Raw genomic sequence first — 66,526 nt, 5'->3', positions numbered from 1 at the left:
CTCACACGATGCCATTGCGTGTGGGGTGAGTCCGTACCCGATAGATGATGACGGCAGTGGCCGGGCAGAGCACCAGAGCCGTCATGATGAGGATGGTAGCCAGGATGATCAAGACGATGGCCCAGATGTCCAGGATGTGCGTGGGGAGGGCGGCGGGATCTGTAGGGTCAGAGAGGTCCATCCTGCAAGGGAGAGGCAGAGGGGTGATGGGGCAGCCCCCTCCATCCCCCCCATAGCAAGAACCCCCCTCCCATTGTTCTGAGCACCCCACTGCTTTCTCCAGGGAGATCGCTGCGGCCACATCCAGCCTTGTCCTCCGGCTCCTTTGAGGGCAAAAGGCTTTGGTAAAGGCTCCTTCAAGAAACTCCAGGATTTACAGCGTGCTTTGAAGCAGCTGGATAAAAGCCCAGGGAAAAAACTTCCCTGCTAATTGCTGTTAAAGGAGCTGATGAAGCAAAGCCACAAGCGGGCATCCCGCTGGTCACTCCCCAGTGGGGTCATCGGGTGGGAAACAGCGAGACCAAGGAACCCGGAGCCCCCCTCGTTTTGGGGGAGCCTCGCACCTCTCGAACCCCCCCCCCCCGCGGTACCTCCCGCTGAGTCACGAGAGTTAATGGCTTAATTAGCACCCTTCCATGGGTCCCGCAGCTGCCCTCCAGCCGGGTGACACGACCGAGAGCCCCGGGCTGAGCCCCGACCCTGTCGCGCCCGCAGCCGTCCCAGGCTACAGCAGCCCGGGGTGGGCGGCGGCACGACGACCCCTATCGCGGGGGAGAGGCGGCGGCAGTTGCCTGCCCTGCCCGTTCTGCCTGCCCTGCCCGTTCTGCCTGCCCTGCCCGTTCTGCCTGCCCTGCCCGCCCAGTACCTCCCTACCTGCGGCGCTGCCCGGCTCCGGCTCCGGCTCCGGCTCCGTCGAGCGGCGGCGGCAGGATCCTCGCCGGGGGAGGGAGCCTCCGCCCGGCCCCGCCCGACCGGCCCGGCCCGCGGGGTAACGGGGCGGGGAGGGGAAGGGAAAGGGAGGGAGGACTTTTTTTTTTTCTGCAGCAGGATAAAGCAAGAGCAGACTCTGGCTCATCCCCCGCCTCAGGATGGGGGTCCCACCGGGGGAGACCGTCTGGAGCCATAAGGAAGGTCTCAGGTGCCAGGGAGGCGCTGTGGGGACATTTCACTGCGTAACAGCTTAATAAAGGGCTTTGCATAGAATCACAGAATGGTTCGGGTTGGAAGGGACCTTAAAGGTCATCTAGTTCCAGCCCCCTGCCCTGGGCAGGGACACCTCCCACCAGCCCAGGTTGCTCCAAGCCCCATCCAACCTGGCCTTGAACCCCTCCAGGGATGGGGCAGCCACAGCTTCCCTGGGCAACCTGGGCCAGGGGCTCACCACCCTCAAGAGTAAAGAATTTCTTCCTAATATCTAATCTAAATCTCCCCTCTTTCAGTTTAAAACCATTACCCCTCATCCTGCCACTACACACACTGATAAAAAGTCCCTCCACAGCTTTCCTGTAAGCCTCCTTTAAGTACTGAAAGGCCACTATATAAGGTCTCCCCGAAGCCTTCTCTTCTCCAGCCTGAACGCCCCCAACTCTCTCAGCCTGTCCTCACAGCAGAGGGGCTCCAGCCCTCGGATCATCTTCGTGGCCTCCTCTGGACCCGCTCCAACAGGTCCATGTCGTTCTGATGTTGGGGGTCCCAGAGCTGGATGCAGTGGCCTGTCCCGCTCCCCTGCCCCGTTCCCCTCCTGGCTCACCAAAGCAGGGCTCACGGACACTTGCCTCTGAGGCCCGGGGCAAGAGGGAAAAGCAAAACCACTGTGAGCCTCCATAAAACCCCAGCAGTGAGGCACCAGTCAGCGCTCCCCAGGGCTTTCGGGCAGCACTGATTTACAGAGGCGCAGGCAGAGAGCATCTCTGGGGAGGCAGCACACCTCGGCACGCTGGCTGGGAATGGCATTTCTGCTACCCAGTGGAATATTCCACTCCGTCGGTGATGCTGAAGAGCAAAGCCAGCAGCAGCTATTCCCAACCAGCCCCAGAAAGCAAGGTGGGATGCTCTGATTTTCCTGCTGGGACACAAGCCCAGTGTCACCTGCACTGAGACCCACACACTGCACCCTTTACCCCCACCTTTCCCAGGAAAACTTGCTGGATTCTCCATGGAGGAAACCACTACCATGTGCTCACAGACACTCCTGCCTGCGGGCACTTCCCAGGCACGCAGCTTCCCGCTGCCCCCGGAGCAGTGCACAGGCAGCCAGCAGGCAGCATCCTCTCTGCCTTCCCAACGGATGCTGCTGTCGGATAAAAGGCACATGGGGGTTTTATCGCGAGTGGCAGCGGATCCTCGCGGGCAGGGGTTTCCTCTGGAGCCTCACGGGCAGATTCCAGGGGCTGACACAGGCACAGCGTCCCCAGACCTCACACTTTCTCTGCAAATCCCACGATGTGGGGATGTTTGCGCTTGTCAGGATCCCGTGTTAGTGACCATGAGATTAAAGAGAAACCACCCCTTTGGGGGCATGAAGAAGTCTGGCACTTTGTGGGTTCTGAGGGGAACGCGGACAGCAAAGCAAGCGTGAGCGAAGGCTCGGGGAAAGGGAAGAGCACGGTGGAACGCGTTACAGCAGCTCTAGGATGGGTGAACAGGCCCCGGCCCTGCGCCCCCTCCCAGCCCAGGGGAGCGCCGGGGCGAGGGAACGGCCTGGCAAGGGACAGACGGGCCACGGCTCCTCTGCCCCCCCACCACGGGCATCGCTCGGTCCCGCAGGGGCACAGAGCTCGGCCACAAGCACCGGCCCAACCCACCCCAGCGCCGCCCGAGGCCCACCGCCCACCGGCAGCCATTACGCGCCACCGCCTCCTCCCCCTCCCGCCGGGGTCACGTGGGCGGGGCGGCACAGTGACGTATGACGTCGGCGGCGCGGCGCCGGCCGCCCCCCTGCCAAGATGGCGTCGCTGCTGCAGTCGGAGCGGGTGCTGTACCTGGTGCGCGGCGAGAAGGAGATGCGGGCGCCGCTGTCGCAGCTGTACTTCTGCCGGTACTGCAGCGAGCTCCGCTCCCTGGAGTGCGTCTCGCACGAGGTAACGGTGGCCCGGCCGCGCCGCGCCCGTAGCGCCGGGTGGGAAGGGGCGGGACGCTGCCCTCTCTGAGCGCAGCGATTGGGTGGCTCTCCCGCCGCTCACTCGCTACCTGCCTTGCTATTGGTTGGTGGTGCGGCTAAGGGGTGGGTACAGCGATGCCTCCATGGAGCGGGATGATTGGTAGCTGATGAGGGAAGGGGCGAAGGCTTGCCTTGGATTGGCTGTGCGGGCCTGTCCGTCGGCGGAATTCGAGCTCTGATTGGCTGAGGTGTGCTTACCAGGGGTGGGGCTGCTGTGAGAGGCGGCTTCCCGTCATAGAAGATGTGACCCCCCCTCTCCACGGGGCCCAGCTGGGTGGGAGCGGCCCCCCAGCGCGACCTGGACGAAACAGCGGGGTTCCCTCCCCCCCATCCCACCCCTCCGTGGGGCCAGGCCCGGCCAGCGGGGACGCCCCCACAGTCCTCCGTGGGCCCGGCCGGGGAGAACAGGGACCCCCACCCACACGCATCCCCAACGGGGCCAGGCCCGGGGTGGACAGGGACACCCATAGGCCCGCAGCGCCCCATAGGGCCCGGCTTGAGGCGAAGACCGAGCCGGGCGCTCCCGCGCCCTTCCCGGGCTTGAGCTGGTGCTGTTTCACGGGGGTGGGAGCTGCTGTCGGACGGCCCCCAGGGTTGGCCGAGATTTGCTCTGTGTGTGTGGGGGGCAGCATTTGCTATCAAAGTAACAAAACCCATGCCTTCAGCGTGCAGCGTACTTATTTTGAGAATAAATTCGGGGTTGAGAGTGTTTGGTGTGAGTCTTATTTCCACCTGGATGAGATTTTTCCCCACGTTACAGGGTGGGATTTCTGCTGTAGAGGCTTTGTTCTTTGTCTGGGGATGGCTGGGGCCTTAAGCTGTAGATTATCATCAGGCTGGAGCCAGTCTGCTGGTGTGTGGGGGCCTGCCAGGAGCGCTGCTTTTGTGCAGAGCACAGGCGAGCCTTGATCCTGGCGCTGCTCGTGTGACTTCACAGGTCGTCATAATAAAATCAGTAAAATTGATTTTCTGAAAGTCTGGGTGAATTAAGAAGCTACAGTAGATGAGAAAAGCCTTAAAAGAACGACCACGCAAGCCAGATCTTAGAAGAGCTATCTCATCGGAAACATCAAAGCCTCTGAAGAGTAGGAAATGGATTTGTCACCAGCCTGCATCCGTCATGAATTCGTAATAATGTGATGAGTGCAGTCAGTCGGGCATTTCCATGTTTAACAATACATTTATTTTTCCCTTCAGAAAGGAAACTCCCTTCTTGCTGCTGTTTTTTTAATTAAAAAAAAGTAGTTTGTGACAGCAGAGAGATACAAAATGTTTTCTGAAATGTATGGATTTCTGACCAGTGTAAGTACAAGTGAAGAATAAGTTTGGACATAAATGAAAAATAGTGTGCTAAAACCTGCTGTTCAAGCTGAAAAAATGAAATTCTGGTAACTGCAGAAGGTCAGCACACAGTTATCCTTTTCCCATTTACTAGGCAGAGTAGTTTATTCTATCCTGACTTAGGAAAACACCTGACTTACATTATTAAAGATCAAAATCTGGCTGAGATGGGATAAGATTTCAGATACAAAATATGTCTCAAGCCTTCCCTGACTTCACCTGTCTGTTGCCAGACACAAAGCCTTGTTAAATCATGCAGTAGAGTTTTCAGGCTGCTGCCAGCATGCTGTTTAGGCAAATGTGTGCTGGGAAGTGTGAACTGACCTTCTCGTTCCTCAGGTGGACTCCCACTACTGCCCCAGCTGCCTGGAGAACATGCCTTCAGCTGAAGCCAAGCTGAAAAAAAATAGGTAAGGTTGCTTTGGCTCTTTTCATCAAGACTCCCTATTTTAACCAGCTCCTTCCTTAATCAGTGCCTGACTGTGTGTATCTGAAACTCTCTTCAAAATTACATTGCTTTTTGTTACCTTTTAGTCAGTTTTGAGGAATAAGTGTCCTTCCATGAAGTGTCATGGCCTTTTCATGTTCTAGCTTTTTTGATGACCTGCTTTCTTAATACCAAGGGGTTTTTAGTCCCAGTATTTCTCACCATCACCATTCTTATGTTGACTCTGAACCCCTCCTGCTTCTGTTGATGGCTCTGTTGCTCTTTTTTCCTAATGCTGTTACATAGGATGGAAAGGTCTGTTAGTTTAATCTTGGTTTGCTTGCTGAGAGCATTTTCCTTGGTCTGTGATCCTTGTCAAAGCACTGTCTTAAAGACCTTCCTCTTTACAGGTGTGCCAACTGCTTTGACTGCCCCTGCTGCATGCACACCCTTTCCACTCGGGCCACGAGCATTCCTGCTCCACTCCCTGATGACCCGGCCAAGACTACCATGAAGAAAGCATATTACTTGGCCTGTGGATTTTGCCGCTGGACTTCCCGGGATGTGGGCATGGCAGACAAGTCTGTTGGTAAGTGACAGTCAAAGACAGAAAACTGAGTACCAACAGGAGCCCAGTTTGTGTTTTGACGATAACAGATAATCAAATTAGTTTTTGACCGTACGATACACATAATAACTGTCTAGGTTTTGAGTCACAGTTGGAAATTCACAGGAAGACGGTTTGTTGCTGAAGTCTCCTCTGAAGAGTTGAGATGTTAGTGGAATGTGTGACCCACTTCCATGCCTCTGTTACCTGACTAGTGAGAAACGTGTCAAACGATGGTTTGTTTTTAGTTGGTGTGCTCTCCTCACAGTTGAGATCTTGTTTGTGTACTTTCAGAGTCTTTGAAGCCACTCAGTCTGACAGAATAAACATCTAATTTATTTTCCATCACTTTAGTTCACTTAGGCTTATTCCAGAGTAGTTAGTGTTTGTACTTGTTTTTTCTCTTCACGACAGCACTAGAACAAAGTTTTCATCTATTTCTTGGTGCATAAGGCATGCAGAAAATACTGTTGGGCTCCAAAAATGGGGCTGAGTAGACCAAGCAAATCCTCTGACTTCCAGTGTTGATGTAATTGAAGACTGGGAGTTGAAGATGCCGGGTCATGGGCCCCAGTAAGAGGAGAGTGTTCTTGTAAACTCATGTACCTGCTGCTAAAGTGATGCCCAGGTGCTGTTCTGAGTACCTCTCAAACAGCATTTGTGTAAAAACACAGCACAAAAGCTGGTGAAGCTCCTTCAGCCCAAACCTGCCTGTGAAAAGCTTTCTTAGGCGTGTATTTATTTGTGCAAGCATGCATGAACTTGAAGAATTGCAATGGTAAGTGTATCAGGAACAGGGAACAACATATTTCATGAGTAAAACCGAGATAGCTGAGTGTTAGATGTGATTTCTGTGTGGAGTCTGGAAATCGTCTCTTGAGGACTTTGTTTTTTCTCTTTCTTGTGCAGCTAGTGGTGGCTGGCAGGAGCCGGAGAATCCTCACACACAGAGGGTGAGTGAGGGGGAAGGCTGTGCTTAGTCTGAGACACATCAGCTAGAAAGAGCTGTTAGAGATGCCAGGCCCTCTCAGTCTTTTTTTTTCTGCATCTATATAATCCTTCAGATTCCAGTTCCTAATCTCCACCTTGACTGAATTGAATGGAAGGAAGGGCTCTTAGAGGCTCTCCTGTGGATATCGCAGTATAAAATCTCATTTTCAGAAGAAACTCAGTTGAAAATATCGTATCTAATAGTGCTGTTAAAATGACACTACTGAATATGCTGCGTATGTACGTGAAAAAAGCTGTTTTCCAATCAAGAGTGTGTCTAGGATCTGGAAAACAGAGCTGCACCTTTACTGCCCTTCCCTGTCACCAGTTAGGACTCTACGCTAAATGTGATTAGCCCCAGTGGGGGGGAAAGATGCTCTTTGCTCCACTAAGCCAAATTGCTCAGTTTTGGCCACGTGACGTTACTCTGTCCAGTCATGGAAAATGGGTGAACAAAGTCTCAGTTGCCTAACTGTGAAGTGAGGGTTGGACACTGCTCTCCGATAGATGTCATTCCCAAAGGAGGGTCAGTTTGTCACCCGCAGCGTGGGTTAAGACACACAGACTTCTTTAATGCATATCCTTCAAAATCCAGATAGTTCTAGGAACAGAGTGAAACAAGTAGCAGGAACCCCAGCTTGTTCACAAACAAATACTGCAGCCGGTCTGGCATTTGTTCCCCACTCACTGGGTGTCTGTTCCTTTTCATCCCTCCAGATTAACAAACTGGTAGAGTACTACCAGCAGTTGGCCCAGAAGGAGAAGATTGAGCGGGACCGGAAGAAGCTGGTGCGGCGCCGAAACTACATGCCCCTGGCCTTTTCGGTGAGCTGGGAGTACAGTGTTCTCAGAGCAGGAAAAGTGATGCACAACTACCTCAGCTTGGAAAATTAGATAGTTGGTAGCACAACAGGGCTACTCAGCTTTTTTTTTTTTTTTTTTTTAAATTGAGAACAGTGTGAAGAAAATGCGCTAGGGCACATGGTTTCTTTAGGGACAGGCAGTTTTACACACATTGTTGTGTATTGCATTGCCTCTTTCTCTAATAGTCCTCTCTGATAATGCCAAAAGGGTTTATATTTGCTGTGCAAAGGAGTATGTTATCCAGCAGTGAAACGCAATGCAACCGCAGTTGCAGTACCAGTGGTAGCTCTTTCTCAGGACAGCTGCGTACCACAGCTCACTAACAGTTAGATCAGGATTGTCTGGCACTTTTCTGCATGAAGCCTCAACTGAAATTAACTTTAAGGCTTGGTTGCGGCCTGAATGACTTGTTTATTGTAACTGGCAGGTAAATGCTTACTTTGTTTAGCTGGGTGACTCTGCATATGCTTGCTACTTCTCAATTAACTGTGCTTGCTCTGTGCCCTTGCTTGTGTCTTATGGCTGCATTTTTTGTCTCCGTTGCTACCTGCTGCTATTTTGGGGGCTCTCCACAGCAACACACTATACACGTAGTGGTAAGTCTTTTCACGGTTTCTGCTGGTGTTAAAGCTCTCATGGTACCAACTGAAGGGCAGTAACAGATCCTACTCCTCACCTTGCCTCAGGGCCTCTGGCTTGGATGTGCCTAGAACAAATGCACATGAAGGCTAATGAGTTAGAGGGTAACATCTGTTACAAAACAATATTTTTTGTTAGCTTAGAGACAGGGCAGTGTCTTTGGGTAAGTAACACACACTTGGAAAGCAGTCCTTCACAAAGCTTGGTTGAGACGCAGCTGTGTGTCTGCCGAAGGCAAATGGCACTAGCATTACTCTTCTGATCCATGAAGAATAACGAGGGTAGGCTGATACTCCGATTTCTCATTTGGTCAGAATTCAGGTTTTCACTCCTGCCCAGAAGAAAGATTTCTGCCTCCAAGCACCCTGTTCAGCTGTAGAAAGCTGAGGAGTAGCTCAGCTCTTCCTGCCAATTGGTGGTGCCAGGCATCACCTGTAGGTGATGAAACTTGTTGTAGGTCGAACCTTCCGGCTGCTTCTAGTGGTGCTACAGAGCATTTCAGATGGATGCATACCCACATCGACCCAGTTCTTTTGGCAGTTGAGCTCTCACTCTGCACTACTTGACAAGCAGTTGCTCTGAAGAGAAGATCAAGGGAAAAATGTGTCAGTAGTGCAGGCTGGTGATTTAAGGAAAGAGCAAAAGCTTTCTAAGCAGTAGCCACCTATATCTGTCTCTCCCGTTGCAGTGCGGTGGTAATTATTTTCTCTTTACTAACAGTTTGAGCAGAAGAAAAAAGTCTTGGGAAGCACTGAATACCTTTCCCTTTTTGCTTTCCTTTGCTTGTCTCCCTATGCTTGTCATGCAGCTCAAAGGATGAGTTTGCAGTAGGTCTTTTTGTCCTGGCAGGAAGCAGGCCTGAAGCTGACAGTTCCTTTTTTCCTTGTAGGACAAATATGGCTTGGGAACCAGGCTTCAACGCCAGAGGCCCGGAGCACCGATCAGTGCCCTCGCTGGACTCTCGTGAGTCTCAGGGTTGGGGTTGTCTTTGCGGAGGTGTAGGCAAGAGAGCAATAAAGCAACTTCAGAAAGATGATGAGCCATATTAGCAGATAGCAGTGAAAGGAGCTTTCTTCTTTGGAGCATTAGAGAGGTGTCAAATCCCCAGGCATCTCTGTGCAGCTGCTCCAGGTGTTTTGCTTTCTGATAGTAGCAACAAGTGACTGCTTACCTCTTTCTGCAGTTACTATTGTCTTGCAGTCTCAGCTCTCGCTGCCTTCTGTGTTATAATGCAGTTACTGCAGTTGCTGTCGGCCAGAGCACGCGTGCTGTATTTTATGACTGAGTTGTCCCTTACTTTGCTTCAGGCTGAAAGAAGGAGAGGACCAGAAGGAGATCAAAATTGAGCCAGCTGACGCAGTGGAAGAAGTGGAACCTCTTCCTGAGGATTACTACACAAGACCGATCAATCTGACAGAAGGTAACACCTTAATATTCTGTCACCTTTTGCCCTTATGTTTTATAACAGGGGCAGTGCCTGGAAACTTGTCAGTGGGGTTCCTAACGGCCTGAGGTTTTAGTAATTTTTATGTTGGGATTGAAATGGTGGGACATTTGTGACTTTTTTAAATGGTAACTTTGAATGTGGCCTCAGCTTCATGTTGTACATGGAAAGCTCAGAGACAAGTACGTCAGGCCTCTTAACAGTTGTTTAATTTTCTTGCTAACTTTTAATTTCTCTGCATGTAAAGTGTCAACTTTTGAATGGAGAAAAGAGTTGACGTCCTTTTTCAAATGATAGCAGGAAATAAGGAAGTAGCTGAGCTACTGGGGAGTTGGAACCAAAACTGAACTCTTAAGTAACAATTGCGCATTACTTTGACATCAGCTTGGAACAACTTGCGTACACTTGCCACTTATTTAGCTGGCTCATGATTTAATCAGCAAATATTGTAAATTGGTCAATGAAACTTCAGAGTCAATGGGATAAAACAGCAGGTAAAGGAAGAGATGTGGACTTCCTGCTGAGGTGACTCCAAGTTGTACAGATGTGCTTGGTAGTCCTGCAGGCCTACAAAGTCCGCCAATATTAATTAATTCATGAAAGGTTCATGGAAAGGGGGAGGTTATCTTGGTCTCCTTTTCTCATGAGACTGTCAGCATTGCGAGAGTATGATGTTGGTAAAGAAGACAACTTTCGTGGTTCCACGCAGTGAGGGAAAGGCTGCCAGGTGGCTTACTGCCTGTTAGACACTGGGGACAGCAAGGAACCTAGGTTTTGGGAGAAACCCATGGGAGGTTTGGCTGCTGGAGTCCTTTGCCTTGGGAACTATGTAGTCACTAATTCCGTGCGTGAGTCTGAGTTATGCAAGCTCCTTGCTGAGAAGCTGTGTATTGTACTCATGCAGCACCCAGCTGTGAGGGTAACAAAGCTATGAAAACTCATTTGCCCTTGGGAGGGAAAGAATTTATTTTCTAGATGATTACAAAATTCTGTTTCCACCCCAGCTGAGCTTTGAATAGAGATCAAAGTTTCTTGTTTCTCCTGGGCTGGCACTGATGTTGCTCTAGTGTTACTGTGCCCAGTGAGGGCAGCCCTTTCTGCAACTCGTACCTTCTATTCATGCACTACTAGAAACAGCGGTACTTGCCAGTGGCTTCTGAATTATTGGGTGTGGGTGAAATTAAGTTTCGTGGAGATTGTAGCATGTCCACACACTGTGCACGGCATACTTGCTCTCAGGCCAGTGCACGTGTCCAGTCTAGCTCGAGTTTCAGGGCCTGGATGAGACATTAATTTGGTCTTGCTTTCTGTTGTGCACCCAGTGACGACTCTGCGTCAGCGTCTGCTGCAGCCTGACTTCCAGCCGATCTGTGCTTCCCAACTCTACCCACGTCATAAGCATCTCCTGATCAAACGCTCGCTGCGCTGTCGGGTAGGTAATTAAATACAAAAAAGTGCTTTTACTAGGCCCACAGAACTTGGATTGTGGGAAATGGGCTGTGTATTTCTTTTTGAAAGAAACTGCTCAAATGCTTCTGGTTGTTGAAAGTCCTCAACCAAATTACTGGTAACAGCATTAGGAGACGAGGGAGGCTGTCACATTTCTGACGTGATGAAAATTGTGAAAGGGGGACAACATTGTCAAAGATGCATAAAGATACAAAGGTGGGTTCGCGTAAGAGTCTCTGTGCTCTGTGCAGCCAAAGGATCGTAGAAGGCTGCCAGTACAGGCAGAATTAAAAAATTTCTCCTAATACTAAAGACAAAAATCAAGTCAGCAAACAAACTATTAGTGAGAGGCAGTGCAGAATACTGAAGATGCCCTTAGAGTGAAGGCAGAAAGAGGATATTTCAAACAAGAAAAGCAGAGAGCTGGGAAGTGAAGGTAGATAGGAATTAAATTCAAGTTCTGCTGTTGGCTTGCTTACGTGGTCTTCAAAAAGTTGCTTCCTTTCTCAGTGAAACAGGAATATTTATCTAGTTCCGAGAGAATAATACAGCAATACTCTTCTAAGTGTTTGAGATGTAGAATGCTTCGCAAATGCAGAATATTTTCTCAGTAGTAAGTAATGTCAGGCTGAGCCTATGTTTGAAGAGTAGCCTATAAGGAGATCAGTCTTGAGTTCCAGCTTTTTGGGGTTTTTTTTAATGGGTTCTGGAGTGTCAGTCAAAGGGCTTGTGGGTATTTGTGCTTTCTTCCTGCTGCAGTCAGTGAGCATCTGAGTATTTTTAACTGGGTTCCAAATCTCTTGTTTCTGAGATTGCGCTGATATTGCTGAGTATGAGCAACGTCAGATTGCTCTGACATTTTCAAGAGTATCAATAACTTGACGCAGCAGTGGCTACACACACCCCAAGGTAGTTTTTGTCTGTGCTGTGCTAGAAGCCATTAGTGCCATGGCTAGTGGCATGGTGCTTGTAGCTCTGATTGTTTTGGTTTGTGATTGCACACTGTCTTTGTGGGCTGACTAAAGTATGTTTGTCTCTAGAAATGTGAACATAACCTGAGCAAACCAGAATTTAATCCAACATCTATCAAATTCAAGATCCAGCTGGTTGCTGTGTAAGTAAGATATGGGGGCTGGGGAGAACAACCGCCTATCTGTGCTTTGTTAATGCCTTCTGTTTTCATTTCTTTTGTTCTCTTGATTTGATCTCTTGTATGATTGTGTCATATCTTAGGATGGCGTAATCACCTTTTTAATATATACACCTTATCTGTAGTAGGTTTGTGTCCTGATCTACTAAGAAGTTTAGAGTGTGCTTGAAGATTTCAGCAGTTTGAAAAAGACATCGCATGCTGTGCCAGCCCCGCACAGTAACGGGAGTTTGTAGGATTAGGCTTATATAGCAAAAAGGCGCTTCATTTTTCTGTTTAATGTAAGCTAAGCTCTAATGGAATTGAAAAGTTAGCTGGATGGCTGTGAAGAGGCAGGTTACAGACAGCAACACAGTCTGTCACGGTCATTTGCTTTGTTCTTGTTGCAGTAACTATATCCCTGAAGTGAGAATCATGTCTATTCCCAACCTGCGCTACATGAAGGTCAGTACTTTTTTTCCAGAAATGTCTTAGGGTGAGACACAGCCGGGAGGTGTGGATGTGGGATCCTTTTGCAAGATGACATGGTGTGATGATTGTTCCCCGAGGGCTTTGCTCACTGCATTTAGAGAGGGTACGGAGTTCAAGGGAGTGGTCGGAATAACATGGCATGTACTTGTCGCTCTGCGTGAGCAGATTACTGTGCAGTGTTACGTTTGGCATCACAGGCACACGCCAATATCTGAAGAATAAAAGGTGTGGATTTGAGATCTTGGCTAGATGCCAAAGACGTGTATTTCTTCTATTAAGAGAGAGTGCTGCATGGTGTTGGCACCTTTCTTACAGGCTGGGGATGTTGCCTAATCATCCCTTGAGTGTATGTGATGCAATTTTTGAAGGTGTTGATCAGTCACAGAAGATGGAGGTGCTAACAGTAATGATGAATTTTAGAGTAACTGCTTCCTGAACTGCGATTCCTGAATCTCCCCAGGAGAGCCAAGTCCTGCTGACTCTGACCAATCCAGTGGAGAACATCACACATGTCACACTGCTGGAGTGTGAGGAAGGAGACCCTGACAACATCAACAGCACTGCCAAGGTATTGTACCCTCCTGCTGCGTGACCCCAGGCCTCCCCAAGGCTTTCCACTCCCATTTGTCCTTCCACAGGTCACACATTTCATATGTGCTTTGCTCCCTGCTGACTGTGTTGCATTTTCCTCCCTAGAACTTAAATGACTGTTACCAATGTAAACCTTAGCTGATAAAGTGTTTTGAAATTGTGTCTTTTTGTTGAGATACAGAACCCAAGGGAGAAATACATAATTTCACTGGTAGAGTGGTAACCAGGTGGTACCAGAGCAGAGGAAAGCCCAGGATGAATCACTTTTCTGTTAAACCATAGTAAAGCAGCTCTCAGAAGGGGATGGCGCTCTGCTGCTCGCAGTGTAGGTGGTGATCAGTGCTGAAAAGCTTCTTTTCTCCGTGCCATTTCAGGTGGCAGTTCCTCCCAAGGAGCTTATTCTGGCTGGCAAAGACGCTGCGGCAGAATATGATGAGCTGGCAGAGCCTCAAGACTTCCAGGATGACCCTGAGTGAGTGTTGTCTGTTCTGTGGGGATCCTGTCCCTTAAATACTTGGCGTTTCAATCAAGTGACTTCCTTTCCTCTCTGTCTTCAGCATGTTTGTTTTGGGTTTTTTTTAAGGTTTTCTTGGGGGAGATTGTTTTTTTTTGGGGGGGGGGTCAGATATCGGCAATGCAAATCTTTCTGCTTGTGGGCTATTCAGGAGACATTCATTCCCTTTGAGGCAAGATGTGCCGTTACAGCAGTTGAGTTATGGGTGGTGGTACTAATTCTCTCCAGGAATACTCTGCGTAATCCTTTCCTGTGCAAGCAGAGGGTTCGTGGCAGTGGTGAGAACTGCGCAGTAGGGTCTGTGACGGAGTTGCCTCCAACCTTCCAAATGGACTATGTTCTGCAGCCTCTTACAGAGCGACTTGAGCCGTGGACTGTGTCCCTTCCCTGTTGCATGGCTGGGTACACAACTCCCACACCCAAAGCAGGCGTGTTCTGTTTGACGGATGTGCCGGCAGCTGCCAGCGTAAAGGGGGGCACCCACGTTCTGACCGTGGGGCAGGAGGGGCTGTGGGCCTCCCTTCCCCTGCCCCAAAAAGAGCAGTGGGGAGTAGAGCAAGAGGTAACGGGCACAAACTTGAACATGGGAAGCTCCATCTAAACGTGAGAAGGAAGTTCTTTCCTTTGAGGGTGCCAGAGCACTGGAACAGGCTGCCCAGAGAGGTGGTGGAGTCTCCATCTCTGGAGACATTCCAAACCCACCTGGACGCGTTCCTGTGCCACCTGCTCTGGGTCACCCTGCTCTGGCAGGGGGTTGGACTAGATGATCTCCTTCCAACCCTGACCATTCTGTGAGTTAGCTAGAAACCAGGGCAGCTCTTCTAGCCGGGCATATTCAGCTATAAACTCAGCATCCCTATTACATGGTGTTGGAATAAATCTCTGAGAACGATTGTTTGAGAACTTGGCTGACCCAGCGTTCTTTTGTTTTCTGCCTTGCAGCGTTATTGCCTTCAGAAAAGCCAACAAGGTAGGAGTTTTCATCAAGGTCACCCCGCAGAAAGAGGAGGGCGAAGTGACCGTGAGTTTCAAGATGAAGCACGAATTTAAAAACCTCGCTGCTCCAATCCGGCCCAGCGAGGATGGCGAGCACACCTCTGAGGTCATCTGGCTCACCCATCACGTGGAGCTCAGCCTCGGCCCAGTGCTCCCATAAAGGCTCCCACCGCGTGCGCCCCGAGGGCTTGGCCGCAGGATGGACCGTGCGGGTGGAGGAGGCACCTGGTGAAACGTTCTGCGAGAGCTCCTTTGTGATGTGTGGCTGTGTGCCACGGGCCCCCGGCCGGGCCGCCAGGAGGTGGCTGAGGGTGCCGTGGTTTGGGATGGTTTGTTCTCTCTCCCCTTGTCGTTAGTGCCCACTAACCACCGCTCCGCTTCCCCTCGCCGCCACGGGCTACTTTAACTTGCAGCACGTCTTTCAGCACGGAGAAAGGTCTCCCTTTCTCCAGATTTGCACTACACCTGCCTGAATTTGGCTTTATCAACAGAAAAGAACCCTTATTGTTTCTTTTTTCTTCATGTCAGCCCACAAACCTGATGTTACATACTTGATAGCCAACAAATTCTTTTTCACGCAGAGCTATGCACTTCCCGAACGAACGTTTTAGGAGGTGGCTGTGCCTGCTGCGTTATTGGCAAATTATTTGCAGCAGCACGATGCTCTCTCTCTTAGCTTTCTGCTTTCCCATAGGATACCTCAGCTGTGGGGGACTGGGATGTACAACCCTGCCACTCCAGTGTACGTCGCTTGCTTAGCTGAGGTGATGGATCTGTTTTCACAAAGGAAATGATCGGTTTTGCCTTTAAACTCAAAATGTTGTGTGCCGTAGTGTCGGTGGATTGGATTGTCAGCCCGCAGTGATGTAGGTGGATGCGGTAGCACGCTGCGAGCTGGGAATCCAGGTCCTGGCACAGCTCTTGATGCTCCGGAGGGGCTGCCTGGCAGTCTTCACGTCAATTAACGTGTGTTAATAGGGGTAGCGATCAGAGTATGAAACCCGGGGAGTTAGGATTAGAGCTGGTAGACATAAAACTAGAGATGATGTTTGAGTTCTTTTTCCAGTCGGGGTGGGTGGGACAGAGGTGTAAAGGTGGAAAGGCAGTTATACATTAACTAGCGTACACCCTAGCATGAGGTGATTTATCCGGGGTGTAATTTGGCTGTAGTCCGAGCTAAAATGGGCAATTAAAAGCAGCGTATCCAGGATACTGCATTAACTGCACTGCTTAGCGCAAGTGGCTCTTCCCGCAGAGCGTTCCCGGTTTAGTCACTGCCCTCTGTGACATTCCTGGTGGCCTTTGCTTTGCTGGGAAAGGCTGGATTGCCGTCTGGCCCCTCGTTCCTCCAGGCGGGATGAGGCTCCCCCCGGCCATTGCCCCCGTGGCCCCCGCGGCTGGGACCCTGCAGCCGGTCCCAGCCCAGCCAGGCCATGCATTGACCACTTGGCATAGGTCCCACAGGGATGTGCATGAGTTTTGGAGATGTGGTTCGCAGTTGGTGTCCGGTGACAGCGTCTGCTGCCACGTCACGGGGGACCGCAGCGCTCACCCTTTGGCCACCATTTCTCCTCCGCCAGTAGCCAAAATCGCTGCTACACTTGCCACACTGATGTGAGCCTTCGGGGGTGCGCGGTTCCTCACTGAAAACAAAAAGGTGCGTTGGTTTATGATATTGTGAGTGGGCTAATTATCTCGGTAAGTGTGTGTGACACCCCCCGCCGCCCCCCCCCCCCCCCGTAGGTGCTGTAGGCCATAGCAGAGGTGTCGGTGTCCCCGCCTCGCCCCCTCCCTGACGGCGGCTGTTGCCTTGCTGCTTGACGTCGTGTAGTGACCTTCAATAAAGCAAACGTGGCTCTCGGATTCTGTGCGCTGCGGCTCATTAGATAATAATAAAAAAAAAAAGCTCAAACACCGCACCCCCCTCCCGCTTCTAATGGTCTCGTCCGCCCGCCCTCTCCCCCCCTCCGCATGGTTCCGCCCGTCCCGTCCCTTAGCTGAGCTCTGTGGTTCGCCGTGCCAAGAGCGCCCCCCCGCCCTCTCCGTGACCGCGCGTCTCTCGTCCTCGCTGGCGGAAGCAGCGTCACTTCCGGGCGCCGCCGCCTGCCGGGAAGGAGGCGGAGCGGCGCGGCGGCTTCCGGCGGCTGAGGGGAGCGGAGCGGCGCCCGCCGCCATGTCGACGTCGCTGGGTTCCAACACCTACAACCGGCAGAACTGGGAAGACGCGGTGAGCCCCGGGGGCGGCAGAGAGTGTGTGTGGTGTAGGGGGAGGCCCTTGGGGCTGGGCCGGGACCTCCCCGCCGTCCCCCCTTCCGGGAAGGCGCTGCCGCCGTTCCCCAGACCCTCCCTACGGGCAGTGCAGGCTGGAAAAGGGAACGGGCTGCCCTGGGCGGCCCCCCCGCGGCGGGTGTGGGGTGTCTGGTGGCTGACGGGGAGGGGGGGTCTCACGGCAGCTGTGGGGCTGAGCGGGGCCCGCCGTGAGCCCGCGGCCGCGGTCCGTGGAGCTGAGGCCTCTCCTGGGTGGGCGCAGTGCGAACAATAGATGCTGAAGGGTGATGGGGGATGTGTGTGTGTCATCTGCCGCAGTCGGGTCCCTGAATAGCGAAGATCTCAATAATTTTGTTTAAGTTTTACTTCAAACTAGAATAGCCAGCAGGTCGTGGTGTTTTCATAATACAGGCCTTGCATCGTGCTTGTAGCAATCCCAATGACTGTTTTTGAGTGACTCTTTTTGCATTTTTGAGTCTGATTAGTTTAGCTGGGTTGCATTACTACAGGAACTGATTTGAATGCCATTTCGATGATTCCTGATTTTCTTTTTTCTTGCTTGGTTCAGGATTTCCCTATTCTGTGCCAGACATGTCTTGGAGAAAACCCATATATTCGAATGGTATGTGCCCGTTTGACCATACAGTCCTTTCCTCTGTGTTGGCCCTAGAACTGCTGAGTTTCAGGGACTGAAATAAGCCTGCCTGCAGGAGGAGATGCTGAGATGCACTTGTACCCCTAATTAGTTGGTTCTGCACAACAGAATTTGGTTCCGGCCATTGTTGGTATGTGATGTCATATCATTAGGTATGCGATTTAAGAATAAATCAGTCAAAAAGGAGAACAAGATGATACAGTCTAATGTCGAGAGTGTAGGAGACACTAGAAAAGAGAGCTTTGGTACTGGTAAATTGTGGGATGTAGAGAACAATGAGCTGATGAAATATTTAAATAAGTTAAAACTGTCTTATGAAGTCTGTCTGATGGTTATTTCAATTCTTGCTTGTTTACCTTGGTTTCCTCTGTGCAATATGAGTCAGTCTCCTTACATTACTTTTCTCTGTGCTCAGTCCAGTTGAGTATGACCTACATTTACATTATCTTTCCTTCACATTTCCATTCCACCAACTTTGCTGAGGGAGATCATGATACTTTTGTGAAACATAACTGTACTGCTGGTATAGGTGGTGTTTCAAAACCTGCTCATTTCCATGACTGACTTCATGTTACATCATCTTTGCTTTAAAATAGCTATTAATATTCTATTTCATTCTTGCCTTTCATCAGTACATGAGGTGGAGTTTTATCATACTGTCTTTTAATGAACGTTTCTAAAACGAAAATGGATTGAGAGTTTTTCAGGACTTTTTTTTGGTTTTGTCCTGTTGACCTGCCAAGGTTTAAGCCCAAAACATGGGGGTGGGTGAGTCTGAATGCAGCATAATTAGGAAAAAACCACTGTTCTGTAACGTCAATTATGTCTTTCATGTTTTATGTTGAATTAATGGTATTTTATATTTTCTTTTGTTGTTTTTTATTATTTTTCAGACCAAAGAAAAATATGGGAAAGAATGCAAGGTATGTTTGTTTTCTTTTCAAGAACAAACATCTGAATTGGCGCATGTCTATGAATATTAAATTTCAGTGTTAAAAAAAATGTCTGTCAGCTTCAGAAAATTGATTATCTGGGTTAACAACTTAAATTGTTTATGTAACCACATACATTTTTAGGTCAGTCTACTGTGTGCTTTATTAGACACACCCAGTTAGTCTTAAAGTAGTAAAATTATTGAAGACTGTTCAGACGAGCTTAGGATTTGGTCATGTTTATCAGGATTAGGTTTTATTAATATTGTTGTACTATATTTGAAGGTATTTCATCATTTTAAATGATCTCATATTTTCTCTTGCAAGTTTACTTTTACTCGTAAGTGGTGTATAAATAATGAGAGTTTAGTTTTCACTGTATGTTACTCATGGCTGGGTGATGATTTGTGTTAGCTGTCTAAGAAGTAAGCCATGTTTATTTCTAAGCAAGAAATATTTAGTGTTGTCTTGACTGAGAGAAATTCAAGAGGTTTTTTGCCCCTTTTATCAATTGTCATCTGTGGTAGGGAGAAGGTATGTGCTGAAATCTTGCTTCCCTTCCTCAAACCGTACATGCAGCAGAAGCAGATGCATTGTTCCACCGGGTAAGATAGAGGCCAGTAGTTTTCTTCTGGGCCAAAAGTCTCATAACCTCTCACTGGGCTTGCTGATACGCTGGTGACAGATTTAGAAATAATTGGTAATTTAACAGCTCTATACTGACATCTCCCGGGATGATGGAGAATTTGTTTTTCCTTTGAGTAGGTCTGCTTTCAGCATTCGAGTTATTGTACTAAATCAAAAAAAAAAAAAAAAAAACAAGGAAAAAACATTCCTAAAACTTTCTCCTGTCAAAGTAAGGCACCAATATTTCTTGAGGTCTGAACGTTAGCCCTAAGATGAAGAAGTTGTGTTTATGATTTAAAGACATTAGGTGTGTTTGGATTTTAAGTTTCTGTGCAAGAACCAGAATGGTAACTTCACTACTGTGCGATAGCGATCCAAGTGTCAACCTTCTGTCTTTCAGATTTGTGCCAGGCCTTTCACAGTATTTCGCTGGTGCCCTGGTGTTCGTATGCGTTTCAAGAAAACAGAAGTATGTCAGACATGCAGTAAGCTGAAGAACGTCTGTCAGACCTGCCTGCTTGACCTGGAATATGGTGCGTACCAAAAAACGTAAACTAAGAGGAAAAGCTGGTCGACTTGCCCCTGAAATAGAAGGTGTTGAAATGTCTTTAGATGTGTGCATGTAATTGGTGCGGTTGTCTCTGGACGATGGAACAAGTCTTGATGATCACGTCTCTTCAGGGGTTCAGGGGCCGCGTGTTATACCTGAGCAGTAGATGAGTTATCTCTGGCTAATGCAGGTTGCAGTAACTATTTCTGCTCTTTCAACTCGTGCTTCATGCAGATTTGTTACTTTTTCTTTTTTTTGTTTCATTCTAGGTTTGCCTATTCAAGTTCGGGATGCAGGACTCTCCCTTAAGGATGAAATGCCGAAGTCTGATGTCAATAAAGAGTACTACACTCAGAACATGGAACGAGAGGTAAGAAAGTGTAGTTACAATCACGCTCTGCGTGTGTGCATGTGTATAGGGGAGGAAAGGGGCCAAATTCACTTTTATGAAAAGGAATTACTTGGCTCATCTTAAAATCCTTTGCTTGCTCTGAATCTGTGCGTTAGTTTTCAATTATGATAAAAATCTTGTCATTTCCTTCTAACTGCTGTTCAGATATCCAATTCTGATGGCACTAGACCAGTTGGTGCACTGGGAAAAGCTACTTCCACCAGTGACATGCTGCTGAAGCTGGCTCGGACCACTCCTTACTATAAACGCAACCGTCCTCACATCTGTTCCTTCTGGGTGAAAGGAGAATGCAAGAGAGGAGAAGAGTGTCCCTACAGGTACAGACACAGCTTAAACAGTTAATCTGTTCGCTACAGTCAGATACAGCTCCCTTGGGGTTCGAAGAACAGGAAACGCTGCAGTGGGCAGGAGACACAACGCTGTGACTGGGGTCAATGCGAAACTTGCAATCAGTTGTCACGCAGCGACAGTGAACGAATCTTTGTTGTGGCGAGTTCGTTTGTGAGGAATTAGCTGCGTGGTCTTGTAGTGTTTTGCTGAAGCAGTGACTGCAGCTCTTCTCTGGCATAGTTCATTTTTTCCCTTCGTGGCGTCAGTCCCCTCAATCAGAGATCTTTGTATTTGAACAAGAGGCCTTTTGAAATCCAGCTCTTGTGTTTTGTAGCGCTGAATGCTGAGCTGTCAGAAGTGCCATTCATTCAGAACTTGAGGCAGTCCTGGCTGCAATTTAACTTCTCCGGGCTTTTTTTTGGCATGTTTATATGAACAGGGTTAAGCATACAAGCAACCAGAGGCCTTTAGAAGGGAAGGCAGCAGTTAATAGTCATTTTAATCTGATGCAGCTGTGACTGGTGTTATAAAATGCTTTGTTTGCTGAACCTTAGACACGAGAAACCTACAGATCCAGATGATCCGCTGGCTGATCAGAACATCAAAGATCGTTACTATGGAATTAACGATCCTGTGGCTGATAAACTTCTGAAGCGAGCGTCAACCATGCCTCGTCTAGACCCCCCCGACGACAAGACTATTACTACACTGTATGTTGGAGGGCTTGGAGATACTATCACTGAATCAGATCTCAGGTGCGTTGCTGAATTTGTATTGCCTTTGCCTTTTTATTTGGTGCTTTGATTACTGCCCATCTCGAAGTGCAGAAATCTCTCTTGCAAGGAAAAAAAACGAGTCTGGCTTTTAGTTTTCCTTAATGGGGAACCAGTTGGTGGGCAAGTGCAGAGGAGTGCCAGCTTGTTGGAGAACAGATAAACAGGCACATTTCAAATGCTTTGATTAAAATTTCTCTCTTTAGGGATGAGTCATCCTTCTGAGCTGTTGAGGATACTGTGTTTCACTTTTTACAAGGAAGTCCCGTCACCTCTCTCTAGCTAGCTGCTGAGAAAAGCTGTTATGGAGTTTTTATTGCTCCATAATTGCACAGCGGGGCAAGAGACTTGATTTCTAATGGTTAGTCTGAACTGGTGACGGAGAAAAGAAAGGATCTGAGCATATCTGTTTCAGCACATGATGAGATCCTACTCTGCTTTGTACCCTGCGGCTAGGAAGAGTCAGGTTTCGTAATGATTTTTTTCCTCCCCCCCACAGAAATCACTTCTACCAGTTCGGGGAGATTCGGACAATAACTGTAGTGCAGAGGCAACAGTGCGCTTTCATCCAGTTTGCCACCCGGCAAGCTGCGGAAGTGGCTGCTGAGAAATCCTTCAACAAACTCATTGTCAATGGTCGCAGGCTCAATGTCAAATGGGGAAGGTGAGTGCGGGATGAGGAAGCCTTGGGGATGCTGCCGCAAGGTTCTTCGTTCAGTTTATGCAGTCTTGATGAGCAGGACTGGATGTTAAGTTGGAGTAGATGCTGACTTGATAAATATTTGGGCTCCTGTTACGGTTTGTTTTTCTTTCAGCAGTGGGATTTGGGTTGGAGATTGCACAAATTGTGTAAGGCGTTTCCTGGTTGAGTGTTATGGATGAGTTTCTGTAGGTTTGCGTTTATTCTAGCTATCATAAACACTGTTTGCATGCTTTGTACCCGCTGTCTCTGATATTCTGTGCATTTTTCATCTTTGGCCTGAAGCAATGGATCTGGAGTAGATAATCTGAAACTTTTGTGGTGTGAATATATCTGCTTATCCTGCCTTTTCTCATCCTTGTCCTAAAACGTTTGTCTGATTTTTAGGTCCCAGGCAGCAAGAGGAAAAGAAAAGGACAAGGAAGGTACTACAGAATCTGGGATAAAGCTGGAGCCAGTTCCAGGACTTCCCGGAGGTGAGGGACTTGTTTTAATCTCTGAAACACTTAATGCTGACCTGCTTCCATGGGAGAGGCTGGTGTTAAACCTCTGAGAGCAGTAACAGAGATCAGGACGGCAGAGGCAGTGGTGAGCCCAGAGTGGGCAGCTACACAGTAGGTTTGTGGCGGATCCAACTAGGATGGGAGGTGAGCTTTGTCTAGAAGCAAATTCTTGATGAAAAGAGAGTTCTTTATGTGATGAGTGAAAAGTTAATGCTGAATTAAGTTACTTAGGTCTGAGATACTGGCAACCCACGCTTTTCAAGGCTTGGTTAATGTTTTTCTAATCCACTGAGTGTTGTATGATGGAAAAAACAAAGCGGGTTTCGGGTGAAGAAAAATGGTGACTGTTCCGGAGTTTCAGTGCAGTCCTGCTTCTCTCTCCGGTTTGTACGTACAAGAGTAGCAGCAGTTTGCTCTTGTGGAAGAGCTGATCGTGCCTCCTCTCTGAAGGCAGATACCTCTGCGTATCATGACTGAGAGATTTTCCATAACCACTGTATACTTTTTCTGCAGCTCTCCCCCCTCCTCCAGCTGCAGAAGAGGAGGCTTCTGCAAATTACTTCAACCTACCTCCAAGTGGCCCTCCAGCCGTGGTTAACATTGCCTTGCCACCTCCTCCTGGCATTGCTCCGCCACCGCCTCCAGGTACTCGTGTTTCCCCTTCAAGGGGGGGTGTCTAACTTGGTGTTAGAGGATCTAGTCCCCCTTGCTCGGCTGCACCGTGCCCTGAGTTGATTTTCCTCATCCCCCGTCATACAGTGTAAACCGATGATCTAAAATGAGCTGTCAGCACAGTTTAATTAAACCGAGCTGCCTGTTGTGGTATGTGTTTATTCACTTGCAAATTCTCAGGCACGTTAGAGATCCCTGTTACTGGTACTGAGACCTACTCAGTGCTTTTGCTGGCTGGGTAAATGCCACATCGGCCTGAACTTCAAAGGGTAATTCTGCACCTGGTTCGATGCCAGCCTGTGTTTGGCTCTGTGTATGTATCTGTCCAGAAACCCTTTTTTTTTATGGGATGTCAGTATCTTGTGGATGCATTTGCTTTGCTCCACATTTGAGTAGAAACCACTTGCATTGGCGTTAGAGACGCCTGCCCAGTCCCCCCACTGGCTGTTATCTGTGAGTAAGGATGTGTGTTGGGTAAGGATTGCGCCTGCTTGTGCTGGAAAGAGGGGAAGGAGTTTGGGGTTTTGAGGAGTCGTGGGAGATGGTCACCTTTCTAAGGCACAGCTGTGAGCCAGCTGTTTTCCGCCAGTAGTTTCAAGCAGTAGTGCATCTGCATTGCCTGTTCTGTTGCTTTGCCTGAAGCTGCCAACTTTGTTTTTGCAGGTTTCGGACCACACATGTTCCACGCCATGGGGCCCCCGCCTCCCTTCATGAGAGCCCCGGGCCCCATTCACTACCCGTCTCAAGATCCCCAGAGGATGGGTGCCCACGCGGGAAAGCACAGCAGCCCCTAGCACGTTGTGCCACCCTCATCGTTTAATTAAAAGTTATTTTCTAGTTACCATGGTAGCGCCGTATGTTGAGCTGTGGGTGAGCTAGAGAAGCCTTATTTCCCTGCTTGCAGACACTGGGCAGGCTGAGCTCCGTGTCTCCGCTAGCTGATCGGATTGTTGATACATCCCAGATCTTTCATGTAGTGTTGAGGGGTGGGAGGGGCGGGGGTTGCAGACAGAAGGGCCGTCGGGGCTCTCTGGATCAGGTGTACCAGAATTCCAGTGCTAGCCGTGTATCCCGTTTGCACACTTTTGAAATAAACTTCTGGAAAAACAAAACCAAACCCTTTTCAAGCCCATTTGATATCCTCAATCTGAACGCTATGGACTATTTTAATGTAATCAGAGACTCTTCTGTCTGACGGGTAATGACTTATTATTCTAATGAGGTATTAAACCAAGCTGAAAAACAAGCTTATCAGATGTGCCAAACCCATGGCTTTGCCTTCCTATTGTTACAGAATTTTCCTCCTTCCTTTTTCCTGACATCTCGCTTAAAAAAACCAACAAAACCTTTTTGATGCTTCACCTCTGATCCTGCATGTCCTGAGCAAGAGAAGTGTTAGTTCTTGCAAGCAGACCGTGGGTAGTGCAGCGTGATGTGGGGTGACAGTTTAGCGGTTGCCTGTTTTAGCCCGGTGACAGCCCCCCGTGGCCCCCCGAGGCTGGGCTTGTGTTGCTGACAGCTGCAGCGGGGGGACGCGGCGCGGCTGCAAGCTTCTCCGGGGTATATTTGGAGCATGACTGGGGCTTTCGTGGCCTGTGGATACAGTCTCCTCTTAAGCTGTGAGATGCATCCCGCTTTGTCCTGCTTTGGTAAGAGGTGAAACTTCTCTTTCTGTGCTCCAGCTCTAGTGGTTGCCCAGGAGCACCCGTGTCCTGCACGGAGCCTGCGCTGTGTAACGCGTGTACGTGGGGCTGGAGGATTTTAAGTTTTATCTGTGCGTCAGCTGCTTTCACACAATGGATCTGTGGACATCTTTCTGTAAAGCAAAACATGACGGGACTTGCTCTGAAGCCTCATTTGCTTGTTTTTCAAAAAAACACATTAAAATATTTGAAATTTTCAACACTTTGCTTAGAGCCTGCTTCCTGGAGCAGAGTGGCCGAGAACTTCGATTTTTATTTGGCTGCTGCTAAAGCTGAGGTGCGGAGCTGGCAGTGACAGCGGGTCCACTCTTAGTTCCGAGTGGTGTCCTGTATGATTTGGGCGCAGGTGGTGAGTTTGTCAGGTCCGAGCTGCCCCAGGGCGGTGTTGGAGGACGGGCAGAGGGCTGCTGGGGACGTGGGAGGGCTGCAGCGTGTGCCACGGCTCTGGCCCCGCATCTCTGCAGGCAGGGCCGTGAGCGCTGAGCAGACAGATCTCGAATGCCAGCAGGCTTTACATTATCGCAATTTATTTATTATGTCTAGCCAGGTCCCTGGGGTACACGGGTTCTTCAACTGATGGACAAAGAGGAGGGAGAAGGGTTTGGAATCATCGTAAATTCTTAACGTTTACGGAACAGACCTTTTCTCTTTCCATTTGCTTGTCCCCTCCTGCTTCTGGGGGAAGAACAGAGCAATGGAAGTTTCCTGCCTGAATGGGGTGTTGCGGCAGCAGCATCCCTGTGTGGGATTTCCTCTGCGCATCAGTCTGCACGGCGTTACAAATACACTTCACAAGCGAGGCAGCTGTTAACTGCATTTTAACCACAAAATTTACTTGCCCGATTCAACCGCGGCGGTGGAAAAAGAAACTTTTATCCTGATGCGCCTGCTTTTGCAAGATGAAGTAAGGGTAACGTTAAGAACCTGACAAAAGCAATTGTAGAAAGCCGGTGTTAAGTTAGAGTTTTTGTTAGCGGTTAGCGGGGTTTTCCAGATGTTCTGACGACTGTCCGATAGCCTGTTGTTAGTGGCGTGTCCCGCTGTGTGTCACTGCTGAAAACCTTCGTGTAGCTGAATCCTTGCTGCTGATTTTTGTGTTCAGGGGGAAGCCTGCGCTTGCTCCGGAGTCACGGCTGCGCCGCTTTTCCTTCCCGCTGATGCTGAAGTTGCCGGAATACCCCATCAGGATCCTCAGACGGGCACAATTCTGCAGTGCGGAGGGTCCAGGCAGGGCCTGATCCTTATCGACCAACTGCATGAAGCGCATCTGGCGTAAGTCCATCAAAGGGCTTAGGTGTTTAAGCAAGGCATGCAAATAGCAGTAGGAAGGGGAAAATAACAGCTGCCAAGTGCTAGCCAGTAGCTTGTGGAAAACGGGGCACAAGTTTCCAATTCCCAGTGTTCCTCTCCCATCTATCCCGGTTGTGCTGTGTTGGTGAACAGGCAGATTTCCAGCTCCTCACTTGTTTCTGTTGTCCAGCCAGGCCCAAGGTAAGTGCTTTTAACGCGCCAGTCCCTCTGGTAACTTGTTTTGCTGCTGCTCTTCAATTATCACCTCCTCTCACTGTCCTGACCGGAATAACAGATGTAGAGTTGTCCTGAAGGTGGAATTTCTCTCCAAAGGCACCAGCTGTCGGAGCAGGTCTTGCGTGCCGGTGAAGAAGCAGCGAGACAGCTTGGTGAGTCCTGCCATTTTCCACGAGGACAGGCTGTACGGCATGCTTTGTCCGGGAGTTCACGGTGATCTGCTTGGATTAACGAGGAGGACTTGGCTGGTTAGCTTAGCGCTAAACACCCTTGTGACAATGGCTGGTATGAGGGGAATTCCAAATGGTCCCAGACTTGAGCTTGTTCAAATCCCGCTGGAGAGGATGACAACCCGCGACCACTAGCTTAGCTTTCGCAAAGAACACTCTCCCCTACTGTGCGAAGTATGTTTGAGTCTGGCGAGAAAAGCATCCGTGGCGATGGGGAAGGGAGCGCGCGGCCGCCTACAGCTCATCGCTCTCCGGCAGAATCCGCACCCAGCCTTGCGGCGTTCTGTTGAAGTTGGGTCTGTAGGAGATCACCTCCAGAGCGCTCAGGTTGTCCAGCTCGGTGGTAGGTGCCGAGAACAGGTCGCTGACCAGTGCTCTGTCGAAGGGGGCGGGAGTCCTGCGGCGGGAGAAGCAGCAGATTTAACACGGCAGGAGGAGAGAGTGGGCATGTTGTAAAGGGCTACGAAGAGGATTAGGGGACTGGAACACCTCTCTTATGAAGAAAGACTGAGGGACTTGGGTCTAAAAAGTCTGGAGAAGACTGAGGGGGGATCTTATCCATGCTTATAAATACTTGAAGGGTGGGTGTCAGGAGGATGGGGCCAGGCTCTTTTCAGTGGTGCCCGGGGACAGGACAAGAGGTAACGGGCACAAACTTGAGCATAGGAAGTTCCACCTAAACACGAGGAGGAGCTTCTTTCCTTTGAGGGTGGCAGAGCCCTGGCACAGGCTGCCCAGAGAGGTGGGGGAGTCTCCGACTCTGGAGACATTCCAAACCCGCCTGGACGCGTTCCTGTGCCACCTGCTCTGGGTGACCCTGCTCTGGCAGGGGGTGGGACTGGGTGATCTCCAGAGGTCCCTTCCAAGTCCCACCATTCTGTGAAAAAGCAGGTCTGGATTTACTAACTGAGCCCAGCAGCAGCCTAGCAATGCCTGTAGCAAATGACAACCCTCCTCTTCCTCCCCGGGATGCTGTTGGAGCCTCTGCAAGCCCCGCGAGGTGCTTCTCCTGAACGGAATCACACAGCCAACTTCAACCCAAGCTTTGGCAGGCCCGGGGAGCGGGGTTTGGTGTTTGAGTGCCAGTGGCTGTGCAGGGGAGGGAGGAAGCCCGTTCCTACCTTTGCCGTAGTCTCTTTCGGTGGGCTCTGCCAACAGCAGCAGAGGCGTTCGGCACGTGAAAGGGGTTAGGTTAAGAGAGCAGGTGAGGGTGACAAACCCCCTGGTCTTTAGAAAGTGACTCGGCCACAGTGAATGTGTTCTGCAGAGGGTTGAGGCTGACGGTGCTGCCTCCTGATCGCTCTAGCACATGTGCAGGCAAACGTCTTTCTCCTGGCCCTGGCTCCAGCCTGCCTTTTGGGACAGCTTCTCTTGAGCTATGACTAACAGGAGGAGCACTGCGGGGGCAAGAGCTGTCATCCCTTCCTGGAGAAATGTGGAAATGGACCGGGGAAGAGAGTGCCAGCCCCCGAAGAGCCAAGAATGTTGGTTTTGGAGCAGCCCGTGGAGGCTGAGCTATCAATGAGGCATAGCTGGGAATGTTTGCTTTGGGAAGCGCTGCGCGAACATGAGTAACACATGGCACCGTTTTGCAACAGAGGAGAAATAAAGGGGGGGAAATGTAAATGAGGGAGGTTTGTTCCAGAAACTTTCTCCCTTCTGGGAAAAGACGGTCCTTCTCAAAGCTCGGGTTTCACTCCCTCCTGAGGCAGCGCACCTTAGCAAGGTGGCCGAAGGGCTTTGCATCACAGCCCGAACCTTTAAAGTTGGGAATAAATCGATATCTGCTTTAACGCAGCTGCTGTTGAGACGGTGAGCTTGCCCTTGCCCTGTGACCCATGCGAGCTGTGCTGGGATTCACCTAGCTTTAGGCAAGACCGCTGGCTTCTCGCTAGCCGATTTGTTCCAAAAAAGCTTGTTTTTCCGCAGTTTGGTATTTGATGAACTGAGAAGTCGATTTAAAAGCCAACAGCTTGGAAGATCATGAAAAGCCCAGTGAAAAGCAGATTGGCTCTCTGAATCTTCGTGCCTCAGTGAAGAATTAGAGGAGGTGGCGAGAGGCTTGGTGTTAAATTAGCATCCGTCTGTATTAAATAACAGTTCAAGACTTTAAATAGAAAGGCAGCGTGCAAGAAGGGAGAAATGGTACGGGGTAAAGCATTATTCAGAAACATGCCCTTGCTTCAGTCCCTGTCCGTAAATAAACGCCGAGGCAGGAACATGGCTCAATGTTGACAGAAAAGAGCCAAGCGTCTGCAGCAGCTCCTTGTTCTCCCCCTCCGGCACCTCCTCGGATGTTACTGCTCCCGGAAAGCTCAGGATGGCTGAGTGGCTGGGAAGGAGAACCTGAGGGAATCGCTGAGGCGGCCCCTCGGCTTCCCCACGGTCCTTGTCCCTTCTGGTAACCCCATCCCTTCTTCCCTCTCTCCCTCAGCCCCACGCCAGTGCAAACCAGCGGGCTGCCACGCTTTCACTGGTGTGGGAGGGGAAACACGAGGGGGCTGAGCGTGCTGCAGCCTTGTGCTACGCCCCACGGCAAAGCCCCAGGGCTGGGGGAGAGGAGAGTGGCGAAGGAATGGCAGCAGCGTCATCTCGGCTCCACCAGCAGCTGGGCTGATCGTCGCCCTTCGGAAAGCAGAGGGGTTGTGGTTCCCCACAGCTCAAAGCCCAGCAGTCGTGTCCCCCGTGACTTAAATCCAACGTCGGGGCGGGCTCCGGAAAGCTGCTGTCTCCGGAGGCCCAGCACCAGGGTAGATGGTTTGACAGGGAGCAGTGCTGTGTCCCAGAAGGGAGCTCCAGTGGGAGCTTGCCTACTGGAAGGTGACTTTGGCCAGGCCACCAAGGCTAATGTACTTTCATCCTCACGGAAGAGGCTTTCCGTGAGGAGGAGAACCAGGACCTTGGTTTGCAGGTTCCCTGGGATGATGTCCATCTTGAAAGTTCAGTTCTCGTTATTCTACCTTGGGTTGCTGGTGCTTTGTTACCACCAGATCTCTGTCTCCTGGATCCCCACCAAGCACCTTCCCAGAAACGAGATTTTCCCCAGTGTTCTCTGCTCCTGGGTCCCAACCTCGACCCCAGCGCCATTTGGAGGTGCGAGGAGGCACGGCAGCCACGCTCCGTTGGAAGCAGCCGCAGGGCATGGAGCTTGCCAGGCTGAGCCACCAGAAACTCCCCTGTCTTGAGACTTCCATCTCAAGCACATGTTTGGAAGGAATCTGGTGACCTCTTAGCACTTTGTGGGAAGATTAACCTTACACCCCCACTGCTTCCAGCAGCTGCTTGGATACCTTAAGGAAATTAGGAGAGAGACTTGGCACTGTTTGTGCCATTCCTCCACCCAGTCCAGAGCTAAGCCCGGCTGGGAACAGCAGCGATTCCTTCTCCAGGACCACGTGCGTGAGAATTAGTCCTCCCAAATTTCATTCCCGAGGTTACCCAGTGAGGTCAAGCTGCTAAAGTCTGCATAGGCCAGTGGTGGAGCTGAGAGGGGATCTGGAGAGCTGCTGGAGGCAGGGACCTTTGCAGAGGAGCCACGGAGGAGCTCCTGATCAGCGGCAGAGCGACCTGAGCCCTTGCTGCTCCCCTGTGCTGCGTAACAGAGGGCACGGACCATTGATTTCCCTGGCAGAATGGTAGGTGCTTCTTGAGGCTGAAAGGTTTGGCCAAGGGATGGACAGGCTGGTGGTGCCTGCTCCTCGGCCAGCATTACCTGTTGAAGCTCCTGAAGTCCCACGGAGTGGGTCTCACGGGTGGCTGGTTCTTGCCATGCACAGCGTTGTCCTTGTCGCCGAGGAGCGCCTGCCACGGGGAGCGGTAGCCCTTGGGGATGGCGGTGGCGTTGAACTTCTCCGGGGGGACTTCTTTGAGGGGGCCCGAGTATCCTGGGTGGGGGAGAGATGGCGTGAGCTGCTGTGGCCACAGCTGGGCTGGGACAACGTCCCGAGCAGGGAAGGGGAGGCTGGGAACAGCCCTGCCTTTGCATGGCCACAGAGGACCTGCTGCTGGGGGCAGGATTATGTGTATATAGCATAAATATGTTATCTATTCATATATATAACAATTCTGGGGGAGGGTTTTGGGGAGGACCCCTCAGCAGGCAGCAGCTCGAAGAGCCCCACATTACTGAGACTACAATAGTGCCGGCTTTGGGGTGTAGGTGGCGTTTACCTGGGGCCAGAGCATCGGGGTTGAGGACTTTGCTCATCTGCAAGACTTTCTCCGTCTTCTTGGGCACTTCGGGGGGGCCACCCTGGGGCGACGCTGCCACGTGGAGCTCGGAGTGATAACTCTGCTGGCCCCCGGCATCCTCCCCTGCCTGCGGAGGGGACAGTCAGCGGGTGCTGGGACCTCCCCCTGCCCCAGTCAGGACTTGGGAAGCTGTCCAAAGCACCTCGGAGCTTCCTCCACCTACTCACCGTCCACTCGTTTGCTGTCCCCTCCTGGTCACCTTTCTCAGGGCGGTGTGAGCCACCCGTCCCTTGGAGCTGCGGGAGGTGAGGAGAGGGGTTGGTGGGTGCAGAAGGGGACCGGCACCCTTGCTCTTCGGTGGATGTTGGATGTGATGCTTGCCCACCTCCATGCCCAGCCCACCAAGCCGCCTCTCCCCTCCCTTCATCTCGGCGTAGCGGGCGGCTGAGCGTGGCTGCCCTGCTGAGAGACCCCCAGCCCCGCCAGGAATCGCTTCCCTGCAAGGGCTGCAAGAGCCAGGGAAGGGCCGTCCCGCCCGGAGCCAGGGACGAGCCACAGACCCACCTGCCTGTAGCCGCTGGGATGCTCGTAGACGAAGCGCTGCACCCGCTTCTGGCGCTGCTGGAAGAGCTGAGAGCCGCGGTTATTCCGCAGGGAGAGCTCCTCCATCATCAGGTCCTGGGGCACGCTCATCTTCTTGCCCAGGTCCAGCCGGGGCGCTGGGGAGGGTGGGGGAGAGCAGAGACACAGCTGAGGCCCCTGCCAGTGTCCCTGTCACAGCTCAGCCATGCCCCCGCGCCTGGAGCTGCGTTTCCTTGGTGGGGGGAATTGTCGGGGAGTTATCTCAGCTCCAGAGGCTCAAACAGTCTCTCCTGCCCCCGTGCATGGTCCCCTCCAGCCTTTGGCACATGATTGCTGCGCATGATCGGGGCTGTAGTGCAAGAGGGGACCAAGAAAGCAGGCAGAGAAGCCCCAGGCAGCGGGGACAGTGGCCACAACCAGCGGTAGGTCTGGCCCCTCGGCAGGGCGGGCACTGCCCTGGGACCGGTGGCACCCCCCAGCACCTCCCCTTACCGTCTTCAGGGCCCGGTCTCATGATGGTCATCACTTGCTTCCGTGCTTCTGGGGCAGTTAGGTGGGAGGGGGACAGATCCTGCCCAGCTGGAAGAGAGAGGCAGCCCTGGGGTGACACCAAGCCTGGGGACGTGTCAGCCCCAGGCGTGCCATGGGGAGACACCAGGCTTTGGCTGAGCATCTCCCCCAGACAGCATCATCCCTGAGCCACCTCCCCTGGCCACCATTGTCCCTGAACACCTCCTGTGGCCAGCATCATCCTCACGCTGCTCTCCATTCCCTTCGACAGATGTAAGGAAATGTCCAAAGCGCGCCACCCCTCAGCCCCTGCTTGTCATCTTTCCTCCCTGCCTTTCTTTAGGGCAAAAAATGTCCCCAGCTCTGTCCTTGCCCACAGCAAGCCGGTGTTCTGGCATCCTGAGCCCCCTGCGAGCAGCCCCCACAGCCTGCGGGACGAGCGGGGGCCCTGGCTGCCACCCCACCGCCACCTCCTCTTTAGCAGAGCTATTTTCAGCCACTGGCCCCGAGGGTGCAGGAGACGCAACCCTGACCCTGCCGGGGAGCTGGCGAGCCCGGCCAGCGGCGAGACGGGCTGTGGGGCTGCTGGTCTGGGCTGCTCCTTTGCGGGGAGGTGGCTGGAGATGAGACCAGCCCTGGTCTGAACCCCCCCGGTGCTGCTGGGGCGTTCGGCTCAGCAAGTGCGAGGAGCAGGGTGGTGGCTCGGCCCTGTTTGGTGCACCTGGTCTCCCTGGGCTGGGGCTGGTGCTGTGCAGCTTCCCCTAACAGCCCTGCAGAGCAGGGGGTCCCCGCGGGGCCGCGGGTGCCTGGCACGCAGCTCCCTGCCAGCTGAGTCCAACAGCGACCATCCGCACGGCCAGCGTGGGATCCGCGCCCCGTCCTTCCCTCAAAACCCTCGGGGAGACCATACCCTGACCCCCACGGTGGGGACATCCCCACCACCAAGACTGGGACGTCCCCAAGCACCCACCCAGCTGCTGAGCCCAGCGTTGGACCTCACCTCCTTGACCTGGCCAGGGGACGCCCCGGACGCCGGGGACCGAAGATGCTCTCCTGCTGCGGCTGGGGATGGGGCTGGAGCCAAGCTGTGGCCACCAGCCGCTCGGTGGTCCTGGCTGGCCCTCCGCGGCACCCCCGGGCTCCCAGCCGCTCGCCCTGACCCGTGCTGGGCTCCAGCCCAGATGCCAAGGTCCGGCCGCGGGACAGCAGTTATTTCTGGCTGAGAAAGGGGGCGGAGCGGGGCTGACCCTTGGGGACCAGGGACACAGTCACCCCAGCACAGAGCAGGGCTGGCCCTCGGGGACCAGGGATGCCATCACCCCAGCATGGAGCAAGGCTGGCCCTTGGGGGCCGGGGACGCCATCACCCCAGCACAGAGCAGGGCTGGCCCTCGGGGACCAGGGACGCCATCACCCCAGCACAGAGCAGGGCTGGCCCTCGGGGACCAGGATGCCACCACCCCAGCACGGAGCAGGGCTGGCCCCTGGGGACCAGGATGCCACCACCCCGACACAGAGCAGGGCTGGCCCCTGGGGACCGGGATGGTGGCCATGCAGCAGCAGCAGGAGGTGGCCATGTGGCACGCGTGCCCAGGCCACCTCAGGGACGGATTGGAGCCAGGCAGGTCAGGCTGGGTGGGATAACGGCAGTTTATTTCTGAGCTGGGGATACAGCTGTGTGGTGAAGGCGGGTTGTGGTGGCTGGTGGAGCAAGGGGGGGGCTGTGTCCCGGGAAGGGCAGGCTGCGGGGCAGGGGGACCCCAGGGAACAGGGATGGGCTGGCTCTGACAGCGTGTCCTGGGGAGAGGGAAGGGGTGACGGGGGTTCCCTGAACAAGGAGCATGCCAGAGCCCCGGCAGCCCAAACGCATCCTCCTTTCTCGGTGCTGGTGTCAGGCACCAAGGCTGTGTCCCCTGGGTGGGGGCTGTGTCCCCTGCGTGGGGGCTGCGGTCACTGCCGCAGGGTCTCCTGGCTCCCCAACAGGCGCCTGCCCACCCCTGGGTGGGGACAAGTGTTTTGGGGACCCATTGCCCTCCCGGGCACCTACCGCTCTCCCCAGGCCCTGCCACATGACTGCGTCCACCCTGACGCCCTCCTCTCCCCATTTCCCTCCCCCCAAACCTCCCTCTGACACTGCTGCCCTGGCAGGGGGGGGCTCTGCCTGCCCACCCAGCCCCTTGCAGGGCTCCCCATGGGGACACCGGCTTGTCCCCAAGACACTGTCAGCATCGCTTCCTGCACCGACACCTCCTTCAAACCCTCTGCAACCCGTACCGCTTCCTTCAGCCCCCCCACAGCCCCCCCACCTCCTCCCACCCGCCCTGGCCGCCACAGCCCCCACGGGTCCCCGTGTGTCCCTCCATCCCGCAGGGGTGGGGACAGGATGGGGTGAGCCTGGGGATGGGGACAGTGACAGGGGACAGGATGGGGCTGTCCCTCTTTGCCTGGGCAGGGCAGGAGGGCACCTGTAAACGGTCCCCTTGACATGGCAATAAATAACTTTGGTTCTCTTTTTGGTCACGGCGGAAGGATTAAGGGCAATTCCTTTGAGAAACGTAAAATAAAAGCAATGAAGAAGTGGGGGGCTGGAATGAAAAAATTAACTTTTCCTCCCCAAAATCTGGTTTCAATTGAAACCAGCCATATCTGGAGGCTGGGACAGGATGAAAGAGGGTGCCCGGCTGCGGCACCCACCCGGCGCTGCCCACCCCAGCAGAGCAGAGCTGCGGTGACACCCCGGGGTGACACCCCAGCGCTGGGGACAGGGGACCACCGAGCCCGTCCCCACCTTGGCTGTGTGGCCTGGGGCTGGCTGCGGAGGGAGGGGACAGTGCTGGGGGCTGGCTCCCCCCCACCACCACCCCCCGCTGCCTGCTCTGCCTGCGCTGCCTGCTGACCAGGCAGTCCTGCCCCGAAAGGTTAGGCTGGTAAAAATAGAGCGGGGCCATGGGATGGCGGGCAGGCAGCAGGCACCTGACCCCCCCGGCACGCCGAGGGGCCACGGCAACTCCGCCGGGGAACGGGGACACCGTTTTTTGGGGACCGCAGCCCCGAGGGTTGGGGTGTTCCCAATGGAGGGTCAGCGGGTGGCATCGCCCGGGCTGGCGGGGCTGGGGAGAGGGTGGCCCAGCCGGGGCTGGCTCGTTTAGGAGGTGCAGGGGGCCCCTGAGGGCAGCCCCCCCGGTTTCAACCGCAGGCTGCCGGTCCAGCCCCGGGGGCAGAGGTTGAAGCTGTGGATGCCCGGGCTCTTGGCCCCCGAGTCTTCGGAGTCGAGGGAGACGTCCGAGTCCGTCGGGGACCGGGAGGTGCAGCGCTTGGCTGGGGACCACCCGCCCACCACGGGGGATGGCAGGGGGCTCCTGGGGCTGGGGGACAGCCCGGGGATGGGGCAGGAGGACGCGCCGGGTGGCAGCAGCAGCCGGCGACCCTCTGCCCAGGCGGCTCGGGACATCCCGGGGGAGGCACAAAACTGGGGACCGTCTGCCCGGGGCGATCGCAGGGGGCTTTTGTGGGTGGGCGAGGGGCTGCCCAGGCTCCCCAGCACGCTGCTGGCAGCCTGCGGTGCCGGGGCTCTGGATCCCTCCGACCGCACCGGCCGGGGGGACTGGGGCAGGCTGGGGGGGCCGGCGGGGATGGGGGTGAAGGGCCGGGAGCCCTCCAGCCCCACGGCTTTGGGAGAGGAGCTCTTTCTCCGAGCAGCGTTGATGATGTTCCTGGCGAGCCGCGCTTGCATCTGCCGGCTGGCCCGTGGGTCGGCGTCCTGCCGCAGCGGCGACAGGGACCTCTCGCTCCACGGAGGGGACATGGGGGGTCCCTCGTCCAGCTCGGGCACCGAGGCCGGGCTGGCCCAGCCGTCCAGGCTGCCCGGGCGCCGCACCAGCCGGGGGGTCCAGGTGGGTGAGGCGGGGAGGGACGGCCGCCTTTCCTGGAGGGGGACAGAGAGCGGGTTAGTGCCGGCACCGCTCGGGGGGGAATGACAATGGAGGCAGAGCAGAGGGACAAGGGCAGGATTGGTGCCGGGGGGAGCTCCGTGCTGGCTCGGCCCTGCAGGAACCAGGGATGCGTCCTCATGCATTGCACCCCCTGCAAGGGCTCCCCCAAAATGCCTTTGCCTCTGCAAACCCCTCGCCAGCCAAGGAGGTTGGGGCGGGCTGAGCCTGCAATTAATCATCCTTGCCCAAAATCTCACCCAGGACCTCTCACTACTTGCAGCTTCCTAAATCCTCCCTCCAGGTGATGCGCGGAGACCCCCCCTGCGCCGCTCGGGGGTCCATCGCCCGGCAGCTGCTCCCACGCCGGCAGGAAAGAGAAGAGCCAGGTCTGACAGCGCAGAGTGTATTCAGAAAGAGGGGGAAAGAAAGAAAGAAAAACGCAGGAGAAATAAAAGCACAGTCAAAAGGCAACTCGTTACCACGGGGGGAGCGGCAGGAGAGATGGGCAGAGGCACGGCTGGACCACGAGCATCAGGCTGAGCATCACCCAGCTGGCCCTGCCATCGCCTGCCATCCCTCGCTCCCGGCCGTGCCAAGCAGCACTGCCCGTCCCCAGCTCCGGCACCGGAGGGCAGGGACCCCACAGTGTCCCCGGCACCGTGGGGCTCTGCCATTCCGCCAGGGATGTGGCTCTCCTCCGTGGCATGGAAACAAATGAGGACAGATCCTGAAGGAGCAGCAAAAGAGACGGGAGCAGGCACAGTGAGGCTGAAAGGCGGTGTGTCCCCTCCGGGTGTGCTTTGGTAGGAGGCCGATAGGAGCCGGCAGGACAGACGGCGAGCGGGCAGAGCTGGCAGCTGCCGGCTGCAAGAGTTGGAAAGGCAGGAGGCGAGGAAAGGAAGGAGCCGGAGATGCGATGCTCCATACAGCTTCCAGGCGAGAGAAGAGAGAAAGTGCCGGCGGTCCCACGGGATAGGCAGGCTCCGGATGGCTCTTTGGGATCCCATGGGCTCTTATGCCCCCGACTCCTGCCACCTCCCCGGGACCCCTCGCCTCCCATTGCACTGGGGGCTCAGCAGCGCCTGTCTCACCCATGGTCCCAGCACTGCAGCATCCCAGCTACTTCTTTTTTCCTATTTCTTTTTCTTTTTTCCCCCCCTTTTTGTGGTTGGTTCGGCTTTTGGCACACCCATGAGCAGTTAGGGAGGACTCAGCCAGTGCAGGGAAGCCTAAAACCCCCCTGTTTTTCTCTCCGCCACCGCTACTTGTAGCAAAAAGAAGGTTTCCACACCTGCGGCTCGATGCCGGCGTTCCTGGTGGAGTAGGAGGGCCGGGGTGCCTGGAAGCCCCCCTTCGCTCGGGGCGGCAGCAGGCGGCACGGGGAGGCCAGCAGCGCCTCGGTCGGGGCTCCGGGACCGGCACGGCTGCCGTGAGTCAGGGGCAGAGCCCCGGTGGCACCAGGGAAGGGGCTGGAGGTGGTCTGGCTGGCGCTGGGCACGGCGGTGGGATGCCATACTGGGGAAGGAGGCAACGGAGAGGTCGGGCAGGAGGTTTGCTGGGGGTAGGGGTAGGCATCAGGAAGGGAGGGTCTGGGTGGAGGCATCTCCCGGGGCATGGACCTCCCTGGCCCCTTGGATGGGGAGAGGATGAAGAGTGAAGACTGGAGCTGGTAGGGCTGGTGCTTGGAGATCTCTATCTCCTTCTGGGAGACCTCATTCTCTACCAGGTTGCCGCCATACAGAGATGCCGGGGGGGTTTTGGAGGGCCTGGAGGGACTCTTGGAAGGGCGTCTGGAGACCATGGGTGACAGGCAAGCATTGGCATCGTACTTCCAGGAGGGAGGCAGGGACATGGTGGGTGACGGGGACCGCAGCAGCTCGGGCTGGGAGGGAGCCTCGATGATGAACTTCTCCATCCTGGACTGCCGGCGGGCAAAGAGCTCGGCCCCCTTCCCTCTCGCTTCGCTGAGGTTGTGGCTGGGCTGTGGCTTCGGCTTGGGCTGGATGGTGGGGGACTTGAGGCAGGAGGACCACGCCGGAGCATCGTCGGCCGGCGGGAGGTGCTGCCCGCCCCTGGCTGTGCTGTTGGGGACAAAGTTGGCGGCTTCAGCCCCAAGGGCGAAGGGCTCATCCTCGGCACCGGGCTCCCCCTGCTCCTTCTGCTTCTTCCTGCTGTCCGCGCTCTGCACCAGGTCCAGCAGATCGGGGTTGGGGCCCAGCTTCGGTTTCTCGACGAAGGTGAACATGGACTTTTTGCCGGCTCTCCGGGCGGCCGACTCCTCCAGGATCCCTGTTTTGGGCAGGGGGTTCGGTCCGCTCACCCCGCAACCCAGGGGGGGACCCGGCAGCATCTTCTGCTCCCGGGGCGGGTACAGGGCCGAGTAGGCGGGGGGCGAGCGGACACGGGTGAGCCGCGGGGGGCTGCTCAGGGTCTCTGCGTAGGTGGGTGGTGGGGGCAGCTCGGTGGCTTGGGGTCCCTCTGTGGGCTGGCTGCTGGTGGGGGATACCTGGGTGCCGAAGGGCCTGGCCGTCCGGTTCTTCACTGGCTTGGGCTTGGCCAGGGTGAGATGGACCTCATAGTACTGCCGGCCCCGCGCCCCGTTCTGCTGCTGGCTGGCCAGGGATGTCGTCCCCGTGGCCGTGCCCACTGGTGCACTGGGCACCTCGCCGGGCACCTCGCCGTTCTTCCCCTCCTCGGGGCTCTGCGGCAGAGCGAGAGCCGCCGTGCTCGGCCCCGCAGGGGCTCCCGCATCCCCGAGCCCCCCTGCCCCACTCTCCATCCCGCCGGCAGCCCGCTCCTGCACGCCGTTGGTGGCGGCCGATGCCATGTTCTCCTTCAGGTAGACGCTCAGCGGGACCTGCTGGGCCTCAGCAGGTGGTTCCCGGCACGGGGAGGCGTTTGCCCGCAGCTCCTCTCCCAGAGTGCCGGACTCCGGCTTCGTCCCCTGCCCCTCGCCCTCCTCCATGGCTGCTTGCCGAGGCTGGGGTGCAGGGCTCAGCGGCAGCCCCCCGCCATGCCCGGCCCCGGTGAGCCCGTCGACGCGCTGCTTGCGGCGGTTGAAGAGCAGGACGCCCTTGGAGCTGGGGCCAGGCGCCGTGGTGAGCTGCGCCGCGATCCTCCGGCTCCGCGCCTTCGCCTCCTTCAGCTCCTTCTCGGAGAGGCTGGCGCTGCGGGAGAGACCTGGACAGAGGGGAGAGGGGGGTTAGGGGGGCTCAGTGGGGGTGTGGGATCCCAGCCCTCCCTGTCCAGGACCGACAGCCCTTCCTCCAGGTATCCCTTGGCGTCCCAACCCCTTCCCCGGCAGCTGGGGGAAGGCAGGAGGGACGCTGCGGGGGGATATCACAGTCTAGGGGTGATGGGGAGCCGATGAGATGCTGAGCTGCAGCTCTGCACACCAGGGGGGAGAGAAGGCAAAGCCCAGGGGACACCCAGGGGCTCTCAGGACCTTTCCTCCCATCCCACCGCGGTGACCGTATGGGAAAGGAATTTCTCCAAGGGCTTCGGCAGGTCTCACGTTGCAGCTGGCATGGTTTTGGCCCCCGGCTCGAAGAGGCAGTGGGCAGGGAAGGGGCCAGCGTGTGTCCCCCGTCCCCTTGCCCCAAATCCCGGCACGGTCAGCCCCGAGCGGGCAGAAAAGCAAACCCAGCATCAGCGGGGAGATGCCACCCACCACAACCTCATGGCAAGGCGGGTGGCCAGTCCCAGCTGGGGACTGATTTATGGAGCAACACGAGATGGCAGCAGCCGACAGAAGCTGTGCAGATCCCGACCCGTCGGACACAGACACAGCCCACAGCAAGGAGCCAACCTCATGCCTTCAGAGCCTACGCAAGCGCTAAAAGCAAAGTGCTAAAAAGCCCGGGGAAAGCCCCGCAGCAAGTGGCCGGAGTGGTGCTGGGCTTCTGGTGCGCTGGCCAAAAGGTCAGGGCACCAGCCCTTCCCGAAGGCCAAAAGGATGCGGAGCTGCCAGGAAGGCATTTTCTCGGGGTGAGCAATTTCCTACGAGCTCGCCCTGAAGCGCCGGCGGGAAGGGCAGCGTCCCCAGCCCTGCCGAGGGACAGATACCAGTGCGGAGCCATCAGCATCACCCCAGCACCCACCCAGGGATCAGCCCCCTCCCCAAAGGCGCTGCCGGGATGGCTGTGATGGGGTGTCCCTGCTCCGGTCCCAGCAGGGAGTCGGGTGGTCTGGCCGCCCGTTCCCAAGCCCCGCTCCCCCGGGTGCCGCCAGCACCCGCTCCCCTTCCCTTCCCATCCCTTCTTCCCTTCCCTTCCCTTCCCATCCCTTCTTCCCTTCCCATCCCTTCCTTCATGTGTTTCTCATTTTCTTGCCTTCTGTGCCATTTGGGAGCCTTCCAGGATATTTTCAGCAGTGGCTCAGCCTACCAGCGAGGGAAGGGATGGATGACTAAGCCAAATCCTTCCAGCGAGCCCACGGCGAAGCAGGAGGGCTGCTGTGAGCTGGGCATCTCCTCTTCCTCCCCCTTCATCCCTCCCACCTCCCCTCAGCTCCCAGCAACTCCCTGCCCCGGCCTCAGCATCGCCAAGGCACACAGGATGGTCCTGCCTCCCCAGAGGGGCTGGAGAGGAGGAGGAGGAGGAGGAGGAGGAGGGTGGATGAAGCCTTCGGGCTGTGGGACGGGAGGGATTTGGCTGGCCACGGGGGAGAGGAGGCAGAGATGCCAGTGGAAACTCTCTCCTGGAGACAAGGAGCCCATCCACAGCGGCAACGCCGGCAGCCAACGTCTCCCCCAGTTAGCGCCCGGCATTGTTTAACGCCCCACTTCTATTTGCTTTGGCGGCGGCACAGAGCGGAGCCGCGGTTTCCTCCGGCCGGGCTGGCTGGAGGGCGGCCAGCACCGCGGCTCCCGCTCCGCAGGGTCACCCTCGCCGCCTTTATCTCCGAAACGGAGGAGAAATACAGCCAAGGAGCCGTTGAGAAACAAGCCACAGGCTCCAGATGTCTGTGAAATTCGTGCTCCGAGCCGAGCATCCCTGCTTCCTCGGAGGCCGAGGCCGCCTAAGAAGCCAAGCTCTCGGCGGAGCCATTTTGCAGCCTCTCGCTCTTGCTACTGCCTTTTAACAGCAACCGAGGGGCCTTGGGGGATCTCCTCCACGCTGGAGGGATGACTCAGCTCTTGGCCAGCCCGTTCCTGCTTGGACTAGCCGCCGGATATGCTCCCGCATAGCCGGGACCAGCGTTGGGATTTTTCCCCCGGGATTTTGCCCCCAGGAATCCCCATCCCTCGCTGCCACCCTGGGCACGGGCATCCTGCTGGGCCACGGGGTGCTGCAGGGTGGGAGCCCCCCTCACCTGAAACCCCCCCACCTGAAATCTCCCATCTGGCGTCTGCTCCCAGCATCACATTCCGCACCCCCATCCCCTACGCGCTTCCAGCAGCCCCTGCCCACCTGGTACCCGCCATTCCCGGGCTGCTCCACCTGAGCCTGCTGGGAATGAATCCCTCAGGAGAATAATGGGGGCTGGGGGAGGAGGTAGTAATTGCTCTTCACATCCAATTTTCACCGCATGGATGGAGAGCACCGAAGCCTCCAGCAAGCCAGAGGAATCTGCAGAGAACCCCCCCTGTACGCCGCCCGGCTTGCACAGCCGCACAGAGCCCAGCGGATGGACGGACAGACGGACGGACCCTGCGGCCCTGCAACCCAGCTCTGCAGGCACCGTTGCAGATGGGGCTCATCACCGCTCAACCTGGGGTGACACCCCATCCCCAGCCGAAGGGCAGGGACCACCTCCCTCCCCTCTCCCCTCCAGTCTGAGCTGGAGGATGAGGTTATTCGACCCGGCGTGAGAGCCGTTAGCCATCTGCCGCGGTGGCCGGAGGGACCCTTGTCACCCCGGGTGGCTCCTGCACCCTTCTGTCCCCTCCCAGCCGCAGGGAACATCCCTTCATCCCTCCCCGCCATCCCCTGCCAGCCGCGGAGCCTCGGGTGGGCTCTGGCTGCTGGTTTCCCCCCGGCCCCAGGCAGCCGGGAGGGAGCTGAACCGCTGAGAATGTCCAGGTGGTGGGGAGGAGGAGGAGGAGGAGGAGGAGGAGGAGGGGCGCGGGGCCGAAGGCAGCCTGAGCGGTGCGGGGAGGAGGCAAAAGCAAAACTATGCGTGGCTGAGCACGCCCGGGGCTCGTACGGCACTGGAAACCGGCTTCCGCCCATTAATGGGAGTCCAGTCCAAAATCCGAAGGGTGACAGGCTCTTCTCGCGCTTTTCCACTCTTCCTTCCTTCCTTCCCACGCCGCACACCGGCTCGCCACCACGCTGCCCTTCGGGAAGGAAACGGTTCACCTCTCCAAATGTCCCAGTTTCTTCCAAGAAGAATGAATCCAGCCCCGCCAGCCCTCTCCGCTGCCGTGTCCCCGTGCTGGAGGGTCCCCCCGGCAGCCCCCAGCCCTGTGGTGCAGGGATGCCGGGGACGGAGATGGTCCCTGTGCCCTGCAGGACTGCTGGCCCCCCCGTGCACAGGAGCAGCCAGCCCCCTGCAACGCACGGCAGCTTCGGCCAGAGGAGCCTATAGATCTCTATCTATATATTTATACAGGCACTTGCTCCGTAGGTTTCCCGTTGCTCCAGGGGTGACTTCCAGCAACATCGCCCAAGTGCAAGGGCTTAACAGCTTCTTACCGAGCTGTCAGTCATCCCTCCCGCAGCACATACTGTGCTCTCCCTCCAGAGCGAGGATGACGAGGGCGATGAAAGGCATTTTTGTTGCTCTCCCCTCCTGGCCAGATGGGGGGGGGGAAAATAATCCTTCCAGCTCAGCTTTCCGTGCAAAGGATGGGTCGCCCCGCGCAGCTTTACTGCAGAGCGTCTGAAGTCCAGCCAGCAAAGGCTGGAGTCACCATCCGACCCCAAATGACGGTGAAGGATGTATCAGACCCTGCTTGTGGCCTGCCCTGCCCTGACACGGACTCCAAGAGCTGGAATGAGATGAGGATTTGGCCCCAGACTGCAGGGAGGGGAGACATCCCAGGGCTCTCTGAGCTGACAGATCCAGTGGAAGTTGCTGGTCGTGACGTGGCTGGGATGTCACAGCAAGAGAACCAGCGGCTTGGAAGCTGTCACCTGGCAGGTCTGGGTGGCTGTGAGCACCGGGCACGGTGGTGGTGAGAAGTCCTTGTATGGAGAAGCCAAGAGGTACCGGAGTCCCAATGGGGCCGGTGGGATGCAACAGGCCATGCGAAATCTTGGACTCAAGGCTGGCAGGTGACTCCAAAATCTATCCCTAGCCTGCTCCGGGTTTGGATGCTCGGCCATCCCGACGCTGCAGCCCACCTTGGCAAGCTCGCAGGAGGATGCTCGGGATGTCCCACCAGGCCACCCGCCGGCCCCAGGGCTGCCCAGGGCCACCAGAGCACGGACCAGCAACCCCAAATCCATCTTTGCACGGCGCAGCAGCCGCCATCCGTAACACGCAGCTGCTTTTCCCCCTTTCTGACCATTTCTTGGGCTGCGGCGAGTCAACCCAAACGCTGCCTCTTGCTGGCAAAATCCCACCGGCAAACCCGGAATTAAACCAAGAGAAACGCCTGTCTTTCCAGAGGGACGCATGCCGCCGCCGTGCCACCTCCCTGCCACGAACCCGAAAGCACATCGACAGCCGGATGGTGCTGGGGAGGCGGGATGCAGTGTTTTCACCCAAACACCGAGGGCTTTGGACACCGAGGAAATGTAAGCAGGTTTTTTTGGCAGAGGAGCCAACTGGCCTTTTGCCCCAGCTACAGCTGTGCAGGATTTTTTGCAATGCGCACTAACTCGCACACATTGAAGCCCGCGCTTCCCTCCAGCTCCCAGAGTTATCCCAAATAATCTGCTGCTAGGAAAACAAGGAGGGCAGCACAGACGGGCAGTCAAGCTAGCTAGAAACTGAGACAATTGAAACATATGGGTGGAAATACGACAATTTTCTGCCTTGTTCCCACCTTCCAACCCTCCTATACCCCAGATATAAAACCTCCGTGAAGTTTTTATCCGTGCTGGCCCTGCCCATCCAAAAAGCCCCGGCTCAAGCGGTGGGTGCCGTGGTGGGAGCAACTTCGCCTGCCTGGCAGGGCGCACCGTGCTGGGCCTCTCCTCGCGGGCGCCTTTGCCAGTGACAAAATCTGGCACAGCGAGAAAATTCGATGCGCTTGCAAGTTTTTTCCCTGCGCTCTGTTCACAAGGGCTTTGCTGGATTTGGAGCTGTTTGCCTCCCCATGCTCCTCCCGGGCTCGCAGCCGTGTCGCCGCCTTGCCCAGCACCCTAATCCTGCTGAAAATCAGCCCCAAAGTCTCCAAGTGGCAAGCCCTGGCGCAGCCATCTGCCAGCCGGGGGAGGAGGAAAAGGGGCTGGGGGGGGTTTTGCTCTTTAATAGGGACTGGCTGTCGTGCCCCGCTTTCCCGGGCCATGCCAAGCCGAGGGGATGCAGCGAGCAGCCCCGGCCCTGTGCGCATCCGCGCTGGGGAAGAAGAGGCTGCTGCTACCACCTAAGTGGAGGCAGCACCTTCCCCCAGCTGGCCAAAATTAAGCTTTTAGCTTTGCAAAAGGAGGCTGGAGCTGGGCAGAGCTCCTCCAGGCTGCCCTGCCATCCATCCGCCCGGAGCGCAGCAGAGCCAGCCCATCCCATGGCCGGGTACCACGGGGACCCCATCCCTCCCTGTAAGTGAGTCCCAGCCCCCCGATGCCCGGCGGTGTTCGGACTCGCCGCAACACGCCCTGGGCTGCCGGGGCACCGGTGGCAGCCCTGCCAGGCTGGTGCCATGAGCCGGAGGTGAGAAAAGGTCATCTGTCTCGGCTCGTCCCCGTCGGATGGACGGAGCGGGGAGGGGAGCGGGATGAAACGGGGCCTTCGCCTGTCCCTTGCACAACCGGTAAGGGATCCATCCCGCTGGCTGCCAAGCCGCAGGGACAGACCTTGTGTCTCCAGCGCTGGGTGGCACGGCCAGGGGAGATCACGTCCCCGCGGGGGGGGACAGGGGGACAGGGGACATTGCCTGGGAAGACGCTCTGCAGAGCTGGGTGGTGCGACCCTGTTGAGCCCCGAGGGGGACCCCCAAGTCCATGCCGGACCCCTGGGTGTGGGCAGAGGGAGCCGACACCCGCCCGGCTAATTTATATAGAGAGAAACCCCACTCACCCCTTGTCTCCCCCCCCCGGGGCTAGCTGCAACTCCACTCGCCTGCCCTTCGCCCACCACCAGCACCCTACGGGGGATGCTGGGCGAGCGCCCCCCTACATCCCCGTACACCCCCGGACCCTCCCGTGCACTGCCAGCCCCCGGCACCCCCGGCCATCCCCAAACCCCAGCGCCCCCCCTTGCCACCCCGCTCTGCGCTCCCATCCCCCCACCCCCGGACCCCCGGTCCCTGCTCCGGTCCCCCGGCCGGCTGCCCCCTCAGCCCCCACCCCGGTCCCCGCCCCAGCCCCGCTGCCCCCCCCAGCCCTGGCCCTACCCGCGGTGCCGGTGCCGCCGCCGCCCCTCGCAGCCCGACTGTACCGGGGAGGAGGCGGCGGGCAGGAAAGTTGCGGCAGCTCCGCCCTCGGAGCGGGCCCGGAGGGGGGGGCGGCGGGCGGGGGCCGGGGCCGTGGGGGGGGGGTGGGTGATGGGTCCCGCCGGCCCTGCCCCTGCCCGCCCCGCCCGACCGACCGGACGGGACGGGTCCCCCCCTCCCCGGCGGCACCGCCAGCCGCCCCGGCTGCCCCCGCCGGCCCTGCCCCGCCGCCTCCCGTCCCGCCTGGGTCGGCGCTGAGCCCCACGGCGGGTGAGAGCAGCCGGGCACCCCCTTACCAAGCCTGGGGCACCCCCTTACCCAGGCCGGGGCATTCCTGTATCCCTGCCCTGTGCATCCCCTTATTCCTTCCTGGGGTATCCCCCTTATCTAGCCCTGCATATTCCCCTTACCCAGCTCTGCGCATCCCCTTATTCTATCCTGGAGCATCCCCCTTGTCCAGTCCTACGCATCCCCCTTGCCCTGCCATGCACATCCCCCTTTCCCAGCCCTATGCATCCCCTTATTCCATCCTGGGGCATCCCCTTTATCCCTGCCACGCACATCCCCCTTTCCCAGCCCTGTGCATCCCCTTATTCCTTCCTGGGGCATCCCCCTTATCTAGCCCTGCATATTCCCCTTACCCAGCCCTGTGCATCCCCTTATTCCATCCTGGGGCATCCCCTTTATCCCTGCCATGCACATCCCCCTTTCCCAGCCCTATGCATCCCCTTATTCCATCCTGGGGCATCCCCTTTATCCCTGCCACACACATCCCCCTTTCCCAGCCCTGTGCATCCCCTTATTCCTTCCTGGGGCATCCCCCTTATCTAGCCCTGCATATTCCCCTTTCCCAGCCCTGTGCATCCCCTTATTCCATCCTGGGGCATCCCCTTTATCCCTGCCATGCACATCCCTTTCCCAGCCCTGCGCATCCCCCCTACCCCAGCCCTCACCCCCTTTCCCTCCCCCGAGCACTGCCCGGGACCTGCAGCACCTCACCTGGCAGGGAAGTAGGGCCCTCCCTTGCTGCCGCTTTCCCCAGTGCCTAAAGAGTTGGGGCACTCCGAGCTGGGCAACGGCGTCACCGCCCCGGGGACCCTCTGGGAAGAGCACGGAAAGCCCTTAGCCAGGGGCGGTCAGCTCCCAGTGATGGCAGAACCACAGCCGGATGATTCCTGGGGAGCCGGCATCACCTCTCAGCAGCTGGGGCTGCGGAGCTCCCAGGCACCGCTGCCAGTGGGACCAGCCTCACCCCCTTCCCGCGCCCGTCCACACCGCAGGATGAGCTCTTGGCCTTATTTTTTGCCTTTCTAATTTCCTTTCTTCCTGCCCTTCTTTGCTTTTTTTTTGTGCTTTTCTGGTTTTTGAGGGAGACTGGCGCTGGCTCGGCAGCCCCCAGGGAGCGAAACCTTCCGTTTATTTGCACACCAGACAGAGAAACCAGTCCTGCCTCCTGCATCTCGCAGCCGCTGCCTCTACCCGGGGCTCCTGCGCTCCTCAGCCTGCCCCGAGAGGTGCCAACCAGCTCGGGCCGCCGTGCCGGATATTTGGGAGCAGCCAGCCTGGCCTTGGGCTGCTGGATGGGGACCAAAGGGACACCGGGGACCTGCCTGAGTGGGTCTGCGCCGCTTGAGGCGGGGAGGGGGGGCACCCACTTGGCTCCCAGCTCTCAAGGCCACCCCTGCATGATTTTGGGTGCGGATGGATGCACCCCTTTCTCTTGCGGGAGCTGCGTGGGTGGGGGTTATTTTACCCCCAGCCAGCGAAGGAGAAGAGGAGCAAATCCCCGACAGCTCCCGGGGATGCTCCCGCAAACGCCCTGCCGCGAGGGCAGCCCCGATGCCTCCTGCACAGGGACCTGCCCTTCTCTCCCTCCTCCGCCGCCGTCCCTGCTCTGAACCAAACCTCTCCCTCGCAAACCTGCAGGTTTTTTCACAAGGGCCCGGCACCGCCGCCAGAGCTCAGGACCCTCAGCGACATCCTGCCCGGAGGCTCTGGAAAGTCTGACGGATCCCACAGGCAGTGGCTGGTGGTGATCTCACTTGGAGGGGGAGGAAACGGGACAGACAAACTCTTTCCAACAAACCTGTTGAGTTACTTTAAAATTCCAGGCTGGCAGCAAAAGTGCTGGATGGCGGTGCGGGTTAGGAAAATGCTGAGCCTGGACACAGTGAGGGCTGACCTTTCCCCACCGCGGATCTGCCGGCCCAGAGCAGAGGGAGGACTGGGAGGACTGTTTGGGTCCGCCCGGATTGTGTGGCTGGGCCCTGAAACACGACGCCCGTGCGGCCGGGGAGCTGCTGGGGCAGCGCTGAGCCAAAAGGGCTTGGCGGAGCTTCCCAGCCCTCATCCCATCCAGGGAGCCGCTGGTTTTGAGGACGGCTGACACCCCAAAAAAAGTCAAGGGGCGGATTCTGCACACCACGTTCATTGTCAAGCATCCCCAGCCGGTCCCGTCCCTCCCCATCACTGGGGCTGCTTTGGGAAAACCAGGCTCTGAGCAGAGCCGCAGCATCCGATAACGCCATCCCATGGGGACAGTGACACACCTGCCCCGGCGCCGCATGGCAGCTGAGATAACAGCTGGGCAGGAGCGAAATAGAAAGAAGGGTGGAAGCAGGGTTTAAAAATGGGTCCGATGCCTGTAAGAGGATGGGTCTGACCCTGTGGGAGCATCTCCCCAGGGTGGGGAGGTCCGCGGTAAACCCGAGATATGTGCCTGTATTTGTGTCACCGTGGCCGAAGGGACAGTCACAGAGGGGGACCGGCTGTGAAGCTGGGCTGTGAAGCGAGGCGACGGCAGAGAGCATTGTCGGAACCAACCGGCCTGAAATAAAGCGCTTAATTTTTAAACCAGGAGCTGAAAGAGAGATGGCCCCAAGCCACGTAACGAATGCTTGGCCATCCCTGCCCCGACAGACCGGGGAGAGATGTCCCCATCCCAGGCAGTGCCCCAGGAGCTGGTCCTGATCACCCCCTTCTTGGCAGGGTCCCGCCGAGCCCCGAGGCCAGGGTGATGGCCAGGAAGCCGGCCCTGCTCGGGGTTCCATTGATCTCCTTGAGACTGCAGGAACCCGCCCGCTGCCTTCCCATCCCCCTCCTGAAAAAAGCCACAGATTCCTCCTTATTTTTAAGGCCAGAGAGATCATCTCAAGCTAAAATAGTTCCAGCAGCTCAGCCGGGAGCCTGGGACCTCTAACCCAGCAGAGATCCTGCCCTGGGAAGAGCCAGGCGTTCCCACCGCTGTGCCAGGCAGTGGCAGCCCTGGCACTGGGATCGCAGCAGTGCTTTTCGGGATGCGGGATGGTGGCCAAAGGGGGTTTCTCTTACCCGCTTTCCTCGGCTCGCCGGCAGGGTCGATGAGGACCCGTTGGATCTTCACCACTTTCCACTCCTGGCTGGGGTCGGATGTGGGGCTGGCTGCTGGGGGGGGCAGCTCTGGGGCAGAGCTGGGGCATTTTGGGGGCGCTGCGGGCTCAGCCGCCGAGGCCAGGCTGCTGTCATCCAATGTGGCAACCAGAGCATCCCTGTTGAGCCCCCCGGGCTCCTGCCGACAGCTCCTGCTTGCCTTCCCTCCCAGCAGTCCCCTCTGTCCCTCCTCTTCTGTCTTGGAGGCAGGAGCATCCTGGGGGTGACACCTCTGCCCCCCTCTGCTCCCCCTCTCCTGCCAGCAGCCGTTGTCCCCCTCGGCGTCCCCCTGGGCCGTCCCGCAGACACAGGGGTTTTGCAGAGCCCGGCCGGGTGCGGGGCAGCGGGGCTGGGTTTGCAGGCAGCGCTGCTGCAGTGTTGCCTTCAGCATCTCCGCCGCTTTCCTTCGCTGGATCTCCACGGCCTTTCAAACCCGCTCCGCATGGCCGGGGGGGGGTTGCTCCTGCCTGGCAGTGTCCCTCGGAGCACGGGCAGTGTCCAGGAGGGAAGACGGCCACGTGCCGGGCACGAGCCCAGCTTTACTCCTCTTGCAGGCAGCAGGATCAAAGGAGCAGGCAGCTTTTGGAGATCCAGCCGTAGGGATTTGCCTAGAGGACACACATCACCGAGGAGGATTTTTCAGGAATTTCTCTTGTCCAGGCAGGCAGAGGAGCAGCGTCCGAGGACCTGCACGAAGGGAAGGGGGAGCGTTGAGCATGCTTGTGCGTCCACTGATTGCCTCTGGCCACAGCCCACGGAGAAGCTCCCGGCGTCCCCAGCCTGGGCTCCAGCCCCACGAGGAAGGACGCCCTGAGATGCCAGCACTCCCTAACGGCTCATTTGGAAATGCCCCACACACACACCCCAGCAGCCCCCTGCCAGTGCCACGCTCACCACCCCAGCACCCTCGTCCATCCGTCCTCCCCCTGGGCACAGCCCCCGCGGCCGGACCCCGCCGATGGGCTCCCTTCGCTTTTGCAGCCCAGACGTGGCTGTGGACACCCCCGTTTGTGGCCGGTGCTGGGGGACGGTTGCTGGTCAGGAGGTGGGGCCGCTGGGGGAAGAATCCCGTTCCTTGCACACTGGGTTTGCTCAGGGTCAGCAGGAGCCCTGGCTCCCACCTCCGGTCCTGCTGGAAAGCGAAATTCCCCGCATCCAGCTGATAAAGCTGTGTTTAACCATTGAGTGACTCACGCGGCGCCGGGACAAGCGCAGACAGACCCGCTTCCCTTCCGCCGAGCATAAATCCTGCTGAATGACGAAGGCGCGCACCGACACAGCCGACAGGCGAGGTGTCAGCTGGGAGAGGGGGATGCCATCGCTCCCGGGACAGGATACGGGTTTACAGCGTAACGGGAGGGGGGGAAAATTCCTGTGCCGTGAGTCCTCTGCAGCCGCTCACCCCACGTCGCCCAGCCCCGCTCCCTGCGAGGCCGGATCCCAGGGAAGCACCCGCTGGGCATCGCTGCTGCTGGGAGACCCACACGGACCGTGACGGATTTCCCAGGCTAACAGCCGGCTGAGGAGGAAAAGAGGTTTCTGCTCGACCCCAAACCCTCCCTGAGTTATCGCAAGATTATTCAGCGAAACAAGAAAATGCACTAGGTCACCGCCGCGGGGCTGAGCTCAGGCAGGAATACACCCTGCCTGGGGCTCGCGCGGCTTCTCCGCAAAACTTTTCCCCTCCTTAGCAAGGTTATTTTGGAAATGAAGGCGGATTGGAAACAGCCAGTGAAAGCTCAGCTGCTGAACAGGCGCTCGGGCATTTCCCCAACGCAAGGCTGCATTTTTTTGTGAATGCCCAAAGGAAATCTTCTGCCCTTTCTGAAACCCTTCCTCCTGCCTTGCTCTGCTGCGATTATTCAACATGCAGAGAGCCTGGGGGGGTGTGTGGGGGGGAAATTTCAGTGTTTCTCTCTGAAAAAGGGAATCTCACCCTGCTCTTTACATAATCCAGGGCCCTAGTAGTTGCGGGAAGCCACCCACATCTTTCCTTAGGAACACGGCAAGCTGTGGGAGCTGGAGGGTGCTGGCTTATCTCAAACGAGGACAAAGAGAAAGTTGCCAAAAATATCCCCAGCCCGGCGCGGGTCGGCAGAGATCCCCTCGGAGCGGCTCTGCCGTCTGCCCGCTCCCACCCCCTCGCCCCATCCGTAGGGAGAGGGTTTCTCGGGCGGCACGACTCCCGCCCATCTTACACCGGAGCTGCCTTGAGAGTTTGCCGGGCGAGAGAGTGCCGCCTCAAAAACCATCTTCCAAAGCCGCCCCCTTCCATTTCGGGAGCGCTTTCTGCAGACGGGTACATCCCGGGGAGGGGCGCCCACCATGCCGGCGGCGTTCCTTTTGGCGAACCCCTCCTTCGGCGAGACCCGAGCGGCGGCGTTCCCCGGGGACGGGTTGCGGGGACGGGGACGCCCACGTCGCCGAGACACCGAGTCACGCGTCTGGTGCCTCACTGGGGGCCAGGCTGAGCCTGGCACCGCGGCGGGGACATGGTGGAGGAGCCACCTTCCCCCCCCCGCCCCGGGACACAGCCCCTGGGCTCCGCGAACAGCGTGGGGAGGGAATATTGATGGGTAATGTGCATCTCCAGCGAAAGCTGCGGGGCTGATCCTGTCTGCTCGGCAGGGTGGGATGGGCGCGTGTGCCCCGGGAGCATCGTCACCCCAGCGGGGAGGAGCAGCATCGCCCGCAGCCTCCACAGAACCAGGCTGAGATAACAGCCGCCCGCCTGCAGAACGTGGCCCTAAAGGGGCGTGAGGGTCATTTCGGGGACCATTTCAGAGGCGCAGCACCAACCGGGGAGCAAGGGATGCTCGAGTCGGGCACCGGTGTGCATCTCACAGCCCCAGCAAGCCCCTGGCCACCGTGCCCCCCGCCCCGCTCCCGGCTTCCCTCCCCCAAAAGCAAGCACCTCACGCCGCCCGGCAGCAGCGAGTTCCTACGAGAAGCTGCAAAATGGTGCCAGGGGAGGGAAGAATAAAAACACATAAATAAATAATTAAATCCTGCAATTCACAAAGTGCTGAAATTTGGCTGCAGGGAGACCTTTTGCTCGGCTGTCTTTCCCTGCCCACTCGCTGGCGGGTGATGCACACCCCCCCCCCCCCCCCCAACCCCCACCCCCCCGCAGCCTGCCTTTCTCACACCCTGCCACCCCCCCTGCCATTGAAAAAAGGAAAACTAAAGTTAACTTTCCACCTCCCACACAAATATTTTTGGCAGGCGTTGCTGGCATTCAGGCTGCCGAGCCCCAGGGAGACGGGGGCCTGCAGAAAGTCTCCATCTCCGCCTGCTCCCGGCACCCGCCTGGGGGACCTGGGGGACCGCGGTGGCCTGCGCTGGTCCTGTCCCCACCACAGCGCAGGTGGCACCTCCAGGACAGCCCTCAGGACCACGGGTGGCCCGGCCACAGGGATGCCATAGAGCTGGGGGTGGATTTATGACCAAGTCTGGGCTCTGTCCCCGCTTTCCCGTGTTGTCCCCAGCCACATCGCTGCCCAACGCTTGGTTTTCATCATCGTTAAACAAGCCGGGACGGGGGCGGGAAGGGGCGCGAAAGCTGTCCCCAGCACAGCGGGGGCTCTCGGGTTTCCCCGAGGTCAGGCAGTGGGTCGCTGTCACTCAGGCAGGACCCTGCTGTCCAGACATGCAGTCCCCAGCTCTGGTCACAAGATCGGCTCCGTCCCTTTCCAAAATAGCCCTGCCGCAACCTATACATCTGGGGATCTTCGCACCTTTCCTGTGCCAGCAGCTGAATGTCCCCTCGGGGGAGCTGGGCACCGTCCCCCCACGGCATCTTCCTCCCGTGACACCTTCTTCCCGTGGCGCCTTCCCCTGTGGCACCACATGGGGCAAGGAACATGGGTCGGCGACATCCCCCAAGGCCAACCGCATGTTCCTGGGGGGGCCGGTGTTTCTTTAAGGGAGCGCTGCCTCCGCAGCTGATACGGGAGATGGGAGACGTCTTTGCCGTGTAGCTGTCACCCAGCGGCATTTGGAGCTGGGCCTGGGCCACCCTGTGTCCGGACGCTCTCCCATCTGCTGCAATCCAATATCCACCCCCCCCCGGCTCTCCAGCTACCTGGTGGGGATGTGCTGGGGGGAGGCATGGCCGAGCTGCCTGTGGAGTAGCTCGGTGTCACCCCGTGCCACCCCGACGTCCTTCCATGGGAGACCGGGACCGCTCACAGCAGGGAAAGGATGGCAACAGGAGGGACTCAACTGGGATGTGCAGGATGGATGGAGAAAAACCTTCTCCGCAGGGGCCGAGGGCTCTCTGCAGGGCTCCAGCAACCAGGGAAGAGCCACAAGGGAACTGGGATGTGATGAGATTGCTTTCCTGGAAATCCCTGCCAGGATGAGAGAGGAGATGCAAAGTCACCCCCCTTGGCATGACAGGTCCCCAGGATGGACCCTGTTCCCGGAGCGAGCCCTGGGAGCGAGCAAGGATGGCCGCATCCTGGCTCCTGCAGGCGAGACAGGGGCTGGCAGGCACGGCAGCCGGCAGCGCGCTGGGGAAAACAAAAGCATTTTGCAGCCCTGATTTACTACCTTGATGGAAACCGGGATGGAAAAAACAACATTCCTGAGTGCCTGTCCCCGTGCAACCCCTGCGGTCCCCGATGCCCCAGCCTGCCTGTGGGGACAGGGGGCTGCCGGTCCCGGCATGCGGGTGCCCACGCCGAGCTGTGCCATCATCCCCTGCCCGCAGCTGGCAGGGAGAAACGCCTGGGGACGGCACGGGGGCTGCGGGGCACCAGAGGAGTTGCCGTTATTAAAGCGGTGAGCAGAGCAAGGCAAGAGGAGGACAGCGGCATCCTGGACAGCTGGACCGTGTCCTTGTCCCTCCACATTCAGGGAGCAGAGGAGTCGCCCTGGGCAGCTCGCCCTCTGCTCCCAGGCAGCGAGGAGGCTGAGAGCCGGCTGGGACAGGGGACAGCAGGCTGGATAGGGCGGTTGCTGGTCCCTTGGAGGGCAGCATGGTGCAGGTTCGGCTGGATTTGGGGTCAAACCCATTTTGTACCCCAGCACAAACATCCCATACCAAGCCCCGGTGGGTGTTTGCGCCCACACCCAGCTCACAGGGGTGCTTTTAGTCAGGTTACAGCACTCAGAAAACCCTCTCCCTTCCTCCTCCACCATTCAAACCACCTCCCAGCCCCAGGCTGGGGGCCTTCAGCAAACCTCCCCCATGGGGGGGGTCTACATCCATTGAACGTCAGCCTGCGCACTCCAGCTGGGTGACATCGGCCTTGCTCAGCCCTCCTGGCTGGGTCCAGAAGTCTATCTACACCCCACTGTCCCCATCATCCCTAACGGAGCCGTCTGACCTGGGGGTCCCAACCGGACCATCCCGGGAGCCACCTGCACCTCACAGCCCTGCGCGGGGCAGGTCCCAGCCTGTCCTGCCCTTTGCTTATCTCAGACCCTGGCTTCAGCGTCAGCTGCTGCGTCCCTGGGGATGAGGGCAGCCCCAGCCCGGCTGTCACAGCTGCCCTGGGCCCTTCTCGGCGCAGTTTTGGGGAGCAAAGCACCAGGTCTGGTGAGTGCTGCAGATCCCAGGTCCCACCGGCTGCAGCCCAGTGAAAGCCCAGGTGCCCCCGAGGTGGGTGGCCATCCCCAGGGATCTTTGGCTACCGCTGCTCGAGGACACAGGGCGGTCAGCTGCAGCCCCAGCAGATCGCGGTGGGAAGCCAGGGATGAAACTGCGGCTTGGCCTTTCAAAACTCAAACAAAATGCAAAAAACCAGGGAGGTCCGAGGGAGAAGAGGACCTTAAAGACCAAGCTCTGGAGAAGCCCATCCCCGCTGCTATAAACATGCTCCGGGCTGCGTGGTGAACCAGGGGGTCCTTCCAGCCCCTGGGACACGCAGAGCAGAGGCAGCCGGCCGGGGGGAGGCAGGGCAGGGAGGCTCACACCAGTTGGGGTCCACCAGTCTGGCTGGCAGCACGGCACAGCTCTCCCCACGGCTAGCAAAGCAGACCACAAGCATGCCGGAGTGAGCCGGCCTGGCTGGCCGGGTACAGGCAGCTCCCAGCTTCCCTGCTCCGTACATCCCTGCCTGATGGCAGCTGAGGGCAGCTCACCTTCATTATCCATCCCGCAGGAACGGCTCCGTCTGTGCAGCCACCGACTCACCGGCACGGCAGGTCCCACACCCGAATTTCCCCACGGAGCTCCAGCAGCAGATGCCGGAGGGAGGGCTGGCACCGCTGCGCCTTCACGCCTTTCCCCGAACGTTTGCTGGGGGGTGATGACGAACGCTCCCTAATTAAACAAGATCCCACTCCTGGAGGCGAGCACGGCGGGGATAGGGTCACCCCCGGCTGTCGGGACGCCTGTTGTCGCTTGTGCCAAAAACCTGCCGGGGTGGGAGGGCAGAGCAGCCTCCCGCGGCGGGGATGGGGCTCATCCCGCAGCCACGTCGGCCCCGGGGAGCTCAGCCTCAACAGACATAAAACACGACCCATTAACTAAGCAGAAAAACCCACCGGGGCTCGAAAAGCCAGTTTAAGCAACCTCTGGGCGTTTGGGGCCGCCCGAGCCGGGATGAGCGACAGACAGCCGGAGCATCTCAGCCCCTCCGGGATCCAGGGGCTGCTGAGCTTCCCAGGACATCCTGGGGGCCGGCACAGCGTGAGCCCCTGCCTGATTTCCCAGCCGTGTTTGCTGCTGTCGCAGCCCCCCCAGCTCCCCCCGAGCAGACAAACAAGGGGCCACGACCCGGGGCTGCCGGGATCACGGCACACGACTTGCCCACGCGCAGATGCAAGTTCAGCAGCAGAGCCGGTAGCTCGGATGAGGTTTGCTGAGCCCTGACAGCCCCATCCTCCCCACTGTGACCCCCCCCAAAGCCCTAAAGCCTGCAGGAGACAGATGGGGAACAGGATCGTGCTGCTAAGACGGGGGGAGCAGCTCCCCACTGGCTCCTGCAACCACGGCCCTGGCCAGTCCCTCGGTCCCCCCTCATCCCAGAGAGGCAGGATGGGACCCGAGAGGAGAGGTGGATGCACACAGCCTGGGGACCACCAGGACCAGGATCAAGGACATTTTAGCAGCGCAGTGAGAAGACAGGAATCAAGTGGACTCCAGAGCAGGGTCTGGCCCCTCCGAGCCCCACAGGCAGTGCCTGGGGACGGTCCATGGGAAACAAAGAGCATCCCGGGGAGGGGGGTGTTTTCTTTCCAGCCCAGGAAAGCAGCCAAACCCCAGCACATGCCCATTCCCAGGCCTTGGCCCCAACGGCACAGCGGGCTGGTGGCCTTGGGACACGAGGTTTGCTCCCATCCGGCTCGCCCAAGCCTGCGATCCCGGATGGGACGGGACGGGACGGGGCGGGGGGGGGGGCAGGCAGGAGAGCAGCCCTGCCACTCGTCTGGGCTCCAGGAGTCCCCGAGGCCGGGGTACGGCCACCAGCCATCGCTCCTCGGAGGGGTCCCCGTGCGATTCCTGACGCAGAGGGAAAAAGGCAGGAGGTGGAAGAGGACGGGTGCGACTGGGAAGCGTTTTAGCGTAGGGCTGTGCGTGCCCGAGCACCAGAAGCAGCAGCATATGTGTGTGTGTGTGTGTGCAGCGTGCTCAGCAGTCTGGTTCTCATTCTGGCAAAAGCGCTTGTGCAGTAGGAATAAACACGCCGAGGACACATCCAAGCCAGTGCAAACAGCCCCTGACCGAGCCGCTCTCTCCCAACCCTCTGTTTTCTTTCTCCGCTTTTCCTCTCCTCTCTTAACCCCTTCGGGAGCCCAGGGCATCCGCGATGGCAGCCCTGGGAGACAAACCCCATGAACCCCTGGGGTTCCAGCCGCAAGGAAGGGCTGTCCCTGCGAGGGGACATGGTTGGGGTGCCTGGGTCCCCCCAGGGCACAGGGCTGCTTCCCTGGGCTGGCTGTGCTGCCACCAAGCCCCCTGCCTGTCACTGCTCTCCCTCTTCTTCCCCTACCTCGTCTCTTCCCCCCGGCGCAGTCCCACGGCAGCTTATCCTCTCCCCAGTGGCTCCAGGGGGTCCTGGGGAAAAGGGCTGCTCCCCCCTCCAAATCCCCAAATCCATCCCCAAAGGGCAAGCCGGATGCTGGCAGGGAGGCACCCCAAACCGGGCAGAACCGAGGAGCCAAAAGAGCCCCCGTGGTGGGGAAAACATTCCAGGGGGCTCAGGGAAGCCCACCTCCACCCTCCGCTCTGCCAGAAGACTCCTCCATCCTGGAGTTTGCCGATGCCCATGCCGGAGGAGCGTGTCCTGCGACACTGCTCAGGTCACCGAGAGCCATCCCTGGCCAGCGTCCTGCTGGGATGGCCACCGAGCCCACGGCAACCCCGGTAAGCCCAGAGATGCTCGTACTCACCACGCTCACCTCTCTCCCCTTCCCTTTCTCCCACGGGGAAGCAAAGCTCCCTGCTCTCCATGTGCTCCAGCTGAGCCCATGGAGGCGGGGGGGGGGTGTCAAACCCAGGCTCCCCCCGCCGTGCCCGGGGTCCCAGCTGGCAGAGCTGGGGGCCAGCAGAGCCCGGGTCTCCTCGCCTGCTCTCCTCCAGCCGCGCCGCGCAGGGCAGGGGGAGCAGGGGGGAGAGGGGCGGGAGGAGGGGAGTGGGGAAATGAAACTTTAATAGCACAGAGCCCCTTTTGTTTCCCAGCATATGGGATATTTCATACATGCTGAAGGCATTAACCACCTATATTCTTCAAGCCCTCGCAGCGGCTGGGAGCACGGCCCCGCGCTCGGCTCCGGGGCACGGTGTCTGTCCCGGGGGGCTGGAGACGGCAGCAACCACCCCCTCTGCCCCGCCACCCTTTCCTCTTCGGGGGGGAAAACCTTTAACGACAGCTTGGAAAACTGCTCGGCTTCACCAGGGTCACCCTCCTGCATGATTTTGTCCCTCCAAAAGAGCAGCCAACCCCCTAAACTCGAGGCCTGGAAAGGGGTGTCCCTATTTTTGGGACATGCAGTTTGTCCCTGCTGTGAAAAAGGGGGGAACCAGCCCCACCGGCCCCCGGGGGTCTGAGACCCCAAACAACAGCCCTCCCATCCCAGGGACACGGCAGAGCCCCACGGTCCCGCAGAGCCGTGACTAATGGTGGCAGAGAGGGGCTGGGGAGGGCTGGCAGCTTGTCCCCTCCCTGCCTGCACCCCGAGGACACGACAGCATCCCCAGGAGCAGTGACAAATCAAGGTGCCGGCAGGGGAGGGCTGCAAAAAATATCCGCGCTGGATGTCTTCATGCCGTTCACCCATTTCCCCCGTCCGTCTCCCTCCGTGGCACCCGGGGACAGACCATGGTGCCTATAAAATGGGGTGACACCACTTTTGCAAGCGGGGAAGGGACACCTCCACGTCCCCAGCGCAGAGGGCGGCTGGCACTGCTCCCTGCAGAGCCCACCGGGCACCTCACCATAGGATGGGGACACCCAGGGTCCCGGCATTGCATCCCCCCTTTATTCCCATAGAAGAGATGTTGGCTTCGACCTTCTGGGCACGAGAGGACATCAGCTGGCAGCAAACCTCCAAGCGGGGTTTGAGATGGAGGGGACTGATGATACGCTCTGTTTTCCCCAAATTGGGTGGACCCTTCAGCACTGGGACCCTTTGGTGGAGCCCATCCCCTGCCCCGGCACCCACAGGGGGGTCCCGAAACGGGTTCCCCTTCCTCAGCCCTCGTGTTTTCGGCTCGGCCGGGGTGAAGGGATGCGTTGTCCATCCCGCGGGGCCACCGCTCAGCCTGTCCCCGAGCCCCCAGCCCCACGCTCCACAGGGTTCCCGCTAAATCGGTACTTTGTCCGGTGTTTATCCAGTCACGCTCTAATTTGAAATAAAAAACGCAGCCAGTAAAAGGCCTTTATAGCTCTTCAGAGCTCATAAACCTGCAGCGCCGGCGGACGGGGGCCAGCTGATTGGGGGCCGCTCGGAAAATTTATTGCAGATTTTGGTAAGTTAAACATTACAGCTCTGTGAGCCCCGGGGCCGGTTTGCTGAGCAGCTCCCAGCGGCAGGGATGGAACAAGGGATGCTTTATTGGGGGAGGGAAGGGGAGGGCTTGCAGGTCTCACCCAGACCCACAATTAACACCGACCCGGTTTTAGACCTGCTTGTTTTTAAGGCGAGGCGGGCTTTGCACAGCCTGGATCCAGAAGCCCTGGCGCGAGGATGGATCGGGGCCGTATATCCTCTAGACACGGGGCTGCATCACCCCGGGGATGCAGGCGGTCCTCACGAGCATCCCTGGGGCGATGGCGAGCGGGACGGTGCCGGCACCCCCTCGTGCCATGGGCCCCGGTTCGGTGGACGACCTTGCGGCGAGCTCTGCCGCGGGGCAGGAAGAGCCGGGACGGGGCAGCCAAGCTTGTCGTGGGAGTCAGGAGAATTTGGAGAGAATGAGAGGAAGCGGCCGGGGTGGGGAGCGTGCGAGGGAAGGCGGGTAGCGGGAGGGAAGGCATTTTTTCCTTGCCAGTGTCTTGGCTGCTTCGGTGTGAACTGCTATAAATTTGCTCCTTATCTCTCAGGCCATTTAATGTTTTCATGAAAAGAAAATAGTCTGCAGGAAAAAAAAAAAACAAACCCCGCTGATAAAATATCCCTTTGGCACTGGGAGGAATGTTAAACGCCTCTAATCAGCGGGGTCTGGGGCTCGGGGCGCTCTCAGGGCTGGCGGGGAGCTGGGAAATGATGGAGACGGGGCAATGCCTGGAGCAGGCTGGCCCAGCGTCCCCCCCCCCCGGGGGTGGAGGGTGTCACTATCTGCACCCCTGGGTGCCCCTGGCACCGTGAGAGGGGACGGGGAGGGCTGCACAGGGGACGCGGTGGCTGGTGTGGGATAGCAGTGAGCGGCTACAGCTGGGACGGCTCCAGCCACGCCGCCCCGCAGGCTCCGACACCTCACCAGCGACAAATTAAACCGAATACTTCCAGAAAGAATAAAAAGTGGGAAAACGAGGGGGTAAACTCCATGCGAATAGGGATATGGATTCAAATCCTTCCCGGCTGCTGCCCAGGGACAGGCAGGGGCACGGGCTGCGCCAGGGACCCACACGTGGCTTAGCACCTCCGGCACCCGCGGCCCCCGCCTGCGCCCGCGCCCGCTGAGGGGCCGCGGTGGAGCGCCGAAAGCCCCCCCCGGGGCTGAAGCACCCTTCCCCGGGAGAGCTGGCCCGCAAACGAGCTGCCCTTTTGCTTTTCAGCTGCAAAAGTGAATCCTGCAGCAGCTCCCCACCCCACAACCCTGTTGTCAAGCCAGGCCCGAGCGCGATGGCACGGATCACCTTCTAAAATACCTTTTACTTTTTAAAAAGTACATTCTACCTTCTTAAAGCACATGACTTGGAGCGTCCCCCCTGGCCCTGTGCCAACCTCCCCCTGCTCCCACCGAGAACTGGGATGCAGGGCTGGGGGCACCCGCTCGCCGCCCCCCCGGCCACGAGCATCCCTCGCTGCAGGATCTGTTTGGCTGGACTCCTGTAACATCTGGGCACTGAGCTGCGTCCGTGAGGTTTCTTCCTTCCTCCGAACACCGGGTGATGCGACTGCCATCGTCCCACACGCTGGCACGTCCCGGGCCGGGAGCAACCCCGCAATGTGGCTCCCCCATGGCCATCCCCACCTGGCAGCCTGGGGCCGGCAGAGCCACGGCACGGGGGGCACACGTGAGCCTCTGAGGCACAGCTTCACGCCGAGGCTGAAAAACAAACAAACCAGCAAAAAAATGTGACTGGGAAGGGGATTTTTCAGGGTGGGAAGGAACGGTTAAACGCTGATTTTTTTCCCTTTTTTATTTTTTTCCCCTCTTTGGTAACGTTTCGTTTTCTATTCCAAGAGATCAGAAAAGCCATTTCCAATGAAAAGAAAAAAATCAAACCCTTCTGTTTCAACACACTCCCCGGCCCGACGTCCTCATGCACCAACACACCCACATACCAGCTTTCCTCCCAAACACAGCCCCGGTCCCGCCGAGCCCGTTTCCAGGCAGCGTTTCTCCTTGGCCAGCCCCGTATCTGAGCATCCCTCCTCCCCCTGCCAGCCCTGCTCCCCGACCCCATCCCGCCATCCACGTCCCCTCTCTGCAGGCAAACACACGTTTTTCTCGCACAGCCATCACGTGGGCTATAGAGGATGTGCGTTTCGGTGCCAAAACACGCACGGAGGGCGGCCGCGCCAGCAGCGCCTCGGCAGCTCCACAGAGCCGCTTGTGTTCTGGTGGGTCGCGAGGTTTGCTTTTCCAGGCAGGTTTTGGCTGGATCTGGCATGGCGGGGAGGAGCCGGCAGCTGGCACTTGCCGTCGACACCGACCTGCCAAAACTGGTGCTGTGCCAGGTCTCTCCCTCTTTGCTTGAATATTGCCCGCTCTCGCCTTTCCATAGGACTTTTTTGTGCCTTAAAATATACAGTTTTGGGGGTTGCTTGGCTTGTGGGGTGGAATGGCAGCACCACGGGCATTGTGGCGGCATCACGGCATGAGGAACGGTGGCCGTGCATCGGCCCCGGGCACCCAGCATCCTCCTGCCACCGGGTGTGGGCAACCTGGGGCTGAGGGGCATGAGGCTCCCGAGGTCTCGTCCCTGCAAAGCCCCCGTCGGCACCTCCCCGGGGGCTCCGGCACAGTCCTGCCGCCGCTTTTCCTGCCCTCTGGAAGACCCCCCCCGTCCCGCCGCCGTCTGCCTCTGACGCAGGCGCCTTCGTTTCCAGACGGGCCACGCTCCCCCCCGAGCCCACGCCGAAAGAAAGCCCCTTTGTTTGGCTCGGCAAACGGGGCCCGCGCCGCCGGCTGACCCCACCGCCCCGCGCCGACCTCCGCCACCCGAAAACACAGTCCCCCCTGTCCCATGGGACGGGGCACGCACGGGGACGGGGACGGGGGCAGCCCCCGACGCTGCCTCCGGGGTCAGGATCAGTGCCCGGGGACGCCGGTCTGGGTGGCGGAGGGTGCACGGAGGGATGGACAGACAGACAGACAGACGGAGAGATGCTCGACGACCAGATCTCTCATCTCATGGTTGTTTGAGATGGGCAAACCATCGCTGGGAAATACCGGAGCCGCCGAGCTCACCAAAGTGGGCTGGAGGAGCGGGGACGGCGCTGAACAAGCTGCTGCTAATGAGAAGCAGGCGCAGAGCCCAGCGTTGCCCCCCCGCCCCCCGCCCCCAGTCCTGTCTCACCTCTCAGGGTCAGCTTGTATTTTCTTAAGTCCTGATTGCCGAGAAATTGGAGGCTTGTGTGCCGGTGAGGTCTGGTTAGCTCACGGCTGGCCCCGGGCACAGACCCCCGACGCTGCGGAGCAGGGTTACGTGCTCCAGAGCAAAGGGAGCCAGACGGGAGCTGGGTTTAAGGTTTGGAAAGGATTTTGGGGGGAACCCTGGCACTTCGCACCCAGGCTGAGCAGGGCACAGGACCCGCGGGATGCTGCCTGCCCTGATCCCGCTCCAGCAGGAGCATCCCGGGCGCATCGGGTTGGGAATGGCAGCAGCCCATCTGACGGTGCTCAACTTGGCCCCCATTTCCACACGGGAGAAGAGGAACCCCGAGCTGCCGAGCCGGGGAGGAAACGAGAGCAGAAAAATGCGATAAACAGCTGTAAAGCCCAGCCCTGGCTCTGCGCTGCTCCCGCCGTCGCGGGTCGGCCCCTCAGACTGTTTATGGAAAGCCCAGTTTGCCGAGAAATCCATCTCCCGTTTCCTGTTGATCGCTGGAAGCCAAGGTCCGCGCTCAGCCAAGGGCTGCCGCCGCCTGCGCACGTCTCTCAGGAGCACGGAGGAAGGGCCGAGCCCAGGTTGTCTCACCCCAATGTCCCACGGGATGGGGAATAACAGTCCCAGGGGGGGCTGTATCCCCCCGGGAGCATATCGAAGCTCTCGGGTGAGACGGGGCATCCCCAGCCCCTCTCGGACCCCCAGGCAGGGGGGGTTGGATGCTCTCCCTGCGGCTCCTCAGCACCGAGGGGGTGTGGGTGGGATGCTCGCACCCACCCGCAGGGATCCAGGGCTGGTAACATCCACCCGCTTCCAGCAACGACCCCTTCAGCCCTCGGTGCACGCAGGTGCTCACCAAATGCTGCCAAGGCCCCCCAGCTGGGGGCAGGCGATGGGTGTCCCCCCCTTCACTCCCTCCCTGCTTTCTCCCTCCCCGCTCCCTGCCCAAACCGAGCCCCGTCGGGAGCGCAGGGAGCCCGCCGCCCTGCGTAAGCTCCATCAAGGCCAACACCATTGTTGCTGAAGCCGTGCCGGGCGGGAACGGAGCCAAGCGGGACCGGAGCCGCGGATGCCGCCGCCGTCGAGTGTCTGAGTCATCGGGCCGGAGGAGCCGAGCGAGGGAGAGCCGGGTGCTGACCTGAAACCCAGCCGATTTTCCTCTCTGAAGCAGGACAGGGAGGAACGGAAAAAAGGCTGGGGGAAGGGGGGGAGCGATGAGTGGGGTTTAGGCTGCTCAAATCTCCCCTTTTCCGACTGCACTGGAGGGAGACGGCAGTGGCCGGGGCGATGGAGAGGGGCTGCGCAGGGCCGTGATGGGGACAGTCACTCCAGGGGCTGCAAGGAGAGGGAATGAGGGCTGGAAGATGCCAGGAGGGCGCGTGCCCACACTTTTGCTGCGCTCATCCCAAATAAAGCTCGGAGGAGGAGAAAGGAGGAAAAGAAACAGCGAGAGCTTCCCACACCCTGTCCCCATCCCCTGCCTGGGCTGCCGTCCCCGTCAAAGCGGGGATGGGGATGCTCGCCCGGCATGCGCCTCGCCCAGCCCCGAGCACGTGGCCAGATCCGGGACATCCCCCCAGGGACCATCCCGTCCTCGGGGGGGGGGGGGGGGGGGGGCGGGCAGAACTGGGGGGTAAGGGCAGATCTGGCTCCTGCTGGCCGAGGAGGGGTGGCTGCACCCCAAAATTCACCTGTGATGGGTCAAATGGGTAAAACGAGCCCATCCCATAATCAGCCAGGGCCGTCCCTCCTCCTCCTCTCTCCTTCGTCCTCCCCCAGCCTCTCCCCCCATTGCAATGCTGTCTTCCCCGAGTCCTTCAGCAATGAGATAACCCCAAGGGCTCCCAGAGCGGGGCTGCGCGGGCGGGAAGCTGACCCCCCCCACCCCGTGCCGTCCCCTCCCCAAAGCCCATCAGCAATCGCCTCCGTTGCAGGAAATCCTGTCTCTAACCCTTCCATGGGGCTTCACAGACCCCCCAGCAACCCCAGCATCAGTCCCAGGGGAAGACACCCACCCCCAGACCTCCCCGGTCCCTACCCCCGGGCTGCTCCCCATCAGCAGGGAGGGGTCCGTCAGCCCGGCCAGGGAGCAGGGGCCGGGGGGGGGGGGACGGGGGACACCGTCACCCATGTGGTCACCAGCTGCTTGGAAATCTTCCCCTGGCTCCGGGTCATAAGTACAGATTTTTATAATTATTAGCCTTGGTAATTTACCGTAAAATATTTATTCTGGCTCATTCCGAGGCGTTTGATTCGTGTTGGGTCCGTATGGGGTTTGGAGGGAGGGGGGGTTGCACGGGGAGGCGTGCGGCCGCGCGGGGCTGGATGCTCCGCTCCCATCCTGTATAAATATCCACGTGGATGTGTGTGGCCCAGGGAAGAGACCCCGGCAGCAGCCTGGAGGGGGGGTCCAGCTCACCGCACTGATCTACACCCCCCTCCCCACCGCAACCCCCCCCTCGAGGGCCTCTATGCACCCATGGGCTGCAGCCACCCTCGCGCCGCGGCTCGTCCCCTCTGTGCTGTGGGGTGTCACAGCACCCGTGTGGCCACCAGCCCTGCGGGACACGGGGTAGGGAGGATGGAGGCGATGCTCAGCCTGGAAAGGAGCGGGGGGAGAAAGCATCCCGGCAAACCCGGGTGAGGGCGGGTGGATGGAGGCGGCAGGGAAGGACGAGGAGCCGGAGGGTCCCAGGGATGGCTGCGGGGAGCCCAGGCTGCTGCTCCTGCCTGGCTGCGGAGGAAGGGTTGGGAAGATGGGGGCTGAGGTGGGCTCTCCGTGAGCTGAGCCCCCCCACGCGGGGGATGAAGACGTCCCCCGTGCGCCCTTCCTGGCTTGTCCCATCACGTCACGGCTCTCCAAGTCCCAGCGGCTCCGGCAGCGGTGGCCCCACGGTGCATGGGGGAGGAATCAGCGGCGAAACTCAACCCAGATGTTCGACAGCAGGAAACCCTTTTACATTTCCCTCCTCCATACCTAGGGCTGGAAAGCCCCTCTGGCAGCCCTGGCTCCCGAGTTTCCCCTCTCTCGCTCCCCAGATGCCCTCCAAAGGAGCTGCAGACGTTTTCCCGGGAGGGACAAGGACAGGGACTTGCCGGGGATGCTCTGGGCACCACCAAGGCCTGTGGGGAAGGCAGCACCCCCGCCTGGGGAGAGGCGAGCAGCCCACGGCGAGCAGCATCCCGAAAGCCAGCTTTGCACCAGCAAACAAGCACTGAGTCCCCACAGGGCTTAAAAAGAGGAGGTGAAGCATTAAAATGGTTGAAACCTATATATTACGTGGGTTGAGTTACACCTCCATGGCAGCGTCAGCCCCTCGGTGGTGGGAATGTGCTGGTACCGGCGTGATTTTTGTCGCTCCCTCAGCCCAGAGAAGTTGTATCTGCATTTACGTGGCTTGAAGCTGGGTTTGCTGGACGCGAAGCTGCCAGGACAGCTACAGCCACCCGCGTCTTGTCACCCGTTGGACACCCTCAGCGCCCGGAGCCTCGTTTAATGTCTGCCTTTGCTTTTCTCCAGGGCTCAGCATCACCTCGCGGCCGTTCCTCATCCTAAGGCTGCCCGGAGCCTCCCGACCCGGCCTCGCTCCTCCCAGCTGCGTCCCAGCTGTCCCCTGCATTATTAATCCAGAACTGCCTTATCAGCCCCCGTCTTTTTCCACTCGGGCAAAAGACCGGCTGGTTCGAGCTTTGCCAGCCGGCAGCGCTTGGCGTTAGAAGCTGGAAGACATCGGGACACCCCTTCGATGCGGATCCCGCAGGCTCCGGCTGGGAGAAAGCCAAGCACTGAGTCCCGTTCCTTGGGGAGCTGGAGCTGCCCCCTCCCAGTTCCTCCCCCTCCGGTCCCTCTGCAGGGGGACAACCCACCGCTTCCCTCCCCCGAGAGACCCCCGGGAAGCGGCTCCAGCTCCTCCCGGGCTCGGAGCCGCTCCGACACCTGGTTTTAATAATAAACGGCGCGGGAAGGCACAAAAGGCGCCTTGAGGGAGGGCGGCGGGATGCAGGATGGCAGGTGGGGAGGGAGGGGGGATGTGGGGCTGCGATGAGGAGCCCAGGAGCTTTGTGGGGCTGGAGGGGGCTGGATCCCAGCGGAGCCCCACGGCGTTACAGCCCCGAGCTGCCCGTCACTCTTTAAAACAAATAACACTCACAGAACTGGGTTAACTACAGCCACCAGAAAGCCGTGATTAAGAGAAATTGGTTATAAGACCATTTTCTCGGATAGAAAGAAACATCTTTTTGTCTTCTGTCCTTTGACATTTCAAATCTATTTCACGTCCCCAGCGCTTTCTGATGTAGGCTGTGACATTTAAACGGGTGATTCGTATTTACACTCTTAGGCGTCGTAAATACCTTATATATAGATGTCTCCTAATGTGTAGGAGACATTCTATACATTTTTATCTTCGAAACAAGACCTATAAATCTTTACAGGAAAAGGTACGACTTCTACGAAAAGATTTCTATTGGCTTTGTAACCCAGGGGTAGATGAAGATACAATAAAAACACGTTGGGATTTTTCAGGCACCAGAATTTAGCGTTACTTTATTGCAAAGTGTAAATACGTCGCTTCAAGAAGTATCCTGTCACTTCGAAGAAGTGTTTTGCATGGCTCTTATTCAAGGACTTGGTGACTTGGGCTGTCCCTCCCCCCTGCCGAGGCATCGTCCCCGCTCCGGTCACAGGTCCCACGACAAGGACGCAGCAAGTGCCAGGGCTGGA

At 57.7% G+C, this 66,526-nt stretch overlaps 5 protein-coding genes across 8 annotated transcripts in view; 2 read left to right on the top strand and 3 right to left on the bottom strand.

Moving 5' to 3' along the window:
* The window catches only part of SMIM3 (small integral membrane protein 3), a 3,928-nt gene extending 783 nt beyond the window's left edge, over positions 1–3,145 (bottom strand). The window contains exons 1-2 of one of the 2 annotated variants that reach the window (XM_074604328.1): positions 2,982–3,145; positions 1–182 (exon numbers count right to left, since the gene is read on the bottom strand). The exon at positions 1–182 is cut by the window's left edge and continues 783 nt beyond it. In XM_074604328.1, the coding sequence (XP_074460429.1) occupies positions 2–181 (180 nt within the window). In that variant the 5' untranslated portion in view covers position 182; positions 2,982–3,145 and the 3' untranslated portion in view covers position 1. Of the gene's footprint in view, positions 183–873; positions 1,336–2,981 lie in introns of those variants that run through there. The other variant, XM_074604327.1, reaches the window with a different exon arrangement.
* Positions 2,887–16,506, top strand: DCTN4 (dynactin subunit 4). Of its 2 annotated transcripts, XM_074604323.1 has the most exons (14): positions 2,889–3,080; positions 4,841–4,911; positions 5,339–5,517; positions 6,445–6,488; positions 7,243–7,350; positions 7,965–7,985; positions 8,918–8,991; positions 9,336–9,448; positions 10,795–10,904; positions 11,962–12,035; positions 12,461–12,515; positions 13,003–13,110; positions 13,508–13,605; positions 14,590–16,506. In XM_074604323.1, exons 1-14 carry the CDS (start codon positions 2,946–2,948, stop codon positions 14,801–14,803), a joined length of 1,404 nt encoding a protein of 467 aa, XP_074460424.1. In that variant the 5' UTR covers positions 2,889–2,945; the 3' UTR covers positions 14,804–16,506. The 2 variants fall into 2 exon arrangements, with proteins under 2 accessions (XP_074460425.1, XP_074460424.1); XM_074604324.1 differs by lacking the exon at positions 7,965–7,985 and having other exon boundaries at positions 2,887–3,080.
* RBM22 (RNA binding motif protein 22) lies at positions 16,464–23,907 on the top strand. The gene is made up of 11 exons (XM_074604322.1): positions 16,464–16,870; positions 17,480–17,533; positions 18,460–18,489; positions 19,526–19,658; positions 19,945–20,045; positions 20,232–20,404; positions 20,972–21,172; positions 21,690–21,854; positions 22,278–22,366; positions 22,907–23,038; positions 23,729–23,907. The coding sequence occupies exons 1-11, from the start codon at positions 16,580–16,582 to the stop codon at positions 23,857–23,859; spliced, it is 1,500 nt and encodes a 499-aa protein (XP_074460423.1). The 5' UTR covers positions 16,464–16,579; the 3' UTR covers positions 23,860–23,907.
* A 1,668-nt stretch (positions 23,908–25,575) lies between these two features.
* MYOZ3 (myozenin 3) lies at positions 25,576–32,988 on the bottom strand. 2 transcript variants are annotated; one of them, XM_074604325.1, is made up of 7 exons: positions 32,809–32,988; positions 31,791–31,877; positions 31,281–31,435; positions 30,944–31,012; positions 30,696–30,843; positions 30,238–30,409; positions 25,576–26,922 (listed from the first exon to the last, which is right to left on the bottom strand). In XM_074604325.1, the coding sequence occupies exons 2-7, from the start codon at positions 31,819–31,821 to the stop codon at positions 26,760–26,762; spliced, it is 738 nt and encodes a 245-aa protein (XP_074460426.1). In that variant the 5' UTR covers positions 31,822–31,877; positions 32,809–32,988; the 3' UTR covers positions 25,576–26,759. The 2 variants fall into 2 exon arrangements, with proteins under 2 accessions (XP_074460426.1, XP_074460427.1); XM_074604326.1 differs by lacking the exon at positions 25,576–26,922 and adding an exon at positions 28,590–30,116 and having other exon boundaries at positions 32,809–32,985.
* Positions 32,989–34,810: 1,822 nt separating this feature from the next.
* On the bottom strand, positions 34,811–49,123 carry SYNPO (synaptopodin). The gene is made up of 3 exons (XM_074604321.1): positions 48,554–49,123; positions 37,031–38,919; positions 34,811–35,732 (listed from the first exon to the last, which is right to left on the bottom strand). Exons 1-3 carry the CDS (start codon positions 49,020–49,022, stop codon positions 34,953–34,955), a joined length of 3,138 nt encoding a protein of 1,045 aa, XP_074460422.1. The 5' UTR covers positions 49,023–49,123; the 3' UTR covers positions 34,811–34,952.
* Positions 49,124–66,526: the final 17,403 nt, after the last annotated feature.

Source organism: Larus michahellis, chromosome 11 (genome assembly GCF_964199755.1).
Source record: "Larus michahellis chromosome 11, bLarMic1.1, whole genome shotgun sequence".
NCBI classification, from domain to species: Eukaryota; Metazoa; Chordata; class Aves; order Charadriiformes; family Laridae; genus Larus; species Larus michahellis.
This window is presented reverse-complemented; position numbering and strand designations above follow the sequence as displayed.

Coding starts and splice junctions, on each gene's coding strand:
- RBM22 (XM_074604322.1), top strand. CDS start 16,580: ATGGTCTCGTCCGCCCGCCCTCTCCCCCCCTCCGCATGGTTCCGCCCG. Junction 16,871..17,479: donor GGCAGAACTGGGAAGACGCG/GTGAGCCCCGGG, acceptor TGCTTGGTTCAG/GATTTCCCTATTCTGTGCCA. Junction 20,046..20,231: donor CTCAGAACATGGAACGAGAG/GTAAGAAAGTGT, acceptor ACTGCTGTTCAG/ATATCCAATTCTGATGGCAC.
- DCTN4 (XM_074604323.1), top strand. CDS start 2,946: ATGGCGTCGCTGCTGCAGTCGGAGCGGGTGCTGTACCTGGTGCGCGGC. Junction 7,351..7,964: donor ACATGCCCCTGGCCTTTTCG/GTGAGCTGGGAG, acceptor GGCTCTCCACAG/CAACACACTATACACGTAGT. Junction 13,606..14,589: donor GACTTCCAGGATGACCCTGA/GTGAGTGTTGTC, acceptor TCTGCCTTGCAG/CGTTATTGCCTTCAGAAAAG.
- SYNPO (XM_074604321.1), bottom strand. CDS start 49,022: ATGCTGAAGGCAACACTGCAGCAGCGCTGCCTGCAAACCCAGCCCCGC. Junction 38,920..48,553: donor CGGCGAGCCGAGGAAAGCGG/GTAAGAGAAACC, acceptor CCCTCTGTCCAG/GTCTCTCCCGCAGCGCCAGC. Junction 35,733..37,030: donor ACGCCGGCATCGAGCCGCAG/GTGTGGAAACCT, acceptor GTCCCCCTCCAG/GAAAGGCGGCCGTCCCTCCC.
- MYOZ3 (XM_074604325.1), bottom strand. CDS start 31,821: ATGACCATCATGAGACCGGGCCCTGAAGACG. Junction 31,013..31,280: donor ATCCCAGCGGCTACAGGCAG/GTGGGTCTGTGG, acceptor CACCTCCCGCAG/CTCCAAGGGACGGGTGGCTC. Junction 30,844..30,943: donor GGACAGCAAACGAGTGGACG/GTGAGTAGGTGG, acceptor TCCCCTCCGCAG/GCAGGGGAGGATGCCGGGGG.